The 71592-nt window shown below is 44.9% G+C and overlaps 2 protein-coding genes and 1 pseudogene across 4 annotated transcripts; all 3 read left to right on the plus strand.

Annotated features, from left to right (window-relative positions):
• The first annotated feature begins 2448 nt into the window (after positions 1 to 2448).
• Positions 2449 to 4936, plus strand: LOC149353333 (protein GVQW3-like; annotated as a pseudogene).
• Positions 4937 to 7475: 2539 nt separating this feature from the next.
• LOC149353334 (annexin-B12-like) lies at positions 7476 to 58802 on the plus strand. 3 transcript variants are annotated; one of them, XM_089582491.1, is made up of 12 exons: positions 26329 to 26485; positions 27246 to 27905; positions 33881 to 33904; positions 34012 to 34087; positions 35390 to 35484; positions 37826 to 38030; positions 44091 to 44170; positions 46727 to 46783; positions 49346 to 49535; positions 52969 to 53027; positions 53119 to 53241; positions 56175 to 58802. In XM_089582491.1, exons 2-12 carry the CDS (start codon positions 27267 to 27269, stop codon positions 56229 to 56231), a joined length of 1605 nt encoding a protein of 534 aa, XP_089438617.1. In that variant the 5' UTR covers positions 26329 to 26485; positions 27246 to 27266; the 3' UTR covers positions 56232 to 58802. The 3 variants fall into 3 exon arrangements, with proteins under 3 accessions (XP_089438619.1, XP_089438617.1, XP_089438618.1); XM_089582493.1 differs by lacking the exons at positions 26329 to 26485; positions 27246 to 27905 and adding an exon at positions 7476 to 7493; XM_089582492.1 differs by lacking the exons at positions 26329 to 26485; positions 27246 to 27905 and adding an exon at positions 32989 to 33191.
• On the plus strand, positions 24979 to 26033 carry Blos2 (biogenesis of lysosome-related organelles complex 1 subunit 2). Its single transcript, XM_089582494.1, has 4 exons — positions 24979 to 25208; positions 25420 to 25539; positions 25637 to 25741; positions 25845 to 26033. The coding sequence occupies exons 1-4, from the start codon at positions 25109 to 25111 to the stop codon at positions 25874 to 25876; spliced, it is 357 nt and encodes a 118-aa protein (XP_089438620.1). The 5' UTR covers positions 24979 to 25108; the 3' UTR covers positions 25877 to 26033.
• Positions 58803 to 71592: the final 12790 nt, after the last annotated feature.

Consider the following 71592-nt stretch of genomic DNA (forward strand, 5'->3'; position numbering starts at 1 on the left):
GTGTCCTGGGTCTGCTATTATTCAACGCCTATATAAATGATATTGAAGACATAGATAGTTCAACAGATTTTATCATCTATGCTGACGACAGCACGCTACTGATTTCTGGAACAAACATAGTTAATTTAATACTGAAATGTAACGGAGTACTTGCTGTCTGTTTGGTCCAAGGCAAGCCTACTGAAGATTAATGCTGCCAAAACAAAAGCAATGATTTTTCGGGCTAGGAATAAAGAGGTAGGAATAAAGTATCTAGAAATAGAGGTTGCTGACGACCACAATATTCTTGGAGTATAGTTCTCTTCTAGCTTAGGCTGGCATACTCATATCAATTATCCATGCAGAAAATTGTTTTCATTTACTGGAGTTGTATCACATTGCCGCAGTATACATCCTTTGAGAGCCAAACTTCAGTTATATCAAGCTTTATTTAATTCTCATCTAAACTATCGTACGTTGGTTTGGGGTACAACAACTAAGAGAAATTCAAACAGGCTTCTAACAATGCCAAAGTGAATAATTCGTCTTATTGCGAACATATAGAACCAATGGCCACTACAACAAGTACCTTCAGATCACTTGAAGTACTTCGTGTTGAGGATGTTTATGAATTCCGCCTATTGAAAACATTTTACTTTTCCTCTTTTACAACAATCAACCAACTAATGTCATTAGCATCTCTACAGCGCCGTGACACTAACGTACCCACAAGAAATAGAGATTTGTGGGAAATCCCAAGGTTCCGAACATTTTATAAATATCAAGCCCTGTCGCATAACCTTCCAATTATACCAGATAAAAATACACGCACTCTAGGATTGAGTAGAAGAGGTTTGAGATCTGTTTTTCTTTTTGTAATTGCTATGTTACGGTAATACCTTTGTTTTGTTACACTATATTATGTTTTCTTTCTTGCTTCCTGTTCTTGTACTTCATTTCTACTAATTGATTGTATAATGTTGTTGCCACGTTCTTGAAATGTGTTTTCTGGCATATAATGTTTCACTTAAGTTGTTTACCTGCTACAACTTCAGTGCTCAGGATCTTGCATAAAATCTTTAATTATTGGTGCAAATTAGAGGTAACCTGTCTCTTTTAACATATTATGATGCTGCTGATACTGCTATGTAATGGTCTTCTTGGCTTTAGTCAAGCTTTATGAGCGGCTTTTAGCCAAGAAGACCCTCCAGGCACTTTCTGAAAAATAAACATTGAATTGAAATTGAATTGAATTGAATAACGCCGCTTACTAACAAGGACAGGAAGTTTGTCGATGCGCACATAATCTGTTCTGCACACACCGCTCTGCTTATAGTGGTTTAGGAGACCAATAAAATAAAATACACTCGGGTAGACATACATTAAACGGATGTTTAAATTGGATATCGATGAAAACGTAATCAACGAGAGAACAAGCCGAAGCCACCGACATATCCGTGCACACGGTCGTTTGCAGCCCTAATGATTTTCTTCCGTCTCGCGGTAAAATGGGTAAAACGTGAGGCACGAACCCACTTCACGGTCGCATCTTTAGCGCTCGCACCCTTTCCGTGTGCAGATTGATCTGGTATCCAAGATCACAGAGGGCAATTGGTTTATAAGCTTAAATTCTTCACTCGCGCTTTAAAAACCTTATTGTTTTCGCGAAAACAGAACCGAAATCTAACTGCTTGTCCATACGTGCCGTATCTCCCAGCGAATAGTATATGGAACACTTTTAGAATATAATTATAATGTTGGATAGCATAACGTCTTTTCTGCGTGTGTTCGTGTATAGAAAACTGGCTTGCGCAACATCAGCCTGCCATCGGCTCCGAAGCAACAGGTGCAACGGGAAGAACGAAAAAATACTGGCTTTGTGATTGTTGCGTCGCAGCACTTTTTCACGTGAATACAAACCGAAAAGTTATAGATGGCAGATCTTAATCGTGGAGAGGACCATGCTCTTTGAGACTCTTCTAACGGTGTTTCTAAGAGATGGGCACATCCTTGAATTCTCGCACCCGTCTTTACCCCTTTATTTTCAGGACGTTTTAAAGAGAAATGCAGAATCGCTTATGAAATGTTTCTCTATTCAGCGCGTTGGACAGTAACGATTGAAAGATGGAAAGAAGTTCACTCGAGCGATTCCTTTAAGGGAGGGCGCATTCGTTCGATGCAGTACAGTTTGCGGGCACCCTTACTACAAGAATGGCTGCCTTTCCTCGGCTGACTTGTTAGCATTAAATATTATTGAACTCTACGAGGTCTGTTAGAAAAGTATCCGACTTTATATTTTTTTGCGAACACCTGATGAATATGACACAAGCGCGCTTGCATCAGCTGATCTTGAATCTTCGTGCGCCTGCACGATTTTTTTCCCCGCCTGCCGATAGCGTCAGTCTCTGGGACGCAGCGTTTGAGTGAGGCAGTGCGCAGTGCTCGCGTCGTTTTTTTATTGCAAGAAAAATGGCGGAGCTACAGGAGCAGCGTTATTGCATCAAATTTTGCCATAAACTGGGCGACAGCCAAGTGGAAACCATTCATAATATTCAGACGGATTTCGGTGACGATGCTGTGAGCAGAACACAGATTAAGCAGTGGTAAAATTGGTTTAAAGACGGCCGCACATCGGTGGAGAGAGAGCCACGTTCCGGTCGGCCATCAACATGCCGAAATGACCAGGTCATTGCCGAAGTGAACGCTGTGGTGATGCGAGACCGTTGTGTGACTATCTGAGAAATTGCGGAAGAGGTGGACATAAGCAATTTTTCTGCACATTCCATTATCACCGAAGATTTGGCCATGGAGAGAGTTGCGGCGAAATTCGTGCCGAAGCTGCTCACGGTGTAGCAAAAGCAGCTTCGTGTTGAAGTCTCACAGGACATGCTGGATTCGACAAACAGTGACCCCGACTTCATCAACACCATAATCACTAGTGACGAGTCTCGGGTGTACGGGTACGACCCGGAAACCAAATCCCAGTCATCACAGTGGAGGTATTCCACGTCACTAAGACCACAGAAGGCCCGCCAAGTGCGCAGCGATGTCGAAGTGATGCTGACTGCTTTCTTTGACTCCCTCTGTGTGGCACACCACGAGTACGCACCCCACAGGGTCAAACAATGACCAAAGAGTACTACAGATATGACCTCTGTCGCCTACGTGGTGCTGTGCGGCGCAAGAGGCCGGAGTTGAGGACAACAAGAAATTGGCGCATCCATCACGACAATGCTCCGGCACATTCCTCGCACTTGATTCATACTTTTCTGGCGAAAAACCAGACTCCTGTAGTTCAACAGACTCCTTACTCTTCTGATGTGGCCCCCTGAGGCTTCTGGCTGTTTCCCCAAATCAAGAGGCCATTGAAAGGAGCGCAATTTCAGACAAGAGATGACATTATCGCTGCAACGACAGCTGAGCTAAACTCCATTCCGAAAGGAGCCTTTTCGGAATACTTCCAACAATGACAGCACCGCTGGGAGAAGTGTGTGGAGTCCCAAGAAGACTACTTTGAAGGTGATTAGGTTTCTAACGCTCCAGTTTTGCAGGTTTTTTTTCTACGGCCAAAGGTCGGAAACTTTTCAAACAGACCTCGTACTCACAATATACGTCACGGTATAACGAAAAGGACCTTTTCAAAGCTTCTGAAAACAATATACAGGAGGGTGGCGTATTGTCCTCACACAATACTTTTTAATTTCCGTAATAGCGAAAGAGGTGGAGGAGTCCATAATTGCTGTCACCCGATGCAGTTCCCCTCGGCATACAGTGCAAAAAGAAATTGACATTGTTCTGGACGTAGTCGAAAGGCAGTGTACAGAAGATTGTCAAATAAAATTGGGATTATTATAGACTGGTCTATTGACAGTAGACTATCTATAGTGTATAGAGAATCTATAGACCGTCTGTAGACAAAAGGAAATTAGGGAAGTTATAGACCTTAGTCTATAGATAGTCTATAGACCGTTTATAGACAAATGAATATAAAGGCTGTTATAGACTTCAGGCTATAGATGGTCTATAGACTGTCTTTAGACGAAAACAGGCGGTTATAGACTTTAGTCTATAAATGGTATATGAACTATGTATGGACGAAAGGAAATTAAGGCGTTCATAGACTTTAGTACATCGACAGTGTATAGATCGTCTATAGACAGAAGTAAATTAAGGCAGGTATAGTGTTTAGTCTATAACTAGTCTATAGATAGCCGACGTGTGAGTGAAGAGGGAGGGGGCGTGTCCTTGCACACGCTAACAGAACAGAAACAGAACAGAGACGACTCCGACATTCCAGAAGGTTCGACGCCATGGGTTAACGCAGTTCCTTGCCGAAACGCCGGCTCGGCATCAGCAGATCACGGCGCATGCATCCCAAGCCGAAACGCAGAGCCACGTTCACTTGACTCGCTAGCAGCGTCAGCGGCATCAGTCAGTCGCTGCGATCTCTTCGCCGCTCAACGTTCCTATGCGCCCACGCGCTGCCACCCGCAACCTCCCGATAACTTAACTGCTCTATTTGCTCCTCCTCCAATGCCACCCCTGTGCGGCGGCAATCAGAGCGCCGGATCGGTGGCGGCGAATCTCGATATGTACACCGCCCAAGCCGAAACGCAAAAGCTGAAAAAGCTGATGAGCTGCGCTCAAATTTCGAGAAAGACCGTTTGCTCCTTGGCGACTAGTGTACACTTGCTAAATAAGATGCTTTCTATAGTCGCTCGATTCTGTCTGTAGCGCTAGGACAAGCGATAACTTCCCGCGTGCTAAGCTCCATCCTCGTGGGGTCGCCAGCCTGGCGGCCAGAGGGGAAATGAGTCACCCCAATGCGCAGAGAAAGGCAAAGCGCTTACGCGAAACTTGTCGAACCAAGCGGCGCCGCTCACGCTGCTAGGAGAGAGAAAGTCAGCACTAAATCTTTCAGCCCCTGCTCGCCGTGCAGCTGATGTCGCTGGAGTAGGAGGGCCATCCCATTAACTCTATGGTCATGACCCTGCATCGCCAGGCGCACGGTATACTCCACCCGCCTTCGAGGGCGTTGAATCCTGTCTTTCTCTTTCTACGCGGGCGCCGGAAACGCTTAGCGCTAACCCGAACGGCTTTCACCCGCTTTTAAGCAGTACTTTTAAGTATAGCCCCAGCCGGCGATGGTGCGCTTCCGCCGCAAGGAAAATAAATTCTGCTTTCCGTTGTAAAAATGAGGAGCAAGTGGCTGTTGCCGACACAAAGGCGCACCCCATTCAGGACCTCGTGGAACGTGCAGCGCGTGCCACTCAGTTCTGTTCATTGAGTAAACGTCGTAATTAAAATTATGCGAGGTCCCAGATGTAACATGTAACGGGAATAAATAAAAAGGGGCGGTCGGAGATGCCGCATAATCTAGGTAAATTTCGCAATGTAGTCACGGCTGTGTGAGTACACAACGGACCAGTGGGTAAAGCCGAAATCAGGAACTCATAGTGACGATCATTTTTGAACAGATTTAACCAGGTGTCAGAAACGAATACGAAAATATTTGTGCAGCGGAAAAATATTCTCATATTGCTAATTTCCTTTATTTATTTACAATACTGCTAACTCCAAATTGGGGTTGTAACAGAGCGGTATTTATATCCTTACACCACCAGAAAAAAAAAAAGAACAGGAAGAAGCAAGTATGAACAATAATGCCAAAAGTTGCAATATTATGACACAAGCGCAAAAAAAAAGACAATTACAACAGTTGTAACAAGCATAATGCTAAACAACACATGTCCAAAAGGACAGATTGCGACGAATGCCGCCAATATCACTGCCAGAAAAAAAAACTCAGCCACCGCTGTGTGAAGAATCGATCTCACAGCCATGAAAACGCCAGTCGAAGAGGAGAGGCATTCAACCGCAGTATTTCGCTGCAAAGAATCTGCAAGGTTTAAAGCGGGCTGTCTTCAACCCATCCGTGGAATGTCATGCACGTGATTCGAGAAACTAATTTTCTTGTCTTCCGTTCCATTCTGCATTCGCTGATAGCATATTATAGCTTGCATACTTCTGTTATAAAGTGTCTTCAATGTTACGAGGTAATGATAGTTATTTATTCATCTATTTGTTTATTCATTCATATGCCGTAAAGAACTCGGGGGGCATTACATAAGAGGGTAAGAATACAAGACATGAAAAAAAAAAACGATAACACAAATAATAGAAACATGCAATGCGGCAAATTTTGCACATTAAAAAAAGAGCAGTTTGCGAACAAATTCAACGTGGCTCTTAACTGATGCAATGTTTTCCGGAAGTTTTTTCCAGTGATGATTAGCGAGAAAGAGCGATGAATGACGAAGTTGTTACATGGAAATATGGGCTGAGGACTTTGAAGTTGTGGTCGAGGCGTGCAAAAATGCGATTGATATGAGGACCGCAGAACGACGACGGTGCGGTATAATACCGATGGAAACATAAAAAGAGATAAAACAGTCTCCGCTTTCCCAAAGCTTAAATTGAGCGATTTTTTTTTATTCCCGTAACACTAGATGTTCGTGCTAAATTTGTTTTGATGAACCAGGCAGCTTTACTTTGAAGTTATTTTTAATTTATTGGTTAAATACGTCTGATGGGGATTTCGGATTAATGAAACATATTCTATTTTTGGACAAACAAGTGTTTTATATGCCAGAAGTCTTCTAGATGCGTTATAATTATGTGGCTTGCGTTTAATGAAACTGAGTAGCCTAAATGCCTTGCTAGTGGCTATGTCAATGTGATGTTGCCATTTTAGGTTACTTGATATGTAAACCCCTAAGTATTTGTGTGTGCTGATCATTTCAACAGTTAGGCTGCTTATTGAATCATCCTTGGCTATTGCGTTCGACTTGTTGGTAAATCTCATTACTTTTATCTTAGCAACGTTAATTTCAATCTGCCAAAGTTCGCATCCCTCAGCTAGTTCCTTAAGGTCTGAAGTAAAGAAACTGCGTCCGAAGTTCCATTTACCTCCATGTAAATAACACAATCAATTGACTGCAAATAATCTTATAGCGGGGGAAAAGGTATGACTCTAGACTTGGAAGCGGAGATCTTCTTACATTAAGTAAGGCACCCTCGATAGAAACCCATATCGAAAGTTGAGTTTTGTTCTTGGCTCGAAGGTTGCTGGGGTCTGAGGTATAGCGCGTGCATCTGCTGGTTCTATTTCCCGGCTTCTTTCGGTTTGTGCGGCGATGCGCATCCACAGAATCGTTGTGGTGGTATGTAGGGCTTTACGTCCTGAAGTATGAGAGATGCCGTTGCGGACTTGGCGGCAGCGGCAGCAAGGAAACGTTGCCAACCTCACCGAGATCGTGCGCTGTTATCGCTTGGACCAAGAATGGCGCAACACCTCCCGGCTCCACGTGACGGCTGACGTCACAAAACTGCTATCTCCGGCCACCAGGACCAGTCCAGGATAATGATGACGCACGCATCCACGGCCATCATTTGGCGGCAGCGGCAGCAAGGAAACGTTGCATCTTTCAAGCCTGCAGTTCATCCCTTTGCAGGTAGGGAACAGTTTCTTTATTTTGAGGTATTTGCTTCTTTGTTACTGGTTCTGCCAATCTCAGTGAAAGTGTTTTGCCAAAAATGAATCCAGAAATAGTCAAAGCTCTAGAAGAGATAAGCCAAGATCAAAAGGAAATGCGAGGGTCTCTTGAAAGGGAATTTCGGAAAGAGAATCGAGAGGTACAAAAAAGCCTTGAATTTTTTTATAAATGCTTTAAATACCTGACCACTGAGCTGAAACTCACGAGAGAAAAAAAATGCTGCAATAAAAGCTGAAAATGCTGCGCTTTCTTCTGAATGTACAGAGCTGAAGGAAATAGTGCTCGAAAACGAGCAGAAAATAACACAACTCGAGCAATACTCTAGGAATAGGAATGTAAAAATCAAAGGCATTCCGACTTCAAAAGGTGAAAGCTTGCCAGCCCTCCTAGAAAAGATAGGAAATGCCATAAAAGGACCAATCACAGTAAATTACGTCGAAGTCTGCCACAGAGTGCCAGTCAAGGATTCCAACCAATCGAACATAATCGTTCAGTTCTCAAGAAAAGCGAACTGCGATTCTGTGATTGAAAAAGCTCGAAAAATACGCATTTCAACCACAGATCTTGGTTTCTCGGATGATGCTTCAGTGTTCGTGAATGAACATTTGTGTCCTCAACTAAAAAAACTTCTTGGCATGACTGTTCCAAGAAAGAAGGAAAAAGGCTGGAGCTATACGTGGACCAGGGGCGGCAAGATATACGTAAAGAAGTCTGAATCTTCACAGACTTTGCGCATTACCCGCATTCGTGATCGAGATAAGATAGTCTGAGCAAGTTTGCCTCTTTACACGACAACATAACGCGTGGATTGAATATGGACGACGACTTTTTCACACCATGCCAAGTCAGTGCGGTACATGCTAAATATGATAGAAACATAACCTTGATACATGTGAATGCCCAGGCTACCAGGAACAAAGAGGAGCAAATCCTTGCACTCTTCGCCGCCCTTGGTTTTGAACCCGATATCTTTATGGTAACGGAAACATGGTATAGAACTGAAGCAGATGTATTTAGACCGCCTGGCTACAAAACCTCTTTTGTAAATCGCTTGACTAAAAATGGGGGAGGCGTTACTTTAACGGCAAAACTTGCTATTCCTTGTCAACTTGTGGATTCCCGCACTTGTATAACGTCTGACTATGAAATACTGACTGTCCGCTACAACGACTTTCTTTTCTGTGTTTTACACCAACCTCCAAAAGGAAGTGTGCCGAATTTCTTGTCTTTTTTTTGATGATTACCTTGGCTGGGTTAACGACAGCCTTAGCAAATTGGTTCTAGCTGGAGATTTGAATATAGATGCTCTTAAAATATCTCCTCAACAGCAAGAATTGTGCAGGATTTTGGAGTGCAGTGGCTTTTCTAACACAATACGCTTCCAACACGCATTCAGAGTAGTACATCAACATTTCTTGATATGTTCATTACTAACATTGATGATCCAGATTTGATGTCTGGTGTAATCTGTGCACCTATTAGTGACCATCTGCCTGTATTTCCTATTACAACTCAACAAACTTCAATGCCACATATCGCACCTCAGAACTCCAGAACTTTCAGAGACCTAAAAAGCTTTAACCTGACGGCATTTAGAAACGAACTCTTGCAAACAGATTGGTCAGATGTTTGGCGCGCCAACACAGCCGAAACAGCGTACGAAGGGTTTCTAAAGAAGTTCATCATTGCTTATGATAAACATTTTCCTTATCGAAGATTAAATCAACCGCGCAAAGGCAGAAAGCCGTGGATTACCAAGAAATGCCTAAAAGAAATACCTATTAAAAACAAACTGAATTCAATATTTATAAATAAAAAAGATGAAGCTCTACTGCAATTCTAAGCCCAAAGAAATAAGGTGAATACACTATTACGGTGCGAAAAACATACTTACAATCTTTTCGACAATAATGCAATGAAAAATACAGATATTGGGTGGAGACGATTAAATATGATTTTAGGGCGTAAGAGTAGCAAGAAGACAGATATTGATGACATTACAGTAGACGGCACGGCTATTACAGGTATAGATTTAGCCACCTCTTTTTAACGATTTACATCTCTGTGTGGCACCAGCAACCATAACGAAGATTGCATGCTTTTCCTTAGGACTCAGAAACGTGAAAGTGGGTTATTAGCTCCTCCCGCTGAAGGAGAGGTAGTGAGTGTGTTTAGATCGCTAAACAATACTTATTGCCGTGATGTCGACGGTTTGCAAATTAAACCAGTCAAACAAGTTATAGACGTAATTTCTCCTGTCTTAACATTCATTTTTAACCTTGCTTTCATTGAAGGAAGCTTTCCGAAAAGAATGCAGGAGGTGAAAGTGACTCTAATGCATAGAGGTGGTGATAACAATACTTTTTCCAATTATCGACCAGTATCCATGCTTCCCGTATATTCAAAAGGTTTCGAAAAGCTTATACATACACGCATAACTTCCTTTATCAGTAAGCACCATATAATTACAAGCGCTCAGTTTGGATTCATGAAGGGCCTCTCTACAGAACATGCACTTTTTTACAGAAAGAAGAAATATTAGAATTTTTTGAGCGTGAGGAGTGCATTATGGGTGCGTTTGTAGACTATTCAAAAGCATTCGATCGAATTAATCCCACTACCTTGTCTAAAAAACTTGACCATTACGGTTTTCGAGGAGTTTTTCATGAATTATTACAATCGTATCTTAAACACCGCAAGCAGCAAGTATGCATTAACCATCGTGTTTCACATTTCCGCGACATAACCGCAGGTGTGCCACAAGGAAGCATACTGGGGCCGCTACTCTTCTGTCTTTATATAAATGATGTCGTTAACATAGATAATGCTACTAAATTCATCATTTATGCGGATGATACCAGATTGTTTTTCACTGGGCGAGATCCTACTGACGTGGTTAACGATGCCAACCTTGTGTTAGCAAGACTTTCCTTACAGAGCACTGCAAACTCTCTTGCAATTAATGCAACTAAAACAAAAGCCGTGCTGTTCAGGCCGAAGAAGCGCAGAATAAACAATAATTTAGAAATAAAATACGGAACATATCAAATTGAAATTGTCCCTCAAATAAAATGTCTTGGCGTACTCTTTGAAGAACAAATGACCTGGAACATGCACATAGATTTGGTCGCAGCCAGGGTTTCCCGCGTGTGCGGAATACTTAACAAATTACAGTCCTATTTACCTAGAAGCATCAAACTCATAATTTACAACAGTTTATTCATGCCCCACATTAACTACTGTCATTTAGTGTGGGCAACCACCACTTTTACCAACATTACCAAACTTCATAAGATTCAGAAGAAAGCAGTCCGTGCTATAACTAAATATCCGCATGGCTGTCATACAGAACCCCTTTTTAAAGACAAATTTACTCTCAATACGTGACCTTAATAAAATGACCCTTCTTTAAGCGCTATAAAATGGCCATAAAGTACAATAACAATTTCTTTAATACTGTTTTCTGTCTCACAAAAAGAAGAAAAGTGCGTGACACTCGCACGTCGCAAGAGTGGGAAGTTCCACGCACTCGCACGAACTACGGAAAGCAAATTCTTCATTTTCTGCTTCCCAGTTATTTAAATAGCATTGTGTAAGCTGATTTATCTTTGTGAATTTGTATTTCCTTCTTTTTGGTTTCAATTTTATTTTCCTGCTTGCACGCGGGCAGTGTGTGTAAATTCCTGCACTGTATACGATTTCCTGCTGTGTCATCCTATGTCAAGTGTATGGGGCCGTGGGCCTCGTCAAGCCGTTTGTGTGGCTTTAGTCTACGGCCCCCTAGTATCGATGTAAACGATGCTGAAATAAAGAAATTTGAATTTGAGGGCTCCGGATTAATTTATATCACATGGAGCACCGCGCAGCGCACGGCCGTTTTTGCATTTCTAATTTAGCATGTTAAGAGAACCCCAGGTGGTCGAAATTTACGTGGAGCTTCCACTGCGGCGCCTTTTTCTATCTCTTCGTCATTTCCCTCCCTCCCATATGCTTTAACTCATGGTGCAGCTCGGGTGTCCACTGCGAGTGCGACTACTACCGCGCCTTTCCTTTCCTCGCTAAACATGTACACACCGCCATGGAATTTTGTGCTCCACTTCCAGTCCCTAGAAACTCTTTTCCCCCTTCTTTTTAGGGAAAAGGGGCGAAGGCGGTTTTTGGCTCGTTAAGTAGCATTCTAATGCGAACATATTTGAAAACATATATTACTGATTTTTAAGTACAGCAATCACGCCAGCTCAGTCCCATATGTGACATATGGCTTATTTCGGGCACGAACTTGCAGTAAGGGAAAGTGACGCGCAATGAATCAAGCGCACATACCGCTGCTTTGGTACTTCTGTTTATACTGCTGAAGATATCCCCGATAACAGTCTTCCAATGTCGCGGTAGCACCGAAATCGCCTGTCGCTTTGGTTTGGTTTGGTTTGGTTTATTCGGGATTAACGTTCCAAAGCAACTCAGGCTATGAGGGACGCCGTAGTGAAGGGCTCCGGAAATTTCGACCGCCTGGGGCTTTTTAAGGTGCACTGACATCGCACAGCACATGGACCTCTAGAATTTCGCCTTCATCGAAATTCAGCCGCCACGGCCTGCCGCTTTCCGGTTCTTTGTGCAGAAGCATATGAGGATTTCAAGAATGCTTCCGTTTCATCGGAAACAGGACGGCCGAACGGAGCCGGCGAAATTGCAGAAATGTTTTCATATACATATATAGACAACTCCCTACAGGTTATCAGCACCGATCATTGACCGTGTACGCCGCCGCGGTGGCCCAGTCGTTATGGTGCTCGGCTGCTGACCCGAAAGACGCGGGTTCGATCCCGGCAGCGGCGGTCGAATTTCGATGGAGGCGGAATTCTAGAGGCCCATGTACTGTGCGATCTCAGTGCACGTTAAAGAACCCCAGGCGGTCGAAATTTCCGGAGCCCTTCACTACGGCGTCTCTCATAGCCTGAGTCGCTTTGGGACGTTAAACCCCATAAACCAAACCAATCATTGACTGTGTACAACTGGTCTACGAAAAGGCTGCCCGTTGTAATCAGAATGTAGGCTGTACGTAGCAGGTGTAGCACAGCAGCTCGGGTCATGTTAGTAGCTTCACATTGAGAAACGAGACAGGTTGCAGAGAGGTTAGAGACGCATGCCACCAGCGGTGTGCACAGATGACCTCAACATCCTTGCGGGTGCATCAGAGGAGCTGCAGAGACTGCTTGGTATTTGTGCATTCTCGACTAAGCGCTTGCAGGTGAAGCTTAGTCAGGCGAAATGTGTAGTAAATGCCTGAGGCAGATGTGACCTAGGAGTCTCTTGCAGTCGCCAGGGAAACTCAATTTTCGAGAGAGATTCTACGGAATATTTGGGACTCAGGCTTGTCATAGTGGTAAACTACATTTGGAGCAACGTGAAAGGCACCTACGATGTACACACATCTCGCGGCAGGAATGTGTTGATCTGCCATTCGTTATCTTTCGATAGGAATGAAACAAGGGCCCTCCGGAAATCGTACGTATGTAAACAGCATTCATGTGCTTATCCAAGAGCTCTAGAAATTTCTTCAGATGCCATTGAAGAACGTCCGTTGGTCAGCCCTAAACGCATCGCTGTGAAGGGTGTACCCAGATCGACGTCGGATGGTTGACCTGCAGTGCCAAAAAAGTTGCGAGTAAGGTAAACGCCATTAGGACAGTGCTGTCTTCTACCAGTTTTCCACATCAGACCCTTCTTCGCATTGTAAATATAATACATCGACAGGTAGACGCTGTGTGCCCGACTGACGGCTAAGCTGCAGCGGCGAAATAATATGCTGGCAGTCAGTTTAACAGCAGCCAATAAGACGGCAACAAGTATAGTCCGAGTTAAGTAGTTTGCCCGGACGTCGTAGAGTGGCTGAGAATTTAGCAGGCCAAAGTCTTCCACGTTTGTTTGTCTAGCACACTGATGGCCACATGCTTCGACCTGCAAAACCTTACGAGTAATGCTTTTGACTAAATTAACACTATAAGCCGTTGTTTTGAGACGCTGCCTAGGGGCAGTGTATATTGTATCATGCTAACACACACATCCGTTAGAGAAATGAACAGACAAAACTTCCGTTTGGCAACCAGTCTACATGCCTTCGAGACCAACTTTGGTCGCGCCGTAAATATGTGCGCGCAGAAATTTTAACAGTGGCACTCAGTAGGCTTTTGTAGCGCGTCACACACGACAGCACGCGAGATCGAGAGAGAGAAAACCCTTATTATTAGAAAGGAATAAACTTTTTCTCTCTCTGCGCTTCAGCGAACCATGTTTAGTGTGGATGCATGCGCGCGTCGGCTGCTAGCCAGCAGTGTTTATATGCGTGCGTTCGGCACACCCTCTTGGCGACTATTTACTTCAGTGCCTCTTACGCACGAAATGTAAACACTTTATTATCATAAGCTGCAATGAAGACAATAATTGTCAATATAGAGTACATTCGAGCCAAATTATAAAGAACGCAGTTATAAAGAATGTTCTCTTATTACGAACGAGGGTGGTGCTACCGCCAAAATATGTTTAGGGCAATGACATTGCATCTCAGATACAGCGATCAAGTGCGGCCCCATAGCTCGGTCACAGCGAACGAGGAGGCGCTGTAAACTCGGCCCCGCATGTCGCAAATCCCTCTTTCTTGCAGAAGCGGACAGCGACGAGCGCCTCCAAGACTCAGTGGCACTGCCCCTCCCCCGTCCCCCTTCTGAGGAAGGAGCGCGACTACCGAAAAACAGCAAAACAAAAGGGGGGGGGGGGGGATAATGAATGGAATGTCGACGAAACGTTTTGCCGTGAGCGGCCGTCAAAAACGCATGACTTGATAGGCGGCGCCAAGCGCTGTTGAAACGTGCTATAAGCTTCGCGTTACCCTCCTTCTTGGCACGAGCATGGAAGGCAACGACCGGCGGCCGCCGTGTGTCTGCAGGAAGACTCGCAAGGCGCAGAGCTTCGGAAGCTACGTTCTCGTGCTCTACAGGCACGGCGCAAAGACCTGGGCGATGCGCGACATTTTTTTTTACTCGATGAGTGTGCCGCTAGGCTTAAGTTTAGAGGGGGTATGGGGATGAGAGGCAACTTGTTCGCCGAGTAGCTCGAAAAAAATAGGAACGTCCTTTTCGTGCTCGACAACTATGCGGCGCACCACGTGTTGCCTTCTCCGACTGCACTGACCACGCTTTTCGGCCACCAAATACGACGAACCGGATGTGCCACTTAATAGTTCACGCGCTGGAGGTGTTCTATCGGCGCCGCGACACCAGTGCCCCCTGACAGCAACTGACCGACCAGGTGCCGACACGTCGCGCGGTTGAAACTGACTGCGAACTGCATGAGGAACTGCTTCTGTAAGGCAGAGTTTATGATCCCAGGATAGAGGATGCTATAGAAAACCAAAGTTATCGGATGTATGTAGATGTGTGGCAACGGGTCGTCGATGCGAAGCTAGACCGACCTGATCGCGCCTGGGATGACTTCGTTTGTTCAGTCGGCGACGCTGGCATAGGAGAGCCAAACATGAAAATATTAGTACGCGACGTAGGCACGGTCTACAGTTGCAAGGAATCAATGACGATGACGAGGAGACCTACCTACCAAGAGATGCTGTGGGGGCTTCAACCAGGATTATTTATATCGCGTCCCTAAAGCAGCTTGTGGGTCTCTACGCTATCGGCGAGGGGCATCTGACTGCTCTGGAGAGCTGTGAAAGCGTCGTAATGTGATCTAGTTTGAATAAACGGACACGCATAACAGACTTACACTGACTTTGTATTTTTGGATGTAAAATTAGAAATCCACTCATCACGAACCTCGCACACAACGAACGCAATCCGCGCGACCGTCAGCTTCGTTATAAGTGGGCTAGACTGTATGTCATGCCGGGTCGACATCCCCCGTCGGTCCTCGGCACGTCATATAATTTGCTGCGCGGTGTCTCAAACACAGCGACGATGGTGTTAGGTGCCGTGTCAAAGGAAAAGGAACAGGCTGCTGCCCTTCCTACAGCTGAATGCAGCCGCCCAGCGATTGTATATTGTCATCACTGAAGTTCGGAATACGATAGGTACTGACACACAAGTCGGCTTGAAGACTGCTGTCAAGCAGAGTGCAGTTCGAACAGGCAATATTGTGGCCCCTGTACACATGATCAAGTTGTTTGAAAATTTCCTTCTCTCCGGGTTCATCGATGTTGAAAGGTACTGTCAGCAACAAATGAAACGTGAACATGACAACTAAAGCGCGAAAAGCAAAATGAAAAGACCGTATAGGTAGAGGAAGCTTAATACTATATAAGCAGGGTAATTTCATTCCTAAGACGCAAGGACTGCCATTTAGAAGTGTTAATAAACATGAATTTCATTTCCTCTCCAGGCGTTAGTATGTTTGCACTTCTGTGTTCGCATTTCAGTTGTCTTGTTTGGGTTTCATTTCTTGCTTATTGCCCATGTAAGGCGTTTATATTTTTTGCTCTTAACTTGAAGGCTCTTAAACTTTCTCACAGGAGTGAGCAAATTTTTCCCTCGAGCACCGCGAAAACGTTTGACGATTCACATAATGTCCAGCATTACAAGCCGCCGCGGTGGCTCAGTGGTTATGGTGCTCGGCTGCTGACCCGAAAGACGCGGGTTCGATCCCGGCCGCGGCGGTTGAATTTCTTTGGAGGAGAAATTCTAGAGGCCCGTGTACTGTGCGATGTCAGTGCACGTTAAAGAACCCCAGGTGGTCGAAATTTCCGGAGCCCTTCACTACGGCGTCCCTCATAGCCTTAGTCGCTTTGGGACGTTAAACCCTATAAACCAACCATCCAACATTACATGTCACCGCAAATATTACATGGTAATCTAGATACGATGCCGTGAGCCTAGTAACGTCGCTATTGAGCTGGCGCTCTCTGCCGTACAAGCCCATTGTTTCTGACAAGTAAAAATTAACAGCAGAATAAGAGCACCATATATGACACATCAGTCCGTGCACGGGCGGTATATAATAGCACTGATTACATACGAGCGTAACTATCTGGCTTCCTCCTTCCGTAGCAGTTTTAAGAGCGTGCCAGCTTTCCCAGATCGGTGGCCGCCCTAGAGCAATACCCGCAGATCCTTTCCTAGCTCATGTTGGTAGACAAAGGGGATGGCGGGGACCGCCCCTTATAAAAAAAGTTTTAGACTGTCTATAAAGTGTCTATAGTCTTCTGTCTAAAAAGTCTGTAGACTAATTCTAGACAAGTCTATAGGCAATATAAGTGTCATAGACAGTCTATAGACAATCTATAGATTTATGGCCATGCACTTTTAATATACTTTTGTCTATAGACAGTTCATAACCTATGATCAGACAAAAAGCAATATCTATAGGAAGTCAGTAAAGCCAATAAAAAGTCTATAGACTGTCTATAGACCATTTTTATAAGAGCGGGGCGTGGACAAGGATCCAGATGACTTTCGGCTTCCATGGCCGTATGTTGGAGTCCTTTTTCATGCTAAAACCAAGGCTACGGCAGCAACCGGGCGCCGGTGACAGACCCGGGCAGTTCCTCCCGTTCAACAATTGTCCTGGAGCAACGCCAGCTGATTCTTTTTCCAGCGCAGCGCGTTGTGCACGGGTCGAACGGGAATCCACACGACCTGCAGGTTATCTGTGCTATAGTGGAGCCATTACTTATACCTATATCAACGCCACGCCGTCCGGGGGACGCCGCTGAAGAATCTGAGCACCTCCCTACTCGACCGCTGCCCTGGAGCAGAACCAGATTTTTCTCCTGTCCATTGTGTTGAGCATCAGTGCTGACAGTCCCCACGATATGGACAAGGAATCCGGCTTCATCGGGTTCCCATGGTTGTGTAATCGACCGAGGGAGAGGGGGCTTGTTTAGCGGTCGGAGAGCCGTTCACGTGGCAAGTCGGTTAGGCTTGAAAACGGGAAATGATGGAAGAGGACTTGCATTCTACCGCTTTGTTCCGTTTCGCACAAGCTCGAAGACTGTAGGCAAAATTTTTTATCAGCTTCTTTTGGGAATGATTTTACAAAGCCGGATGTGATTAATGGTGCTGATTTTCTTGTCTTTTGTTCTCGTAGTCGATAAGAGAAGGCGCCTGCTTTATGAATATTTTTCAGTGTTGCAATCAGGGCTTCTTCAGTCGGTCGCTGCAACTGAAGCATGCCTGACTCGTCATAGGTGCACCAGATCGCTTAAATTCAGCGTGTATCCTGCAGTAAGGGACTCAGAGGCAGGCTCAGTGGTAAGAAGCTGCGGCGAACACTTAGCACTCGCTGGCTCAGTTTGCGCATGTAGAACGTGGTCTCTGAGTCAGAGAGGCAAATTTAACGTCACGTCCAGATAGTGCATTTCGCCTCGTGGAGCGTCGCTGTGGCGACGTTGTGCTATACTAGGAAGAAAAGTGCCATTCGGAATGCATTTCTTCCAGCAGCGTAGCACGTATGAGCTCTCACTCCTCTATTTTTGTAAGACGAAGCCGCTGCGCCTGTCTTTCACTACAGGTGTTTCCTTGGGCAAAGACTCGACGAACAATGGGACGATATATTAGGTGCTGTGTTATCATCTCCTTGGCCCATGGCACGCTCATGCTCTCGGTGCTGACCTGCCTCAAAAAAAGGAGACACGGTCCGGTTCGCTAGCGTCCTTGAGTCTATGAATGCAGAGCTGACAGCTTGCTGCCCAGCGTCTGTTTCACAGACGATGAGCGCAACTCTGGTTAGACGACATAGGCACTGCTCCGAACTATTCCCTGAGGATCACGCCGGAATTGTGCAGGAATTTTTGCCGCACAGGAAAGCTGTCTGTTCGCGTGTACGGTGTACGGAGTGTTTCAGGCGAGCGGAATGATGAGTTCGCCGGACTCGCTATGAGGTACAGTCTTTGTCGAAAATATACAGTCCGAGGGGATCGCTTACAAGCCATGTAGTTGGGCTCTTTAGCACGTTTGACAGTCGTATGCTTGGGAGGGTTGAGGTCTTAAATTCCTCCCACCTTCGTGAGATTAGGGTCCATGTGTATGCAAGAGGAGCCGCGCTGCAGGGCTCAGAAGGAGAGCCCTTAGGCTGTATACTTTAGACAAAGCTTGTACATGCTTTTGCACCTAACGTTCTTGAGGTTAATCGCGTGACTGGGCGAATGGCTAAACGCGAGTATCACTCATTGAAATTACACCAAATTTGGCCGTGTGACAGGAGCATTGCACACTTACGAATATTCGGGAGCATCTGCAATTCATTTTTATTACGTTGAAGTGTAGCTCACGAAGTAGTCGCTGCGAAGACACTGCAAAAGACTGCTCATGAGTGTGGTTAGGCTTCGGTAAGGAGCTTTGAGAGAATGAAGATTACTTCAGCATTATAATTATCAGACATTGACTTCAGTCTTATGCAAAAGAGGTACCGGAAATAAAATCTTCTATATTAATTCAGTATTCCCAAAAAAATGGATAGGTTTGTGCAAATATTCGATAATTTCGAATATTCGGCCGAAAGTAAAGTATTCGATATCGAAAGCGAAGAATGACAGATACCGACAAGTTTTGTCTCCAAGAGAGTTCACGTGATACGAAAGCGTTCCAAGACTTACTACTTATTTACAACGTGAATGTGCAACGCACGCAGCAACCATGTGCATGTCTGTCTTCTGCCGTTCCCACGTCTTCTTCTCTGAAAGATGAAAAGAATAGAAAACAATAAAATGCATGACACGGTGTAACGATGGCGTGACGTGAGCGCGCGGCAATGCTCGGCACTCAGTCGCGAAGTGAAGCAGGAAATAAAGGACTTTTGCCGGTCTGCAGCGATGACGCACCGCACGAGGTATTTCAAGAAACTGTAAAGCACGTGAAGAACGGGAGCTCTTTCCCACAGCTTGGGGGCATCCCCAAGCCTTGCTACATGCTGCCAAAGGTATACGAGTGAACCAACGCGCTCTCCTAAACGACTATGACCACTAACTCTATAGTTCTTGCGCGTTCTTCAGTTGGAGCTGGTTCAGCGAAATATAATTCGCTGGTTATGGACGCCAGGCTTTGATCGTCATGCCCGCGTTGCTCATGCGGGGCTGAGGATTAACGGCCAACCTGACGATGCACGTAGACAATAGGCATACAACGACGTGAAGCCGAGGAAGGAGCTGCGCTGCGGCTTGAGTTTAACAAGTGGTCTTTAGGCATCGATATTCAGAACACACGTTGAACAAAAGGTGGCATAACGTCTCAAATGAAGTGTTTCCAAGTAAGAAAAGTCGGTTTTCGAGCTGCGTTCACAGTGTATAGGTTGGCTAGAACCTCTGGTTTCCTTCCTTTCTATTCTTCCGTTTTAGGCGTCTATAGGACGTACAATCACTGCCTCTCCTTGTACCTTCTTGGACGGGAGGGACATTTTATTTTAACGCGAGAACATTAGGATGGCCATGAGGGCGAAGAACTGTGCGGCGTCGGTGTCTGTGTGAAGCCTACCTGCCAACCGTGGCATGTAGCAGGCAGTGATTAGGGGGATTTCTCTCGCTCCGCCTGCCACCTGCCGACCGTCCCCTCTCCACTTGTAGGGGAGAGAAGGCAGACGCCAGTCTAAGAATGATTACTTATATGGAGGTGAAAGTCGCAGACCTGTTCTGGGATTATTTAACGCGTGCACTGACGTCACACAGCACACGGGCCTCCGGCATTTCGCCTCCATTGAAATGCTACCGCCACGGCGCACTTCACGGAGGTGAATTTTACTTGATACAGATATTGACGGCTGGTATATCATCCTTGCGTGCGTGCCCACGTGGGAGGAAAGACCGTGGAATAGTTATATTTAAAAACTACTTCATCGAATAACCTCAAATTAAAAAAAGAAAGTAAACGCTCCGCAGCTTTTTGCAAAACCATACGCTTTCCTTTGCAGCCTTTATGGCAGCTCTCAAGCGCTTGATCATTTCTCTTGTATCATCATCATTCTTGCAGACTGCGCTCAGCGCCGTTAGAAAGCATTTGTGTTGTTATGTGTTGGGGTTTTTCTAGCGTCCATGTCCAACCTTGGACAAATATTTTGAGTATTGAAATACTGTAAGGTATTGATATGGAAATATTGAAGATAATGGTCCATTCTTCAGTGTGCAGCAAAATCTTTCTCTTTGTAGTGTTTCTATCACTCGCATCGAGCAGTTAAAGACTGCCATAGAAAACCAATGGGTAAAACTTTTGACGACAGCAGAAACGTTAATAGCAAAAAAATGCAACTCTGCCGACAGCCGATCTGCGGATATGTTGATCGTTATAGTGAAATCTTACAATACGTGAAAAACTTGGGTTCGTAAACTGGTTCCCGTTCAAAAATGCTTTTGTCCAGAATTGTTGGGTATGCTCGTCTCTCACGAAGCATGCAGATGCTAAACTACGTTCCTGCATACACTCTAAAAAAAAGGTAGTTGAGGTTACTACATTTTGGGGTAGCAACAACCGTCACATATATGACTACCTAGGTAGTAACTGTACGTAGTAACTGCAAGGCGAGTACTGTGCGATGTCAGTGCACGTTAAAGAACCCAGGTGGTCGAAATTTCCGGAGACTCTCACTACGGCGTCTCTCATAGCCTGAGTCGCTTTGGGGCGTTAAACCCCATAAACCAAACCAAACCAGTAACCTTCACTACCTCTGGAGAGAAAACATTGAACATGGATGCATCTTGTAGTAAACCAGAAGGAAAAATGAGCACAAGTCAGGCACAATAGCTTGGGGTTGGTGAAAAAGTGCAATTAAGAAATCAAACTAAATAATGGAACACATACGTGCTGCGTATATATTGTATTTAAAAAAAAACAGCACTGACAATTTTGTTAGATTTGCTGCCATTTAGGAAACCCTTTTCATTATATAAAAACATGGGACATTGAGTAGCAATGCCACCGGGATTGTTAGTATACATACATGTGCATATTCCGGTCATGCATTTCCAGTTCAAGGTAGTAATGGATACTACCAGGGTTATAATGAGGTAGTACAAGTGTAGTAACTGCCAAAAAACGTAGTAACTGCAGAAGTTACTACCTTGTTACCACTTAATTTTCTTTCGAGGTAGTAACAAGGTTGTAGCAACATAGCTCATAGGTAGTAAGGGTTAAAAAAAGGTTGTAACAGGAGCCGTTACTACGTTTTCACCACCTTTTTTTCTAAGAGTGTAGAGTGAACAGCTCGGGCAGATGGCTCGGAAGTGTGCCCTAGCTTTTCAGCTGTTTGTGAGAAAAACACCTATAAGACATGACCTTTTAATTTAATGTATTTTAATTGTTTAATTAAATTAGTTATTAAAGTTAGATTAAATTTTTAACGCCATTAAAACAGTCATGTATCGAATGTAAATTGCGCCAGTGAGTTGCAACCTGTTTCAGCCGCTCAACCCTCTGGCAGGTTTCGTGACAGTTAGATAATATGGATGCAACCGCAGCTGCGATGCCTTATTTTCTTATTTTCTCTTTCTTTCTATCCTCCACCCGCCCGCTCCTTCTGGGCTCTTATTTTCACGCTTCCAGTTACGGACGAGCCCCCGGGAGTACCCAGTTTTCCGATTACTCCCGGCACATAAGCTCCGCACCGCTTGTCATGGAAAACGTATAGGCCACGTTGGCTAATGGCCGCAGTCCCATGCTTGGTGCCCCGACATGTGCAGGCCTGCCCCCTAAGCTCAACCCGGCACAAACAATCCTGTCATGCACGGTCTATTCGAAACGCCGCTGGTGAAGCTTAGCAGAAAGTTGCACACGTCTCACTGGTAACCTGGGCGGGCTGGCACATGTGCTGTCAAAAAACGAAGACAGCCAGCAAAAATGAAAAAAAGAGGTAACAGTTGACCAACAATATGGTGTAACGCTGCAAAAAGCAATGTTCTCAGTCATTAAAACTAGGTGAAGCACGCAAAAAAAAAAAAGAAAGTTGCCTCCCACTGTCCTTTACTCTCCCTGCCCAGTGCTTGTCCGGAAAGTTTCCTGTGTGAGGGGGGCGTGCTTTAGACGGCGTGTAACTATCGCCTCTAGATAGCGCTTATATGCTTGTCTCTCCTTTCTTCTGACTACATACTGTACCCTAAGTCCTCGGGGGAATTTCCTGCTCTTTCTTCGCACGCAAGTACTCGTGCGCAAGTACCGCGGTCTGTTTCCCTGGTGAAGTCAGACCCTGGAGATAACTCGCCGACCCGGCAGAATTCCATTCTTTTTGTCCGATACGATGTGGAACTGATTACAAACAGCGCAGAAACACATGCGAGCGCATGACCGGCTCAGGGATACAGCTGCAGTAGAGCGTCCTCAAAAATGTCGCAGGTGGCGATTAGAGAGACCGAATGTGCGCTACGCCAATAAGCCACTCAGTCGCAGAGAAACACAGGTTTGAAGGCGGCATGCGCCTGCATTTTTTTTGCGTTGCACTGAACATTCTTTTTCTGACAAGGGAGAATTTCATTGAACTGAAGGCAACAGATTTTCGCATACTATGTCTATACTTGAGCTCAAGGGCGAAATTGGGGAGGGGGGAGGGGGGGGGGGAGATTTTTTATTAAAGCTTCATTTAGTGGCGTTTTTTTTTTGGTAAAAAATGGTTATCACGGCCTCCCTTCCCGTAGTGATCACTTAGGGCAGCGAATTAAAATTATGACATGTGTAGGTTTCCGCCATTAACATTACACTACCTTAATAATTTGGCTAACAAGCCAGACATGTAGGCGGCATTTGCATTCCATATTCCAGGGCTCATTGGCGGATCAAAATGCAGTCGCAATAGATAAGGACCCTCAGAACTCTGCGCGGGCACTTTCGCTAGCCAACGTGAAAGCCATGAGCTTCTAGCAGTTGAATAAAGTATCGACGATTTTAGAGGCATGCATAAAGTTACAAAATATCGATCTGTGCAACAAGCATTAGTGGTTTCATGGCCCCCAACACGTTATACATCGAATCTTGCATATGCAGTGCAGAGAAGAGGCACTGACATCGGCTCGTGTTAAACTCTGGTGGGTTCAAACCTGTACGTGGCTAAAGAAGAATGCACCCTAAAAGTGGAGGCGCGCATTCTTGGGACCGCGGAGTGCTCTGTTATATAGGCAACTTTTTGGTTTGTCTCCCTTTCGGGCTTGTCGACGCTGCGTACGCAGGAGGGATCGTAACCATATTCCAGCGAATGTTCGTGAGACGACTTCGCGTACGAGTCGCCAGAGAAGCAGATGCATGATACGATTCATAGAACTCGAATTCTCAAAAAACAAAAAACCGCCGCGGTGGCACAGTGGTTATGGTGCTTGGCTGCTGGCCCGAAACACGCGGGTTCGATGGAGGCGAAATGCTAGAGGCCCGTGTACTGCGCGATGTCAGTGCACGTTAAGAACCCCAGGTGGTCGAAATTATCCCAAGCCCTCCAATACGTAGTCCCTCATAGCCTGAGTCACTTTTTGACGTTAAACCCCATAAAACTAAAACCAAACCAGACCTCAAATTGCAACTGAATGACCCCATCACACATGGTGGCATCACGCTTTGCGCTGTACGGCTCGAACCATTCGAAAGTCTAAAGAAGCGTGGCACAGTCTTGCGAGCTCCAGAGAATCATGAAATAGTCTGGCCATGAGGCGGAAGGCAGCCTCAATGAGCAAGTCAACAGGTTGTATGAAAATGGCGTTCCAAACTTATCACATCTAGCGCCGAAGTATTAGTCATTGTATTACTTTGTTTCGGTCAAAAGGTTTTACATTTTTGTTTGTGTCCTTTATTTAAGATTTGCAGTTTCATCGCGGTAGCTCCAGCTTTAAGAACTGGTAAGGTGCATTCTCTTGAAGGTGTATGTTAGGAGAGATCGGTTCTGACCTGTATTTAAAGAAATTTACAAGAAAACGAATGGGCCCTGAACATATACGTCATTTCGCGCGCCATGCTTTCAAAATCTCAATGCCAGCGCGTTGACTCTTTCTTGGTATTTCCTTCTTTCCGAGTGCTAAATTTCAGACAAATTGACCAAGAAGTGGGCATATTTGAAGCGGGTTACTTCCAGGCGTACGGCATCACCTAAAGCCAGCACGATCGCTTCCAGCGGCGACCAAGTTTTGGCACGTAATACCACTCATGAAAGCTGGTCTTGGACTGTTTTGGCTTTGGACTCATGGAATTTCTTGCTGGTTTTGATTTTCACAGGCTCATTGTTTGCAACATGTTGTTTAGAGCTGTGATTTCGGATACAAAAATCAAATTTGGCGCCAAAGAGCAGGTCAATGTCAGTATTTGTGACTGCAAATAAATAAGCATGAAACGTTATTATAAATTCACAATAAGAAGCTACAAGATGAAAACTATACAAAATTTACTGCGATTTGTATTAATTAAAAACAAAACTTAGATGCACTAGGAAACTCAGCAGATTAAGCCTGATCCAGTCAGCAACAATGAGCCAGCGACGCCAAACAGCAGCAGCGCCAGCGCGCCAGCGCTGACGACCGATGCAGTAGGCGGGACGGTGATTTCTGTGCAGTTTACTTGGCTGTTTCGTTTTCTTTCCATTTATGTGCAGCTCATCTGCAGCTGCTCATAGGTCTTGTCATGGAATCCGGCGATGAAGCTACAGAATCGCCGAAGTTAAATGAGCTAGCCGCCACGATGTTTGAAAAAACGGGGGAATACATACAAGCCGAGCTTTCATGTGAGTTACAAATCAGCTGGTGTCATGATTTGGGACCTTGCTTACGATGCGTGCAGTATCCTAATCATTACTAAACGTAACAGTCACTTGCGAGTCAAATCGCGTTCAAGTTGCGTGTCACAGAGAGTTGGGTCTTTCCAGAAAATTGCTCGAACGTGTTCAACATTCTATGCTGTATCAATTCGCTTCATTGTTTGTTGGTGTTTTGCAGCTACGTTAGATGATTATAGGTTAACGGAAGAAATGAACAAACTGACAATTACTAAGTATAGTGATATGAAGCAGATTGCCGGCAACGTCACAAAAGCCCTGAAAGACCTCAACGAAAAATGTGAGTGGGAGAAGAGCGCCGGGTCACCCGCGCATACACGCATGTTCTTGACAGAGCTTGTTTAGGGAAGCACTGAGCGTTGCCTTCCTGCTTGTAGATCGGTGCCTCAAACCATACTTGGATCAGATCGACCAAGTTGAAGACAGCGTTACCAAGCTGGAACAAGCAGCGTACAAGCTGGACGCTTATTCTAAACGCCTTGGTAAGGTGGTGTAAATCAACACAAGAAATTTCCGAGGTGCGCATCGTTTACAACATGCCGCTGCATTACTCGCTTCGCTTTCTTTCTTTCTTTGTTTTTTCAGAAGCAAAGTTTAAGGCCCTTGAGAAACGCTGAAAGTGAAGGACTGAGGAGTGAAAATTACAAGTGGTGCTCTTGTAACATGATCGTGGCATCAATTTGGGAAGTCGCTGGTCCTGTTCTTGGGATCGTCTACCGAATCCAGCTGCGTTAAAGTGGCTTTATAATAAAGATAGATCGTCCGCCAATGTAACGTTTGTTTTGTTGCTGTTGCCTCAGAAACAATCAGAAAACGAAGAAGACACTTTTGCGCACACTGTTTTGACACTGCGCTGTGCACGTAACTGCAAAACTGTGCTTTCGGCCGTAAAGCGCCGAAGTTACTGCAAAGTGGTCTAGCGGTGTTGAACGTAAAAAGAAATCATGGGCGTGACCCCGTCATAAGTGTTTTGACCGGACAACGGTGAATCGCCCGAGATATCAATGAACACTCCGTATCAGTGAATCACGCTCCGCGATGAGACCGCAATCCAAGCGTCATCGCTGCAAGCACCCTGCTGAGAGGTGCTGCCGTTGTGTCGCTGCGGCCGCCGAGGTAAACCAACGAGTTGTGAATTCAGTGCCAAGACTGCAGCGGTGACTTTGGTTTAGGTTATTTTTTAAGCGTGTGTACGCTCCAACTGTGTTAAAGTAGTCAAAACTTGGGTGAGTGTACTCTGATTATTTTTCCCGTGGTAACTATCAAACATTCGTTCTTTAAGGAGATTCCTGTGGGCCGCCTTTTCTCCGCGCTATTTTCGTCCGGCAGCAGATGACATTAGATTCAGAATTTGCGAGGCTTCTTGTTTTGATGGGCTTAATGATGGCAATGTTCTCTCTTCGTCATACTGTGGTTGCTGTTTTATACTACTTACTTCTTGGTTGCATAGCAACAGCCTTTTTTTCACGCGCAAATTAGTTTGCGTGTCTGTAAACAAACCGTACGTAAACGCCCCATCCGGCTGCCGGCCGGGTTTCCTTGTGACGTAAGCTCGGCTCATGTTCCACGCGAAGCGCATTTGGCAGTACGTCGCTGCTGTACGGTGGCACGATTGTATCGATTTCATGTGCTATACGTGCGCATTTGCCTATTATGAGGGAAGAAGGGATGAGCTACAAACTTCTCTACCTGTTGCGCAAACTGATAAGACTGCTGTTTCCAGAGAATAAAGCTGGGCGTCGCTGTGTCAACAAGACAGAGGGAATTATGTCTTTTCTATCACGTTTTCAGTTTCTAGAAGAAAGCAATGTATTGTGAAGGGCTTTCGGCGGAAGTGTTTTTGCAGTTTATGTATGCTGTGCAAAAGAGAGTTTTGTAGAGGTTGAAGGGGCTGTCGCTCATAAAATTTGTTTTAACGAACCGAAGTATTGATTAAATACTATACATGCATGCCACTCCCATGGCCCGTTGCCACTGCTTTTCCAGTGCCAAGTCTAGCAAGACACAATGAGCTATCCTGGTGGAAGTGGGAGCCCATATCCTCCCCAACCTGGTTATCCGGGCTACCCATCTCAAGACAGGACTCTTTATCCCATGGGCGCCGTCTATGGAGCACCGCCCGTTAGTCAGCCAGCTCCTGGTTACCCACCCCAAATGCCAAATCAAGCATACCCCCAATCTTCATCGCCAGGGTACCCATCATCCCAGCCAGGTTTTGCACCACAGCCCAGCTACCCAAGCCAACCTGGCTATCCCACTCAGCCTGGTTATCCCAGTCAGCCTGGTTATCCCAGTCAGCCTGGCTACCCTAGCCAACCTGGCTATCCAAGCCAGCCCACTTACACAAGCCAGCCTGGCTACCCTCAGCCTGCAACCACTGGGTATCCGAGCTCCACGCAGGGATACCCTGGGTACCCAACAGGGCAGAGCAGCTACCCTGCACCTGTGTCAGCTGCAAGCTATCCTGCAACGCAAGCAGCTCCTAGCCCGTACCCTTCGGCAGGCTACCCTAGTGCAGGTTCAGCAGCCCATACTGGCGGTTACGGTGCATCTTATGGAACAGCAGCTTATGGGGCGGGGCCAACCTACTCCAGTGCTGCTCAAGTTACTCACTCAGCTTCCTACACAGGACAGCGCTTGCGTGATGTAAGTAATGGTGTTTGTGTAAAAGAGGTGAGATAGTAGCATCCTAATTCATCACACAATGTGTTAGTAACAGTGACTTTTGCACTTAATTCATACTTTGCTAGTAAACAACAACATTAGCATCATAGTTCATAAGGCTTTCACATTCCTCGTTGCTGTTTACTGCAACAGCTTTAGCGGTTGCCCAAACTAGAACTACTAGCACATAAGTATTGGGCATGTGTAGGCGTAGCTTGCCACTATTGTTAAGTCCTGCCAAGCGCTGAGAATGTTGCTTGAACAATGAATTCAGGATGTTTGTGGGAAAGTGAAAGTTACTTCAAAATGATATTTGCTGCATAGTGCTGATCTGTGTGAATAATTGTTATTTGAATGGATGGAGCTTAAGTGGATCTAGTTTTGAACATTTGGAGTTAAAAAAAAAATTGGTTTCGATATATGGACAGTAGTTCCCTTGTGGCGGTATGCTCCATCTTTAGGGTAATCTAATTATCTGAGCATATCTTGTGAGGTGCCTTGCTATTTTGCAATATTTGTTTGTAGTAGCCTAGGTTCATGTTGAATATTTTTCACCTGTAAAGACTTCTGACGTTTGCTGTTAATTTTTCTTTCATGCTGTGGGCTGCATATAACTGTGTTGAAAATTAACCCATAAATGGGAATAGTGGTTGGGTCAGTGGAGCATTATATTATGTTACTTTGTGCACATCTTGACCTTTTCATGCTAGAAGCTGCTTTTTTGACATTATCTTCTGCACATTGCAGAAGTTTAGGTGTTTACAGTAATGCTGTGTGGTGCATTCAGCTTATTGGGCACAACCAGTGGTATTGCTTTCCAAGTAAATGACTGAAATTAATAGATGGATGTTCACTTAACGACCCAAGCTTCTACATTAGTTGGCATTTGGTTCTATATATATCTAACTATGCAGATTCTCTTAACTGTGAGCAGGATGCCTTCACAGAGTTGCAGCAAGAATTTTGTATATTTGCTCACATACTGATGCTAAATGCATTAAGAAGAGGACGTGCTCTGGAACAAAAGCTTTTTGTTGATATCTGTTCCAGGTGACTAAAAATTTCACACGAGATTTTCGCCACTTCTTTTTAAACCTGTTGTCAATTTTCACCTATCTTGCTTGGTTAAATTTTTGCAGGTCATGCATTTTGAATATAGGGACGTTTTTGTGAACCTATTTGTCATCGGTACTATATGTACACAAAGAGCACTGAGAAATATCTCGTTTTGCTCACTGTGCTTGCTTTTATGGAGTGAGGAAAAAGTGTGGTGTATAACATTCATGAATTTTTAAAAAGTAACTCTTCAGAATGTCTTTATTATGGGACTACAATGGTTGTAAAAAAGTGGAATCCCATTTGCAAATATAAATTGCAGTAAATATAGAATAGTTGAGCTTATACAAACCAAAGTTCATTGTGGTGCGATGGGAGTAAGTGTAATAATGTCGTGCACAAGCACTGAGGTTGCATTAAAAATGATAAACGGAGAAAAATGTGTACCAAGTATAAAAAGAAAGTGGTGGTGCAGCATGTGGGAACAGAAAAAATGCTAGTTTCTAATTTATTCCTCAAACTAAGTAACTGCCAGAGGATTTGTCTGAAACAAGGCTTCCTGTACCTGCCTGCAGCACTTCAATAGCGGGAAGCGCCGCCATTCAAATTTGTTCTGTCGTGAAAATAGCTCACTTGTGCTCATTTTTTGGTTACTTGGCCTTGCGCTGAGGTTTAAGTAATTTCGTGTCTGTATTTGGTGCTGGCATAGGCGGACATGAAAGAGAGCTTATATATAATAAAGCAGGCAAAAACAAAAAATGCGAGTTTTTGACAAAAATTGTTTTTTCACCCACGTTTCTATATGTAGGAGTTGCTTCTTAGCAACATAATTTGCCAGGATTGTAGGCCATTGGGAGGGAGCAGAGCTGCTGGGTTGAAGCCACCTCGATAAAATGTGGCCATAAACCATATGTAAACTTCAGTTTGCTCCACTCTCCCATCCTTCCTTAAGTCCCGGCCGCCGCGGTGGCTCAGTGGTTGTGGCGCTCGGCTGCTGACCTGAAAGACGTGGGTGTGATCCCGGCGGCGGCTGCCAAGTTTTGATGGAGGCGAAATTCTAGAGGCCCGTGTAGTGTGCGGTGTCAGTGCACGTTCCCCATGTGGTGGAAATTTTCAGAGCCCTCCACTACGGCGTCCCTCATAGCCTGAGTCGCTTTGGAACGGTAAACCCCGATAAACCATAAACCAAACCTTCCTTAGGTCCCAACACATTTTTGATCTCACCCCCCCGCTTCCAAACTGAAGAAACTAATTGTGGCTAAGCCATTGTATTGTGTCTATAGACATTATTTGCCATTATTAGCAGGGTGCTTATTAGTAATGGTGCAAGTACTATTATTATGGGTGCTTGCAAACGGTGCTGCATCAAAAAGGCATTTCATTGGTGAGGCTTTTCTGCATATACAAGAACCAGTTAAGAAGGCACCTGTAATCACAAGACAGAATTTCACAGCCTGTGTCTCCACCCCCATTTCTTAATGCTTTTTCTTGTAACAGTTTAGGTTGTGTTTGTGACTGAAGAAAAAAAAAACATCATCTGCATTATGTGTATCGGGATTGAGCAGAGTTATTGTTTATGCTACCATTGAAACAGCCTTCCGCCCCAAACCCTGTTGCACACGCACGCATGCACCACCACGGTGACTCAGTGGCTTTGACGTTCGGCTGTTCAGCCCAAGGCTGCAGGATTAAATCTTGGCCGTGAAAGACATTTAATTGGAGGAAAAATGTAGAAGTGCAGTATGCTGTGTGATGTGTGTGCACTAAAGAACCCCAGGCAAATAAAATTAACCCGGCATACACCACAGCGTCCCTCATAGCCTGCATGTGGCTTCGGAACGCCAGGTACTCCATACTGTGCCATACCATAAATCAGGCTGTTATTTTTGATTTTTACAGCTTTATAAAATGAAGCTGATGGTCACATGGATGCTACCTTCCCTGAGTGTGTGTTGGGCTCGTTGGACATGACAATAAGATAGCGGTCACAGTTATGTGACTAATTATCCAGAAATGGTTAATTAACTTCTTATTTATGTACTTTATTCTCCATATTGCAATTTCAATCTTGAAGGCTTATTGATTCGAGATTAAACCAACTTGCAGAACTTGCCAAATTGCAGTAGGTCTTAAGATATTCATCAATGGATTCCCTGCTCTTTCTCAGCATGTGCCCAGTTCCGGTGTGTGCGGAGTGTTCTGTTCGGAATGAGGTGCGAAAAGCGGAAAATTGATCAATATCTCAAAACGTATTGCACTTTGCCAAGTCCTGTAAATTGGATTAGTCTCGAATCAGTACAGTCTTCAAAATTGTGATTGCAGCATAAAGTGAATGATTAAGACTAATTAACAAATTTCGGTTGATTAGTTCCATAACCATGACCGATCTCTCGTTATCTTGTCTCTGTTGAGCCAAACACACTCCTTCATCGAAATCCCGGCCGCGGTGGTCGAATTTCGATGGAGGCTAAATTCTGGAGGCCCGTGTAGTGTGCGATGTCAGTGCACTTGAAAGAACCCCAGGTGGTCTAAATTTCCGGAGCCCTTCACTGCGGCGTCCCTCATAGCCCGAGTCATGTCACAACCAACCAACCAACACTCGTGGTGGAGCATCCATGTGACCGTCAGCGTCGTTTTTTATAAAGCAGTAAAGATTAAAAAGAATCATCCGGTATACACAGGCACACACAAACACAACAAGGGAAATAGGCTAAGTGCCTGTACACCAATTAATTCGTCATTTTGTAACTTTTCTGCAACCCCCTCCTCTTTTTTCCCTCCCTTTCCAGCCGCACGTGTGATGATGAGCCGACAGCACTAAAAAAGCCGCCTGCCTGCTCTTACATAGTTATTTCTCCTCCCACGTGGTCGTCTGATGCGCATATTTTTAGCGTCCCGAGAGCGAAAAGCTCCTTGGGAACCAGCCAACTTTCGGACGGCCCAAGTCGATATCCTGGCGCCAGTACGGCTTCGCGCAACAGCGGCCCCCAAAAAGAAGAAAAAAATGCGCGGAAGAGCGAGCCTGCAAGACGGCACCGGAGCAAATCTCGCGTGCATTTCTTCGGCGGCGCATTTGTAGGGAGAGGGAGTTGCGGAGCTCGCCAAGTTGTCTCTGCGAAAGCGCGTTGCGCACACTCGAGGTCGTTCTGTCAACCGTTCCCACCTTTGTTCGCTTCTCTTTTTTTTTGTTTTTCCTCTCTCGGCTTTTTTCTTCATTCATTCTTCGCCCTTTTCTTTCCTGGAAGCCGCGCTCACGACGCGTATCTGTTGTTTCCCCATTTTTTAAGCGAGGCCGGCTTTCTTGCGCAGAGCACAGTCTCGCGCGCCATCTTGGTTCTGGTTTGTAAACTGTTCCATGCCAAAAATTAACTGTACAAGCTGCTCATATGCAAGTATGGAAGAGTTTTAACACCGCCGTATGCCGAACACGGTAACTGCAGTAACTGTGACTGTACGGCAAATATGGAACTCGATACGGGAGGGCGTGTTGTCTTCAGACAGACACGCGCACTCTATTATATAACGTTTCCGCGCTCGTGAAAAGAGCCTAATAACGCTTGTGTAGCTTGACATGTAGCAAGGTTTTTGATCTACTGCATAATTAATATACGATGTGATGCTTAAAATTAATTGCCCACTGCTTTGGCATGGTGTCTGTCACGTGTACAAGTGTATGATATGAAGTGTCGTCTCTACGATTAAGTGTCACTTTCATATTTTACATAAGATCCATGCCCTTTTGCTTTTCCTGCGAGGGGCGTTGTTCGCGTTTTTACGCCCCAATTCAAAGGGGATGCGAATAAGTTCTATCTCCTATCTATCGATGACACGTCCCACAGTTCGAGTGCTTTGCCCGATCTTCGACTGTATCGAATCTCGTTGACCTATTTAAACGTCTAATGACGCTACATGTCGCGCCGCCCCCGTGAGCAATCTGCCGCACAGCGGCCGGCTTCGAAAGGTTGCTGCTACTCCCTTTGTTCAACAATTTATCTGGCGACCGCAGCGCCATCTTTGCCTCGCATTTAGCTTGCAGCCGGGGCCGGCCCGGCTTACTACCTCGCGCTAGCGCCTCGCCTTGACGTCGTCGAGAGGAGGCCAGTTGCTCGTGTTGTGGAGTAGGTGTGGCCAGGTTTTTTGCGTTGACTGCTCCTGTTCGACCGCAGCGGGGCCGCTTTACCGAACGAAAACCGCATCGGCAGCGCCTGTTGGGTGAGCAGCGTCGATTTTAATTCACGGACGTTTCAGCTTAAGTTTTTACGCGTATTCCAGGGGTATTGAGGTCTCCTTTGCGGACTTCCGCATAACGCTCGCGCCGTGATCGGAACGATCGGGCACTGTTTGAGCTATGCAAAGTAAATCTGGCATCTCGCTGGCACTCGGAGCGTGCGTCGTTGCGGTGGGAGATGTTATGGTTGGTTGGCCGAACGCCGTTACGCTGCTTAGTTCGATCTGGGACTCCTCGCGTCGGGCCCGCCTCCCGGTGCGGCTCTGGTTGCGGGCGGCGGCACCCGGCTGGCGTCGCTTTTCTTCGCGCCGCCATTAGGAGATCTTGCTACCTCGTGTGGCCAATTCTCGGGTCTGTCCAAGGTTCACATCGTTTATTCAAGGGAAACTCGTAATGCCCATCTCAGTGCAGGATGTTGTGTGTTTATTCGCTCAGTGCTGTAGGCAAAGCGAAAGCGCAAGGTTGGCAGGATACATGACTCATGTCACGTGTGTTTCGCGTCATTGCGCATGTCTTGTTTTTTGTTTGCTGTTTCATTTCCTGTGGCGGCGCGCCGCGCCGTCCAACGTTGCCCCGCCCCTAGCGCTGTCCCACTTTGAAATTACCGTGCCGTCGGCTCGGCGCTCACATACACTATTACTTATTCTTCCTCGTTTTGTCTTTCTGCTTGCAGAGTCTAGGCAACGCAAGAAACATGGTGAGTTTGGTTGCCGGCTATATATTTTTGCTCTTCCTGGGTGCTCTTTAGAGAAGCAGTTTACTGCCCATGATTTGGTTGTAATGCTATCCATGTGTTACCAACAGGCCACCATCAGACCCTACCCAGGATTCAACCCCCAGGATGATGCCCAAGCACTCAGGAAGGCCATGAAGGGCTTTGGTAATGCCTATAACTCTATTAATTTGATTGTACATGCATGCATGCATCTATGAGCATGTGAGATCTGGGCGTGAGCTTTGTTGCCACTATTGTGGGGAAGTTGTTTCAGTCCTGTTTGCAGTGAGGGGGGGTGTTGAGTGCATAATATGCTTGGAACAGTGCCCTGCAATTCCAGGCCGGTGTCTTTTAGTGTAACACCCTGCCTGGCTGTGTTTGAAATAATTTAACCAATATTAAGGGCTCAGCCACAGTTCAGTGGCACATGGTGGAAATGACAAGTTGTTTCTAGCATAATGTGAACTTCCTAATGTTATAGGAGGCAATGCTTTGTGTCGCTGAACTGAAAGTGAGATTCAAAGTGGAGAATATGCCACACAAATTGATATCTTAAAAGATGATTGGACAAGTAGAAGTGGCCACTGTGAGGAGAAAAGGTAAAGGGATGCTGTGTGCAGTGTAATGCCACTGTCTGCTTTGCAGTTCCCTAAAGAAAACTACACAGTGTAGGGTTCCAGAACACGATGACTGGTATGAGCTTTTGCAAGTTGTGTATAATATTTCATGCCTTAGTTTGTGTGCCACTACTGCTTTGAGTTCTCATTGTGCCTTGCCACATCAGTTTGTGGTAGATGAGGGGGGTGGGGCTAGGTTTGTACTGACTGAACAAGGCTTGAGCTGCACATGTTGTTTATTGTATAAATACATGAAATAATTAAACAGTAGTTCTAATGGCTCAGTTTCACTATTCAAACAAGATATTTGGCCTGCCTGAGTCAGCTATTATTGAACCTGGTGCGAAGAAGGAAGATGTTTAGGGGGGGGGTAATCTTGTCAAAGTAGCATTTGTATTTTGTAATTGGTATACTAAAGTAAATTGCTTGATCTTTCAACCAGCTAAACATCTGAATATTTCATAGTGTGATTGTATGCTGTCAGCTAAAATGTGACTGCTCTTCTCCCATGTTCAAAACAAACGTTTGTGAAATGTGGAAAGGGAAGTCAGTTGTGCTACCTGTGGTTTAGGTTATGTAGTTGGGTTAACCATGTCAGAAGGTGGCATTGGCAAAAGGAAACAAGCATGTTTTAAATCGGGCACTCAGATTTCGAGATATTCTAGTGGCATGCATTTTCATTTTTTGAAAAATGGGAGCATTAACTGCGGAATGTGATTTATGGTAGCAGTGCACCTGTGTACTCAATTTTTATTTTTTTTTGCATGGGGAGCATTGAGTAAATCTTGCACTTCTCTTTGCCAGGCATCAGTGATTCATTCTTGCTTTTTTGTGTGTTTTGTGCATGCAGGCACCGATGAGGCTGCCATCATTGCTATTCTCGCCAAAAGGACGAGTGATCAGCGGCAGGTGATCATGACAACATACAAGCAGTTGTTTGGACGGGTGAGTTGGGAGGGGCCCCCATTGTCTGCTGTGTGCGTGATAGATGCCGCCGAGGTGCTTTACGGCTTGCTTGCTTGTGCTCGCCTGTCTGGGTGTGTGTCATCGTGGGGAAAGTGTGCCTGCTGCCTTTGCCTCTGTGCATCGGAGGACTGTGCACGTGTGCCGTGGTGCCCGGCCTCTACTTCTGCCATGATTAGACCTGCATTCTCAGGCGTGTAGCATACTCTCCGTGTGCCTGGCTGTTCAGTTCCAGCAGTTCTCCTTACATTTGAAACTGAGACATGATCTGATTTGTACAAAAAAAAAAGGAAAAATATTTTGCCAGGATCAGTGCACAACATAGAGGGACACTAAAAGCGGAGTCATGCATTGTTTATTTGCTCCTGGAAAGTGCTGTTCAAGTTTTGTAGACTGTGCTGTACTTTTTATGTGTTTTTTTTTTATTGAGACATGAAATTTGAGATAGCCTGGTTGAGTTTCTCATTTTCAGGATGACCTGCGACATTATATTTAAACCCTGCTGGTTGAGTTTGGGGTGGTATTAATTGTGGTAAAGTATGCTTGCGTGACTTCACTTGGTCATGTGGACTTAGCTAGTGGCACTCGCCATTTTAGAAGCAAATTTGGTTGCGCAAATAGTTCATTCAAGTGCTTGCGGGGCTTTCTCTCTTATTTCCATGCTTTATGAACCAATCAGAGCTCTTGAACATTGCTGATAGTTCTGGTGGTGTCTCATACAGCTGATTTTACAACACATGACCATAACTGAAATGGATTTTTTAGTCTCTTTAAGTGTGCTGCTTAAAATATAATATTACCATCATTATGGTGCTAAAGCAAAGAACATCACTTATGCTTTGACTGGTACTGCATGTAGAAAAATTGCAGAGTTCCAGGTGAGGGTAGCTGCTAGCTGTTTACTGCATCTAAAATGCAGGCTAAAAGTGAGCCCTTTTCTTTTTCTTTTTTTGATGCAAGTCTTGTGCAGGACAGCAATTGTGAAAAATCCAATGTGCAAACAGTACAGACAAAAAAAGTTTGCGGGATGCAGATTCGTGGAAAAAAATTAATCTCTCTGATCAGTCTGCTAACATTTTTTTAGAGGATGGAGGAGCACGCTTGTCCCCTTGTGCTTCGATGCTTTTTGTTGATCTTCTTTGCTTGGTTGCATAGAAATAAATTTTCCACAATGCTGCATCCTGCAAACTTTTCTCCGTGACTTTACTTTTCCGGTGTACAGCAATAGCAACTGCCAGCCCCGATAGTAAGCATGTGGTGTCAGACTTTCCACTTGCATTCTATGAATAGCAGATACGCAACAGGACATTCACCCTTTATCGTGACTTGTGTGCATAGGAGATAGCAGCCTTTCTACAATAGTGTGTAATCATGGGCGGTGTTCAGTTGATATTGCGTGCTGATAACAATGGGGCAGGGTCTGCTTTCTGATCTAGTAGTGTGTGATTGGGGAGGTACCTTTTTTCTCAAGCCTGTGTGGTGGAGATAAGGAAAGGGCGCAGATTTAGATTGATTCAAATGACTTGGGAAGAAGTGCAAGGGTATGCTTACAAAGTTCAGCTAGATTTGAGGGAGAAACCTTTATTTATTGATGTCAGATATAGATTTGCTGGAGTTTTGATTGTTAGAAAATGTTCTTTAAGTGAGCTTTATTGTGAATCATATGCTCAGTCACTTCAAAGCTGAGGTTGACTGTGGTCAGCTTGTGAGAAAATGGGGTCTTATTGGCAGGAGTAAGAGTCATATGTCACTTCTAACATGGTGCCCATTGTATCAATTATAGAAGCTTGCAGCTGGTGTCATGTTTGAAACAGCGGCTAGAGGAGCGCTTGTCTTCAGGGTATCACAGATGTAGTTTTCTCTGAGTAAGATGTTCAGTGGCATAAACATTGATCCTTTGCTGCACGGCAGTGCAGCTCTTGTACACCATTGTATATATTGCTTAAAGAACTACACGTTTGAATACCAATGTCAGTTTAGGCTAAATTTAGGACAGTTTAGTGTGACCAAGTTTCTTGCTTCCATTTGTTGGTGAGACTTGTTGATAATTGTTGATGAGTCTGGCCATTTGCCTGGTGTATACCTTATCACAGCTGAGCAAAGTTACACAGCTGTGTTGCACATCATGCATAACGCAAATTGTAATTTGCATGGGGCAAAAAAAATAAGGGGGGGCGGGGTGGCCTGTCACCGTATTGTTTTTAATCTTTTTATGTTGTGCAAAACATTCAAGCATATAGGTTGAATCTCCCTTTTTTTTTGTACTGTTCTTTCATTTGCACCTCTCTGATTGCATTCTCTCCTTTTGGCACAATTCCTGCAGGACCTTGTAAAGGATCTCAAGTCAGAGCTGTCGGGCAAGTTTGAGGATGTCATTGTGGGGCTGATGACACCTCTCTATGAATTCCTTGCGTCTGAGCTGAAGGCTGCCATGAAGGGTGCCGGCACCGACGAGGACTGCTTGATTGAAATCCTCTGCACCCGCACCAACGCTGAGATAGCTGCCATCAAGCAGATTTACAAGCAGAGTGAGTAGGAGGTCTCTCTCATGAGCCTTGCTTCTTTTTGTAGCTCCACTTGTACAGCTGTGATGTGAAGCCAGTGTGGTGTGTTTCTTTGCTGGAGGTGCTTACTGGTGTGCACAGGAATTTCATTGGTCTCTAGAAGCTGTTGCTGAATTGTTGGAAGCAGGCTAGACTAGCTCGGATGTAAACAATTATCTTGGCATTAGCCTAGCTGCATTTGCACGTAGCCTGAAGAAAAGCTGTGAAAGCTTCTGTATTTTGGAATGTGCATTCAAATTGCACTTAGCTCAACAACTTGTTGTAATTTACGCGAAATAATGACGAAGTATATTTTAGTAATCTTGCTGTGATGACTTCGAAGACCTGAAGAAAAATAGGTTACAGTTAAACCTGGATATAACTAAGTTAAAAAAAGTCAGCGATTTTTCCTTACATCCAGGTTTTCGTTACTTGCAGTTTTTGTGAGAAGACCCGAAAGGACAACGCAGAACAGGGACAAAAATAAGAAATAAATGTAGATGAAATCACCGTGAAAATGTTTACAGGAAACCCCATAATTCGATGTCTGGTAGCGCGACCGCTGCGGCAGCCGCCGCCACCTCCGCCGCGGCTTAACGCCGCTACGAGTAGGGTGGGGAGAGGCGGGAGCTCCGCGGCCGAGCTTGAGGAGAGTGCGCAGTCGCATCGCCGCCTTACACCGGCCGGCGGCTGCGGAGGCGCGGCTGCACATTCTTCTTTCCACATGTTCCCTCTTTCGTTTTGGCCGTCGCTGCTGTTGGTCCAGGAGTCGGACCTCTCGCTTGCGTCGCTGGTGCTGCAAACAACCTGCATGTGGTTTTAGCCTGGAGATGTTATTGATCAAAGCTCATTTTTATTCAGTGTACCTTCAGGACTCTGGTTTGAATTTAATGGAACAGTTGTCAACACTCCAACCATTGCGTACGGTACTGCATTGCCCATCCAGCTACAATCATTGTTGGTGCTACTGTTTGATGATGGTCTGTGGCAGAGCATGCACCCTGCAGTCATATAGGTCAAAAGTAGGGGTATTTTATCGTCGTAGCCCAAACGGACTAAAAGATGTTTTTCTCAACTTATTGAAGCTCGTCTTACAAAAAAAAAGAAATATATAAATATATTTGTATTGTTGTGGCATTTCTGTGCGTTAACTGCTAATGGCTGTTATTAAGGCAGTGATTGCAATTACAATAATTAGACTTTATGGTAGTTGGTAATGCGAAATTCGAGCTCTGCTCTTCACACCCCACCTGCCGCCACTGGCGGGTGGCAGCCGACGACATGGAACGCAGGAATGCGCACCTAACAGCTGTACTCAAAGGACTAACGGGTCCAGGACTTGGCAGGATGAACACAGAGAGGCGGTGGCATGAGGTGGTGGTACAAAGTGACAGTGTGGAAGTGACTGTGGCTGTGGACAACATAGATTTCTGTGTGATGTCAGCCATTCTGTTGCTATTTGGGCTTGTATTATCAATTTTCCTGAAGGCTCAGAATCCCTCCTTGTGTTATATTTGTGGTCATGTTGTTGTGTTTGTACAAAATACAGTATCCTAGAGCAGTAACTTTGGCTGAAATTTAGTCTTTTTCATGTTCCTGTTTGGTAGACTCCTCTTGAGTAGGAATGACTGTAGTAGCAGAAACAGGTTATAGTAGCTGTAAAGTTCTAAGCAGCCATAGTTTAACTATGCTAAGTTTTGCATAAGTTAGTGACCAGTAGGGGTGTGCGAATATTCGAAATTTTCGAATATTATATTTTTAGTATTCGAATTCGATTCGAAATCCAAGTATTCGTGTTGTTTCGAATATTCGACCCGGCGCGAATATTCGTATCTAGCCGAATATTCATTGTGAGCACCGGCGTGCATTTCGGTCCGCAAGCCCTATCGACAGATATATAACAACATGGCGGCGCCTACACGGAAGGAAAATTCTTTCTTCCTCCAAGGGCCATGCCGTAGCTGACTGCGCTGGTGAGCTTTTTTGTGGCTATACCTGCGAAGCTGCTATGGTCAGAGCTGTGCACGAAGTACCTCGCAATACGTGCCAGGTCAGTGCCAAGTGAGAGGGCATTTTCTGTGGCTGGAGCAGTCGTTTCAGTTAGAAGGGAACTACTTCTGTCTGACCATGTGGTGCAGCTGGTTCTCCTTCACGACAACCTTTTAAGTCATCCCAGCAACGCGCTTTTGTGCTGATGGCAAGCTAGCCTTAATCAATGCTGTGTACTAGCCATCTTCTCTGATATTTCCACTCTTCTAAGAATAATGTTCGAGACTTTGATACTTTTTGTGCAGCCGCACACACCTTTTGTGTTCATTTAATCATCGATAGTTCAACTGTGATGTTCTTGGGTGCCCAAATAAATGTTTTGTACTGATTAAATGCGTCCGTCCTTGATTATTCGATATTCGATTCGATATTCGGAACTAAGTATTCGTATTCGATTCGTATTCGAAAAATTTGATATTCGCACACCCCTAGTGACCAGCGATAAATTAGCTGACATAGCTTTGGCACATGTGTAGCGATGGTTGATTTTCGTAGCACACTTCCGTTATATTGTGCCCTGCAATTGTTACACATTACACATGAGTTGAATTATTTTCCATAGATGCAGTGTTCCCACTTAAATGTGTCATCACTTTGCTAGTGGTGACACATGCAGATTGTTTTTCTTCTTAAGAGCAGGGGAAACAGACTTGCAACTAACATCAGTGTTTATACAGTCAAAGCCCGTTAAGTCGTAGTCATTGGGCTGTGAAAAGTGTTTGGATTAACCAGGTTTTTTTATTAACTGAGCTCAACAAAAAAAAAAAAAAAATGGGATCCAGGCAAAAAAAAGTTTATTGCGGGCATGCGCTACCTTTATTGGGGGAACTTTGTGTTCACCATCTAGTACTGCTGCGTAAAAGTCTGCCCCAAATCGTAGCACTTACTGGCCAAAGAGTTGACTTCAGATATGTCTTACCTGCAAAAGCTAAGGCACACAAGTGAATGGGCATCTTTTCGATCTGGTTTTACGCATGTCGCAAGGTCTGCTGTGGAACGCATTCTCAATGAGACCAAATTTTCAGTGGCCTTGCTGTTTTCTAATAGTTAGCATTCACCTGGCTGGCTCTTTAAGCAGCTATCTAGCAGCAAGCAGATTACCTCCTTGAGTATTAGGAGAAACAACACTGTTGTAGGATTGTCATTATCAGCAGATAGCAGGGAAATGGCTGTACATGTTGGTGTCAGATGCATGATTTAAGTGATGAATATTTCTTTTTTGTATAAAGATTTCAAATACAAATGCAAGGGGCTGACAGTGTGAGTAAAGCATGAAAAGTCTGCAAAATTTTTTTTTATATTTGATATTTTTCTCACTTTGCACATTTTGTCATTTCCTGGTGTGTGGCATTTAGTTAGAAAAAAATGTGACCCAGTTGCCATGCACCCTTGCTGTCTGTTTGGCTAGGAAGGTGGGCTCAGGGTTAACTGTATCAGGGGTTGTGTTGTGCTTGTGGAAACAGCCTTTTCAGACGACACTCGTTCTGGGAAGTGCCTCTTGCACGCCCATTTATTCTAGCTATTTTTGCCACTCTGCACCGTGATAAGGTGCTGACATCCTGGCCAATCAATGTTCATTGGGTGTTGTTAAGACAGGATGCTAGGCTGAAGAGTCAATTTTTAAACTGCTGTGCCAGTATTCATGAAAATTTCAAGGATGGTTGAGTGCCTTGTCATTAGATTATATTCTAAATTTCATTACCATAGCACTGAAAGAAAGATCTTGTTCCTGTCTTATAGAGCAATTAGGTGTGTCAGTTTTGGAAAACTGTCGTTACAAAAATAGTGAAGATGTACTGGTTAGATACCTTGTGGGTGGCTTATAGTATATTGCAGGCTAAGGCCAGTCACATTTTTGTTGTCATTATATGTCAGACACCTGGTAATTTTTTTAGAAAATACTTGGGGATTTGAAAAGTACCTTCACTTGTTCCAGACAAAATTTGTCTACAAACCTCCTTAAAAGCACCTTTTTGCAATGCAGTTTGGAAATTAGTTTTCCGGGTTTGTTTTGTTTTCCCAAAAGGTACAAACTGAGAAAAATAGGTTCAAAGATTTCAAAACATGCTATTTAATTTTATGGTCTAAAATAATTACTTAAAGTGCCCTGCTGCAAAGGTTGAGCCTCCCTCTTCCAATGTGGTGCTGCTCTGTAGCAATTGCTTCGTTTTTGTTTTTTCCAGCTTTCGAGCTGTCCAGTGTCCTTGTCTGTGCTCGTGAAATGCTTTCCTTGGTTAGTTGTAAAGATAAATAGTGAGCACTGAGCACAACCAAAACTAAGCCTGGCTAAGTGAGGCTCGAGTGGCACAAAAACAGTGTTGGAAGGTCACGTGTTCTGTTTCTGCCAATCCAAGCTTCTGTTTCGGTTTGCCAGCCAATCCACAGTTGTCACGGCCAAGAATAGGCCTTCCTTTTCCAGCTTATCTTTAGTGGTCTGGTGTGCTCTTGATAGGTGTCCCAGCACGGAAAACAAACTTTATAACGTAGGCATTCACTCCACATTCGGTTTCTTGTGGGCCTCGTGGCCATGGTTTAAAGCATTCATAGGGGCTTTTGGAGGCGAACGCGTGCCACCGTATTGTGAAAAGAATTCGTTTTCTTCGTTTCTGCAGCACAGATAACCGAACAGGGTGGGAAGTGTTAAGAAATCCAAAGCTACACAAATTTAAAAACTTTTTTAGCTTCGCATCCCCCTTAAATACTAATTGGCTGGGGGTACATCTCCTGTGGTACTCACGAGCAGATCTTGTAACTCTCTCTGCCACCTGCTTTGTTGCTGCATTAAGTGCTAATATCATCTGGTTTGACCTCACAGATGATATGTGCTGAATGCAATTTCATATGCGCACCTGTGACAATTGCATTTTCACGTGTGGACTAGGCATGCGCGAATAGTGGTTTTTTTGTAAATGGTGCATCCAACTGCTGCTCTTAATTGAGACTGTGTCATTGCACAGCTGTGGCTTTTTCAGCAGCGACTCCATGACACCTGCTAGGCATAAGGCACCATGCTCCCAGCGCCACCCCACTTCAGGCGTCGAAAGGGGCACCCATCCGGTGTCTCGTGATAGCTGCGCTCGCGACTTCATGCCTGTTTAGCGAATTTCCACACAGAGAAGAGCGGCTGTGGCAGCTGCAGTCATGTCAGACTCATTCCGCAGAACTCAAGGGAGCTGTGCACCCTCCGATTAGAGAGATTTGAACATAGCGCGATCCCCGCTTCCGCGGGGATTGCCCTGTGGACGCCACAAGGCGCTGGCCTGCAGTTTGCATGCCTGCCCCGTCGGGACCAATAAGCGTGTGCGCACTGGCGGTGCGCGGAAGTGGATTTCTCTGTGCTAAATCTCTGTTGATGCATGCCACCGTGGGCACCATAGGTACCTCGACCGCAGACTCCTGGCAGGTACAAACTGGGCGCCGTGCTTTGAATCTTTTGAATAAATGGAGCCATTTCATTTGCGATCCATATTGGCCCATGCTTAGTAGGTTGGTTTTCTCATCAAATTTCTGCAAGGCTGCAGCGGCAGCATCCAGCGCAGATGAAGGTTGCGGTTATTTGCTGTTGTATTAAAACTGGTTTCTGCCTGCACATGTTTAGGGGTGGCAAACATACGGATTTAAGTGTTGCTTTCATTGCAGTGACCATATAGGGGAGTGGAACTATACTTTTAACCAGGAAATCTGGTGAGCTATAGAAAAGTGCACTATTGTTATGGCACTGGGTGGTATATGTGAGGGTTTTTGCTACAGTGTATTGCGTACCATATTAGTTTGGTGGTGAATATTGTCATATCCCAAGAAATGGATGTCTAAGGAAATTCCGGTTATATGTTCCACCTACTTAATCTGACTGCTGGCCTGGCATCTTGCACCTGTCAGCTTTGTTAACGTACCTGTGTACTGTATTGTGGACAAATAAAATATAAATGCAAGTACACTTGCATGCATAAATGGGTGAAAAGCTGAGTGTAATCTTTTCTTTCTTGCTCTTTGCAGAGTATGACAAGGACCTTGAGAAAGCTGTGATCAGCGAGACATCTGGAGACTTCCAGCGCATTCTTGTCTCTATGTTGACGGTGAGGTGTCTTTGTTTCCGAAGGTTTTCTGTTAAAGCACTGAAGCTTGCCAGGGCGATAAAGCCCAGTATGAAGTTGGTTTAGATTGATTGGCCATTCTTCAAGGGCATCAAATGTGCAAATTTTTTGAAAAGTAGCTTACTTTAGAGAATGGCATAAGCATTAGGTAGCAGTAGTGACATTGAACTTTTACACTTATTGAGGAATGATTATTTACGGATGAGTCATTTCATACGCTGGCTTTCATAAATGAATTGTATAAAGTAAGTTAGAGCATGATAAAGCAAGGTATCTTGTTGCTTGTTGTTTTTCTAGGCTAAGGTTCACACAGAAATCGTGAAAGTGCCAAGAAATGCCTATGCTGTTGTCACAGCATCACAAGCATATTCCTGATAGGAGTGTGCTTAGCACCTCACATTACCAGCTTCCAGATGCCATTTCTCGCGCAGTGGCGATGTGCTGAAAGTGTTTTTTTTTTTATTGTTTACCCTCTTGACTTGGAGTGCATTATAGGCGGGAGAGGTACAGTACAAAAAAGTTGGGTGTGAACACAGGCTCATGGCATTATACCCTATTCTGGCAAAGCAGGGTAAACGATCCAGGAGGTAAAAAAAAAAACTGGAGAAACATAGATTACAGGTGCCACCGCGATGGCTTAGTGGTTATGGTGCTCGGCTGCTGACCCGAAAGACATGGGTTGGATCCCAGTCGCAGCAGTCTCATTTCGATCGAGGCGAAATGATAGAGGCCCGTGTGCCATACACATTAAGGAATCGCAGCTGGTCGAAATTATCAGGAGCCCTCCGCTGCAGCGTCCCTCATAGCCCGAGTCATGTTGGGACATTAAACCCCTCAAACCATCCATAGATTACAGGCATAAAAGTGTCAAAAGCGCGCCGCAAGACTAGGTAATGAACCAGAAACTGTAAAGAAACCTTTACACGGCAAATAGAGCATACAGGGGGGGTAACACCTGTGAATGTTTGGTTTTAAAAACTCTCATCAAATGAAGAAAGAATGCAACAAATTTCCACATACGAGGCTATACAAACTGAAAGCAGCAACAGAGCTCTTGTAAAGGCTTGAACACATCGCATCGCCTGGCAGGTACATAGGAAGTGAGCACTACAAGGTCTATAACTCATTCTGACTGCAGCTTATAACACTGGCATTACTGGTTGCCAGAGCGTAAACCTGTTATCTTGGCATCCCCAGGTAATTCCAGAGGCAAAAAGATTCGCCAGCTTTCAGATCTGTTGGTCAAGGTTCGAGGCTGTCAGAGGAAATTGAGTGTTGGATGGCAGTCTGAGGCAACGGGCAGGTAGTATGGGATTTTAAATTAGAGGCATAGTGATCGTTGCCTTATCTGTGGCGAAATCTAAAGGCTGTTTCAATTAAACCTTTTAGCATTGGTAATACTTTTGTTTGGAAAGGTGTTTTACTATTCGGCATAGCAATGTCACCAATGGCAAACATCAGGTAAGGTGTGTTGCTATCAAGCTGGTTAGCTAAAGTCCCACAGTTAAGTTTTTAGCTACTACAGTTAGGCACATCATTGTGATTAGGTTTGTAGCTCTGTGTTATAGTAATAGCCATATCAGTTTTTAGATGTTTGAAAATGCAATTCTTGCGGGCTATCTTGCAGCTATGCATACAAGCACGGTTAACCCGGCAACGCTTCTCTATTTGCAATGAGGTGCTTAACTAGAATAGTAAGTTAACCAGCTTATTTAACATGTCAGCTGTTTTCTGATGTCTGCCACCAGTGACAATACTATGTTGAAGAAAACATCCCAATTGGAAAAAAAAAAACTCTTCAAATATTGCTAGCACTTTTTGGGGAAGCACCCTGTATGTGTCAAGTGCAAGTTCAAGGGAGTGTTTAGCTTTTTTAGGGCCAAATTGCCAAATGGTAGCATGAAACGCTCATCACCGTTCATCACTCATTGCGTTGTCTTTTACCCTGCCATCCTCACTTCCTCAGTGTTTCCTGGCTAAGCAGGGAAGCACATGACAGCTTTTTCCTGCAGCAGTGCCTTGTCATGCTGTTGTCTGTCACGCATAGTTAAGTATGTTAAGTTTGCCATAATGTGTCACTGACGCCATTGTTTTCATGATTTCTCATGAGCTGACTATGGCAGTGGCAGGGAACAGTGCTGTACTGATGGTTTGCATCAGTCACTGCGAGAGCTTTGTGTATGCACAGGTTGTACAAAAAGTGGATTGAAGGGTGATATGGCAGTGTAGCATCTCTTCCACTAGAGCCTGTAAAGGAGAGATTTTGCCACAACTAGTGCAGCTAGCTCAGGGTCTTTTGCACTCTTCAATCTTTTCATGAACTCTGGCCAAAATGTTGCATAGAGGTCAGCTTTGAATTTCTTTGCATCTGTTTTTCGGTTTGCTTAGTGTTTGTTGATATCTTGATTTAGCATTCACTTATAAGCAGCCAACATACTTTAAAAACATAGTTGTCAGGATCGGTCTGTATTCATTATTCATTCACTTGGCTCTTTTGAAGTGCGTCCTGTAAACTGCTTCATTTGGTTTGTCCTCCAGTGCTCACGTCAAGAGGGAGTGCCCGTAGATGCCAACAGAGCAGCAGATGACGCACAGGTGAGTGTTCAGTGTATACAGTCAAGTCCACTTATAACAATACTGGTTATAACAATATATCGGATATAACAATGGTCAGTCATGGCATCATCAGCTTTGCCTTGTGTTCTATGGTAAAATAAACTGCTTATAGCAATGCTGTCAAGGCACATTATTGGTTATAACAATTAAATCTGGTAATTGAGTGTCAACCATTATAGAAAAATAAGAAGGAAATGCTACAACCACACCAGCAAAACCATGCTTACAACACAAAAGCGCACACGTGTGGGGCCGACCAATGGACTAAGCTGGCGCAGCAACGCCACAAAAGCAAAAGAGGCAGGCGTCATCGCGTCAGGACAGCTGCTGCATTGCTGCATTGGCTACGCACGCCATGCGTGCCTCCAATCAGTCGGTGCAGCACGCGTGCATGCAGCCAGCGCGTTTTTTTTCTCTTGTCAGCTGTCACCGCACCCTTGGTTCTGCATGCTTCTTGAATTTCCCATAAGAATCACTTCCGGAAAGCCGGCTTGATTCCTGTGATGTGGAGGTGCGCGAAGCTCCCAGTGGCGCAGCGATGGCGGTGCTTTGGTCATCGGTGAACGGTGAACATTATTCCGGTTTCCTGAAGTTCGAATTAACGAGCTTTTACAGGCTTTAGAACAATCAAACCCCTCCGGGTATTTACTGTCAATAAATGCTCTGAAGTTTGTCATCTTTTATTTTTTTCGGCACAACCCTGTTATAACAATATTCAAGTGCCATGGAAATACCATTGTTATAACCAATAATTGTTATAAGTGGGCTTGACTGTATATGTAATGGATCCCAAAAACATTCATCCACGTGACTAACAAAGGGGGGGGGGGGGGGAACTAGCAGTGGGCATTAAACTGTGGGATGTGCAGTTAAATGAATTAAACTCTACTACCTGGTTGTAGAGTATTCCTTGCACAGGAGCACACCAGAAGTAGTAGGAGATGAGCTAGAGAACCAGACGCACACGAGGCACTTAAACAGCCATGTTTATTATGGATTTGTCACTTTTTGCATTAAGAATGCTGATGCTTCTTATGCTGTAAAAGTGTTTTCAGACCTTTGCCTTTTTTTTTTTTCATAAAACAAAATATGAGGAAGGGGGAGTGGGGGCACTTATAAACCTGGAAATGCGGCATTTCTTGTTCAGTTACCTTTTAATGTCTGAGGCATTGTTTTCTCTTTTTTTGGTAGGCAGCATATCCTGCTGAGGCCATATTTATTCTTATTCATAAAGTGATCAGTTTTCAGGCATGAGTGTGGTCCATATACAATACAACTAAACATTATAAAAAAAAAAGCATAAGCTGATTTGACGTATTTCTCTAGCTGATCATATGATACTGGTGAGGATATTGCGGAGCCATATTAGCTACAGGTGATTTTCGGAATGTCCTGCCAGTCCTTTAAGAAATTTCTCATGGTAAAATCTCTGAACTTCGAATTTCATATGCAATAAAGGGATGCTGATGGGAAGACAGCAGAAATAGCAAGCTGTGCTTAGCTAATGGGTTGTTACCCTTTGAGAACATTACTAGTGTTTCTTGTGGCTAAAAAAATCCGACTGCATTGCTGAGGAAATTGCTACTGAAGTTGCCAGGTTCTGCCCCCATTTACCCCTTACAGAATGCAGGTGATATGACGTCATTTTTGTGACATCTTTATGATGAATCGGACAAAATGGGGAGTCTTGATAGTCTGAGAAGACAGCCGAAAACAAGTCAAATTTCTCGACCAGTCAGTGAAAGCAAGCAAAAACAACTTTCTCCCACCAATCACAAGTCTTTGTTATGGTTGTTGCCTAGAGATGGTGCCACTGTACGTACTGTTATGTCATGAAGCTCAGTTTATCGCTCTTCATGCTAATGCCGTCCTCACTGTTCAGAAAAGGCAGAACAACCCTGAGAGCTTGGGCTTGCACTTTTGAAGTTGCTGTGCATGACAATTTCCTCAAAAGTTCAAATTATGGAGATTCAACTCTACTTGTGACTTCGTGTAACTTGGTAACATACATTTTGGGTTTTTGCATGGCCAGATGTAAGATGCCCTCAGTGGCAATAGCTTTTTTTTTTCAGATTTTGTTGGTAGTTTGAGGCATTTTCACATTTCGCCCGCCGTGGGGCAGTTGAATCAACACTCATGTTAGTGGACAGCTCCACCTCAGGCATATGCATTCCGGTTTCTTCGCTCTGCCCTTTATACTTTTTGTAGCTGTTGAAGCTGAATGGGATAGACCAAGGTGGTCTGTTGCTTGATTCTAAAGATTGTACAAGTCACTGCTTATTTCAGCTGTTTTCCCATGCTACTGTTCTAAGACCTTGTGTGCCAGCTAGTATAAACTTGCAGCAAAGTCTTCATAGCTTGTTTCACGTAATGTGTAGGCAGTCTACGGTAAATTTTTGTGAGCAAACAGGCTTGGAGATGAGTTTCCCAGATTTTCTTATTTCATCTGAGCACTGCTAGAATGAATTGCTTTGACAGTCTTGAAATAGGACTGGCTAGGAAATAGCTCTCATACTTAATCGTTGCATCTGTGGGGCACAGAAACTTCACCAGGCAGGCGTGGCCAAGTGGGGCACGGATGAGTCAACCTTCAATGCCATCCTAGCCTCCCAGAGCTATGACCAGCTGCGCCAGGTGTTCCGCGAGTACGTGCGTTTCGCCAACCATGACATCATGGAGGCCATCAAGAAAGAGATGTCTGGCAACTTCAGGCAAGCCCTGCTTACGATAGGTGAGATCCTTCTTTTTAAAAATTTCACTTTCTCTTGTCGTTGAGAGTAGGTGTAAGCATTAAATGCCTGGCAATACCTGCGTAGCATTTTCTAGGATTGGTCATAGATGGTGTTAGGGCATGCCTCACCACGCCACAAAGCACTTTTGCCGTCGACGTTATTGAAATGCAAGATGAACCAGAGACACATGTGCTCACGAGTCAATGGCGTAAGCTTCTAGCAAAGCACAAGCACCACTCGGGACACTACAGTGCCCATCCCGGACCACCCCCTATAGGTACCCCGCGTCGTACAGTTTGCAAGTGATGAGTACAGTCGTGATGATGAGATGCAGTCATTGGTAGCACAGTGTTTGCAGCACTGCTTCTGGCAGCCTGATCTCACCTTGATAGCAAAGCCTTCTAAAGCCCACACTGTTCACCTCAACTCTGTGCACCAGCCTGGTAAGTGTTCAGATGGAAAGTTTGAGAAAGGCCACTGCATGTTCTCCCTCTGGTTCGCGTTCGCTGTAGTTCCCAGATGTTCACCAGACTGCCAGCAATGGTAGCTAAGAACATTCCATGCTTAAAAATAATGCCGAAAGAAAAGGCAGCTTTCACGCTTTGTGAAGGCGTAGCTAACCAGTAAGGTTGCCAGTAGAGATGTTCTTTCGGCACCAAAGGAAATGGTAACAGGACAGCTGAATTGCGTGCCGAAAATGAAGCCTTGAACGCTCAGTGTCACGAATTTGACGTATCATTTTCATGCTGCGTACTCATTTTTACACGGAGGTTGCATACAGTGTGTTCCCAATAGGCAGTGCTTTTTCACCAAAATGTTATTTGGAGTCAGCTTTTTTTTTTTAATTTGGCCAGCAAGATCTAGAAATGGGGGGTCGATATTTGTGCTGCAATATTCGTCTCATAAAGGTAGTGTTTTCTCACAACGAAATTTTTGCCTGGGTCCAATTTTATTTTCTGCTGTGTTTGGTTGAATTAATTCAGAAACCCGGTTAATGTGGATATGTCTCCTGGTTTCAATGACTAAATTAACGATGTTTTACTGTATTATTCCATCTTTTTCTTTTATTAGGGTATGACCCCATGGTACCACTTGACAGAATTGTGCATCATTGAAATACTAGACAGAATTTTAATGACCATATAAAGTTTTTTTTTTTTTTTGGTCAGGATAACTTGCTAGAGGGTGTCGTAGCCAAGCACGGTGGGAGAGGACTCCTCACCGTCTTGCTTGTGGCAGAGCCCAGATATTAGCTTCCATTTAAATTTTATATTTTTTACCAAACTCGGAACACCACATTTATGTCATATTTAAATGCCATTTATTGATTCCAGCTATTTACATTGAATTTCTGTTCTATTTTAATTCATAGTGTATCATGATTCCATCCCGTTTCAGCTAGTATCACGTAGTTGAATAAACATTGTTTTGGCGTTCTTTGGCATTAGTTGCTCTTACGTCGTCAAACTCCCAACTAATCATAATAATGAACGTTGTGGAAGTACTTTGGCATTAGTTGCTCTTACGTCGTCAAACTCCCAACTAATCATAATAATGAACGTTGTGGAAGTACATGGCTGGCTGTAAAGGAAAAGTGTCTGCAGCCAGAAATGTTAAAGCTTTTTGTACAACATTTCATTATGCACCATTTTAACCCTACTATTGGTAGTTTTTTTTTAATCACTGCTATTACAGCTCTAATTCCTTTGATCCCATTCCTTTTACTGTATCTATGGCTGTTTGCTTAAAGTTGGTGACTTGGAAATTAAACAGTTATCATGAATGATGCCTGTAGGAGTAGAAAAATTCATTGTCGATGCACTAATGAATCAGTATACTGTGAACTGTTGTAGTGCCTAAATACTGATGTCACATGGCATATGCAGGAAGATGGGAAATAAAACTATTAGTGACAAGAGCAAGGTTTATTGCCTGTCACTTGTGAATTTTACTGATGAACAGGTTACTGCCTAGATAGTTAAATACTGATGTTACATGGCATATGCAGGAAGATGGGAAATAAAACTATTAGTGACAAGAGCAAGGTTTATTGCCTGTCACTTGTGAATTTTGCTGATGAACAGGTTACTGCCTAGATAGTTAACCTGCATTGGTAGTGCACTGATGCATGCCTTTTCTAAATGGCGTGTGCTTTGTGGATGTTCTCATTCTTGTTTCCTTGCCTTTTTGTGCATTGTTAATCCTGGAACGCCACTGTTTTCCTTGTCCTGTTTTTTTTTGGCAAACACTGCTGCTTAAGCACTGACCCATTTTGCACTAGTCTGTGCTCGTGTATAGATGAGTTTGAAATGACAAATTGACTGAGTGTCATTTAGTACACTGCTGTCAGTTGAGTATCCTTTGGCAAGCTACTTTGTGCATTAGTGTTCATGCCACCCCTTCAGGCCAAGCACAACCTGCAATCAACATTGTGTGGTGATACTCACAGCTGTCGGTGCCATGTGCATACACAGTAATAGAATGCGTGATGCTTAGCATGAGAGGGGCATATGCACGCAGCACAACTGTGCTGTGAATTTTCCTGGTCGCTTAATGGTTTTAAAAGGGAATTGTCTGGCACGAATAGCATTTTTGCTTTGAAGCATTTTCTTTAGCCTCATGCACTGACCTAGCATCCCATTGCAAAGCATTGTGCAAAGCCCCATTTTTTTTTTCAGTCCGTTTCTGTCCATAATCTGACATTTGTAAAAGAAAAAGAATAAAATATTGTAAGCAGTTATGTATTGTACGTAAAGGACAAATTAGCCTGCATGGTGCTGCATTCTACTGCAAAGCCTTGTACAGGATTGGGTGAAAAGGCAGGTGCATTCTCATTAAAGGAACGTGGTTGTGACAGGCTGCACCTGCAGCCATTTTTGTCTTTGCTCTAATGACTGGCAGAACAACCAACACTCATAGCTGTGTCATCGGTTCGAGGGCAACACACACACACACTGCGTATTTTTGCATGTCATGGCTAACTCAAATTGAATCATTTGTGCAGCTGCAAGTGTTCTGAAGCACCGGGTCAAGAATTTTGGCTTCATGAAATAGTTTATTTTTAAGACGTTCAAGTTGAAAAAAAATTAAAACTTGGCAACAAATTTGTCATTTGCTTGGTGGGGTGAATCTGGCTATGATGTACCATGTCATGATTCGACTACGTTCACTGTTAAATGAAGGGACAGAGCCCAATTCCTATTCTAACGTGCACTGCAAAGTCAACCTTGCCAGACTATCAGTTGAAGGATGAGCCCTGGCCTTTTGAGATGGTGTTCTGAATGACTCAATACCTCACAGGCAGGTAATATAAGTTGCTTCAAGACCATTTCTAAACCATAGCATCAGTTGTTCTGTTCATAACATCTATGGTCCGCAGCTTTTCTCATATCAGTCATATTGCTTACCTTTCAATTTTTTTTTTTTCTGCAGTGAAATCTGTCTACAACACGGAGCTGTACTTTGCTGAGAAGCTCCATGAGGCTATGAAGGTTTGTGGGCTTTGTCTACATTCTTTTTAGGAGTTTAGTAAGGAAATTATGCTGCTTCATAGCACTGTTCTCCTTTCACACCTGCCTACAGGGAGCTGGCACCGATGACAAGACCTTGATCCGCATTGTTGTAAGCCGCTGCGAGACCGACTTGGCTATCGTCAAGCAGGAATACCAGAGAGCTTATGGCAAGAGCCTTGAAGATGCTATCAAGGTAAGGAGCTGTGACTGATTAAAATGACTGGCCTGCAGAGGCAAGCACATGGAGGTGGCCAGGTGTGCCTATTCAGGCGAAATTGAGGCACAGCATGTGCTAGGAGCTGTCGTAATCAGTGCATAACACCTTAAAAAAAGAAGTTCCCTCAGTGTGGGATTACTCATGTTAAGGGGATGCCGGGAAAAGAAAGTGATGTTGTTTGAAAGAAGCCCATTTCATGATTTTGGTTATAAAAGATTCCTGCACTGATAAACTCTTTCAAATTTGTTCATTGATCTGCACAGTAGAAATGCAGAAAATGGTGTGTGCGAGGTGTTGCCGGCAGTGGCCCACAACATAGTTTTCAAAAAGCGGACCGCTCGCTGACCAGAAAGGCGTATTGCAGTTTGGTTGTGCCCTTTCTGGCTTGCACAGGTCATCTGTCAAGACCGCAACCGAAATGCATTTAAAACGAAAGCAAAAACTGCATAATCCTAGCCTTGTGAGCAGCCATTGGCAGGGAGAACAAAACTAAGGATGTGATTTGCGGAAACTCGTCATGTGACCTTTGGAGCCTAATTTCTAGCATGTATTCTTCATAAGACCTTGACTATACTGCTTTCTTCACTGCTTATCTTTACTGTTCAGCTTATTTATGGCAGTTTTCAAGTGTGTACAGTGTCTCTGTACCATTCAAGAGCATTAATAATTACAAGTGACTGCCACCAAGCAACGTTACATCAAAGGTCTAACCTATGCAGTAAAGGCTATTGATTATGAAAAAAAAAAAAAATGCGATGAAATAAATTTACAGCTTTTCAAATCTCGAACTTTTCTTTCCCAATTCGCATTTTTAGGGCAAACTGCACATTTAGGAAAACTGTCGTTTTCACACTGTGTTACCAAAACTTGACACTTCTTTCAAAGGAGTATTTTGCACCAAATTTGTAGAGAACAAGATAACCTACTTGTCATGCTCAATTAGTATTTAATTCAGTGCACTAGCACTACTGCCCACAATCACAGATTTCACCGCCTGCAATCAGTTTTCTCTGGGGTCTGAAGTACATCGTAGCACCTGTTCTGTTTAGGCATGTGGGCTCATTGGGATTAGTGTCGTGCCTAGGCACATTGTGATTTGCTATTGAGTTTACCTGTTGGCAGTACTATTCTTAGCACACTTTTGTGTCGCAAATTCTGTAACTCCACTGTTCTTCAGTAAGCCTCGCAAGTCTCAGGTTATGCTGCTTGGCTGCTGACCCAAAAGACATGGCTTCGATTCCGGTCATATTGCTTTGCTGCACTGAAATGAAGGGATAACTCCTCATACACACTTCCTTTAATGGCTGCTGCGGTGGCTCAGTGGTTATGCTGCTCGGCTGCTGACCCAAAAGACGTGGCTTCGATTCCGGTCATATTGCTTTGCTGCACTGAAATGAAGGGATAACTCCTCATACACAGTTCCTTTAATGGCTGCTGCGGTGGCTCAGTGGTTATGCTGCTCGGCTGCTGACCCAAAAGACATGGCTTCGATTCCGGTCATATTGCTTTGCTGCACTGAAATGAAGGGATAACTCCTCATACACAGTTCCTTTAATGGCTGCTGCGGTGGCTCAGTGGTTATGCTGCTCGGCTGCTGACCCAAAAGACATGGCTTCGATTCCGGTCATATTGCTTTGCTGCACTGAAATGAAGGGATAACTCTTCATACACAGTTCCTTTAATGGCTGCTGCGGTGGCTCAGTGGTTATGCTGCTCGGCTGCTGACCCAAAAGACATGGCTTCGATTCCGGTCATATTGCTTTGCTGCACTGAAATGAAGGGATAACTCCTCATACACAGTTCCTTTAATGGCTGCTGCAGTGGCTCAGTGGTTATGCTGCTCGGCTGCTGACCCAAAAGACATGGCTTCGATTCCGGTCATATTGCTTTGCTGCACTGAAATGAAGGGATAACTCCTCATACACAGTTCCTTTAATGGCTGCTGCGGTGGCTCAGTGGTTATGCTGCTCGGCTGCTGACCCAAAAGACATGGCTTCGATTCCGGTCGCGGCGGTCGAATTTTAATTGAGGCGAAATTATAGAGGCCCATGTACTGTGCGATGTCGGTGCGCATTAAAAAAACCCCAAGTGGTCGAAATTTCCGGAACTCTTCGCTGTGGCGTCCTTCATAGCCTGAATCATTTTGGGACATTAGACCCCCATAAACCAAACAAACCAACAGTCCTTTAATTGAAATAAAAAATTTCACTGAGGATGTCTTTAATTACAAACATAGTGTTGTTGCTCATTCAATGGATTGCTGTTTTGAGATTTCATTTTGAGCTGTGGTAGCTGTTCTGTGTGGGGTCAGGACAATTACCAGCATCCTTCCTCTGCAGTAGCAGTAGGATGCTGAAACTCGTGGGATCAGTCTATTCAGGGCCAGTTTTCTTTACAGAAATGTCTGACAAGTATTAAGGTGATCTGTGTTGTTGCATTCGGTCTCTTTTGGTGATTGAATGGTCTTCTGCGTCACTCAAGTAGCATTAGACACAACTTTTATTCACATGATTGATTAAAGAGACTAGCGTAATAGACTGGGACAAAGGGGTAGAAACATAGGACGAGCGCTCATCCTGTCTGTTTCTACCCCTTTGTCCCTGTCTGCTACACTAGTCTTTTTAATCAGTCATGAACCACCAGCTAGCCGCGCTTTCTGCCTTGACTTTAATCACATGTCAGCCTACCTGTGTTTCTGAATGTATAAAGTGTGAATTTTCTAAGCAAGGTCACTAACTGCATTTCCAGTTACTTTTTTTTTACAAATGCAGGTTTTCTGTACAGTGTACAGATAACCGTGGTTGTGGTCTGTGCCTAAGCACTGCGTTTTGTGGCTTCCAAGCTTCCAAGCATGTTTATTACAGGCTTATTGTGGTTCAAGCACACACGTTTTTTTTTTGTGTGTGCAGGGCGACACCTCTGGCGATTATCGAAAGGTCCTGCTGGCGCTCGTCTCTGGAAACTAAACGTTGCGGAGTGCTGTCATTCCCCAGAAGAGATTGCGCTTGTGACATCTCGACAACGCCATGTGGAAACTTCCTTTCCTTTTCGACTGTTTACAACAGTCCTTTCACTCTGCTCGCATTCTCAGCCTGGTGTTGGTACTTCAGCTTACATTTGCCTCTCAGTGTTGTAGAACTGTGCTGCCACCACTCCTGCTGCCTTTGCTGCAGTTTTTTCCTGTAAAATTTATTTTCTCTGTGTGTTGACTTGCGTAGTTTGTTGTTAATGAGATCTGAATGTCTTGTTCATGTGCTACATGCTTTAAACTTGAGAGGAGAGCAGTTATCTGTTGCCATTGTACTTAGTTAAGATTTGATTTGGCTCATGCCATCGAACACATCACAATCCTTTGCACTTCAGCAAGGTTGTGAAGCTCACTGTAAGAAAGCATTTTAAAGGTTTTTTAAAAGTGTTAGCTGAAAAACGTTTTTAAAGCAGCCATGTCAGGCTTTTGATATGTCAAATGGAGTCTGCAGTTGTTTTGTAGCTAGCGATTTATACAAGGATACTGCCACATGGGACCATAACCCAAATTGGTGAGTTGGAAAGGGTTGATGGTCAGATGGGCGTGGAATGGGTTGACCAAGGCCTCCGCCCCCCCCACCCCCACGAGTCTTAAATTCATGGTCTTTCTTGTTGATTGTTTTACCTTTTATGCTGTAGTGTTGTTTTGTTATGGTGATATAGTTTTTAAGCTGTTGAGCATTCAGAGTTTAATGTTTTAAAGTTTATTGTCTGTGCCACAAGTGGCATGCCATGCTGTGGCTAGGCCTCGGCATCCGGTGCATGTGAAACCCCGGTGAACATTTGTCTTTTGTTGCAAGGTGTTTTGTGAAACCCTTGTGGCTAGCTCTGGTTCTTCATTGCATGAACATGGTCTGAGCTTAATCTTGTCCTTGTTTCCTGTCTTTAGGTATTTCATTAATGCCTGTTGTCTGTATTAACCAGATCTGTGCAAATATATATGCTAAAGAAAACTACAAAATGCTCTGCATTTACAAAAAGATGTGGCAGCAGTTCTTTATTGTCAGCACTGCCCTTTACAATAAGCAGACAGTTTTTGTTGGAATACAGAAAACATTAGGACTCTGTGATTGTGTTACTAGTTGCCCTAACTGCTTGGTGTGGACGCTGTATTCGCACAGTTCGATTCTTTTTTTTTTTATGGTACTTAAAGTATGCTTAATACTTCACTGTTGTCTTGGTGTGATGTTTTTCCACCTGCTTTGCAAAGTATTTTAGTGGCAGTAATATATTTATTTTAGCACTCCTGTTGTCTGCAACTTGCTTTTCTGCCTGTCCCTGTTTCTCCAGTCCTTTTGGGAATCTGTTTCTTGTGTAGAATTTTTTTTTTTTGCATTGCTACCAGCTGTCTGGTGCCTTGAAAGAAGACGTAATTGTCCCACAGAACACAACAGCACACTCTGAGGACACTGCACGTCTAGCCTGAGCAGCCCCACTTACGTATCCTTCAGGCTTCAACGCTTGGCTTCTCACAGCAGATGCGTGTTCACTTCAGGCACCAGATTGTCTGCAAGCTTGCGTATAGGCTTTGAGCGCGTGATCTTAGCATAGCAGGTGATATTCGAACTCGCGAAAGTGACTTGCGCGTACGTGTTCGAATAGCAATTCTATTGTAAGGTCACCCGTGGTGATTGTGCACTGTACTAACTCATGCGCTGCACTAACATGGACTTTTAGTCCTTATGATATTAAGGGGCATGATGGCGATATGGAGTCCAGGGATCTATAGGTTGTGGCCAATTTGTGTATCTGGCAGTGAATGACTAACAACTTGATGCCAAGCGCTTTGTAGAGCAGTCCCAAGCTGTACACTTTCAAACTTGCACTTTGTAATCTTGAACGTGTTTATTAGAAGCTCTCACTGGGTTGTTTCTCAAATTGTCTACCTTAGATTGTGGTTTAATTCACCTGGCACTTTATTGTACGTTGTATCTTTCTATGCTTTTTTTTTCTGTTGTGCTCTAAATTCTCACTCAAGTGCTTGGCTGCCAGCACTGCAAGATCACTTAGTATCCTAGCCTTGCATAGTGCCTTGCAAGCTTACTGTGCTATTTTGAGCACATGCTGTTGAGCAAGTGTAGATGTGCACATGTCAAGCTCCTTTATTGCTAGCAGAGCATAGTTAGTGCATGGGTGTTCAATGGCAAGCATTAATGGGTCACAGCAGTGGTGTAGGGTCAGATTGTTAAGCTAGTTTATCCCCTCTTGTCAGGACAGCATTTCTTTGAATATTTTTGTGTAACCTGGTTGCACAGAGTTACTTATTGTGTAAGCCGTTTGGTGCCTAGTTAACATTTCTTTTTCAGCTTATTTGTTTCTGACTGGTGCTGCAAGACAAAGTGAGCTTCAGAAAAGTGAACAATCGTCCATTCTCCTGTTTACAGAACCTTGTACTGCCAAAAAAGTATCCACTGTTTTTTGGTGTTGTCACTAACTTGATAAGATCTTTGGAAATTGCTGTCAATTTATACAGTTACTAACCTCTTGAATAAACCATTGCATGCTTACAACCCTTGAAGGCTTCTTCGCTTCAGCACATGTGTGCAGCTGTTGGAAGTCTGCAAGAAAAGCGGACTTTGGCCTGCACGCTCTTTTGGTGTTGCTGCACCATTGATGTAGGACTTCTTTCAAGCAGCCCCAGAAAGAGATGTTGCTTTGCTTTATTAGTAGCTTTGCTGCATTAGGCTTTGCAGCTGCTTTGCCAGACTGCCTCTGAAACATTGGTTGGCTTGCTATGGTTGTGGGAAATGCAACAGCTCTGCCATTTCAGTCATTACTCCCATTGTTTGCTCTCTGGCATAGCTGTGCAAGGGTTTGCTAAAGCATATTAAACATGGCAGTTTGCATAGCATGGCAGTTTTGAACAGGCTAGTGGAAATGTTGCTTTTCCAAGAGGAAGCCAGGATGGGACTAATAAGTGCTGTTGCCTGGACATATAATTTTGGACATGACCAGCTCTGTGGGCCATGGCAAAAGCCCCGAATTTTCTGTGGCGGAAGACATAAAACTCTGTGAATTCAAAACACGTTCCATAATATTTCGCAGAAACAATACACCACGCATTTTACATGCGTGCTGCAACCAGAAGTAGCCCCTCGGAATGGATGCTGCTGTATTAGAAACTTTTTTTTGCCACTACTATCAAGAAGCACCAGTATTGACCCTTCCCTAGTTAATACTGTATTTGCTGATTTTTTTTTCCTCGAGCAGACTGATACAGAAGGCTCCTGGCGCTGTATTTGGAATCAAGGTATGAACATGGGAAGAATTGTTTTCGCAAGTTTTCCTGGCGCCTATAGCAAGCTCAACTACCGGTTTGTGAGCTTCAAAGAGGAGCCAACCTCTGGACACACTGGCTGTCGAAGTTCGCTGCTGTCGCGGGCAGGAGAGGGTATACCTACAAGCATGGAAAGAACGTGGCGGGGTGGGTGTTGAGAAGGGAAGGCAGTGAGAGGGCAGTGTTAGCTACTGAAGGAAAAAAAGGTTTGGTTTATTGTTTATTGGGTTTATTGTTTAACGTCCCAAAGCGACTCGGGCTAGCAGGGACGCCGTAGTGGAGGGCTCGGAAATTTCGTCCACCTGGGGTTTCTCAACGTGCGTGCACTGACATCGCACAGTACACGGGTATCTAGAATTTCGGCTCCATCGAAATTCGACCGCCGCGGCCGGGATCGAACCCGCGTCTTTCGGGTCAGCAGCCGAGTGCGCCACCGCGGCAGCCCACTGAAGGAAGTTCCATGAGGCAGGAAGGGAACGAGGCTCTTCTGGAGGCTGGATGACGGAAGCGCAAATGTTATTCTATGGTTGAATATAGTCTCTGAAGACTACGGTTCACTAAAAAAAAAAAGGTGGGGTTGGGGCGCACTTCAATCCCCCTTCAAGAGTATGACGTGATAGCGTTAATGGTTGCCGTCAGTGTCTCCTCACCACGCAGGCACGGATATTACTTACACATTATATGAAAGACCACACGTCATGCATATAATGCCCTGCTTTAACGAAGCTGTACGAACGTGCACGTACTTGCCTGCGTGGCCGCGTGTCACCAGTTTTCCAGTCTTTTATGCGAAGCATATTAACGTAGGTTTCCGGCCTTCGCGCGACGCCCGGCGGTGGCCACCATTGACCTTGAAGTGAGATCACATGATGTGACGTCACGTGATGACGTCACACCGGCTGCAGATGGGGCCTCATATCGCGCCGTCGGACGTCGCCCGGCGGAGGCCTCCACGCTTCGGTACGCGGCGGCGGCGCCACCATCGCTGCATCACGTGATATGTGACGTCACGCCAGGGATTGGTCAAATGTTTAGGGGAATCCCCCAAGGTGGAGTAGATTTGTAATAAGGGAGTAATTACTCATTGGCATCCACCCGAGCGCAGCCACGTAGCAAACGGCCACGGGCACGTAGCAAACGAACGTCTGATCGGCATGTTTTCTTCGCGTGTCGCATTCAGACTACCGTTTGGAATCCGCGTGCATCGGAGACTCGGCCGGCAGTCGCTCGGCGCATACGTAACTATGTCGTAAACGAAAGCCACTTCGATTGGGCAGCTACGCTTGCTTGCGCTGCTCGTGCCTGTCGAGGAAACATCCGCATTGACGAAAGCTGGTCGCAGGTGTCGAAGGAGTGTTAGCGCTTTACATTTGTCATTGTTAGGTCCATGAGCCAATCATTGCACCAAGTAGAAATATACGCAAGATCGCTTTGAAGAATGTTAGCATCATCGAGTGATTTTATTTCGCGAAAAACGACGCAGTCATCAGCAAACAGATCGATGAATGTTAGATCTTACTTTGGAAGGAAGATCATTGATGTAAATGAGAAAGAGAAGCGGTCCAATAACTGATCCTTGAGGCAAGCCCGAATGAACATCATTGAAAGGTGAATCGTAGTTGTTAGCGGAAACAAACTGTGATCGGTTGTGAAGAAAGTATTCAATCCATTTCAAAACATTATGATCGATGTTCAGTTGATTTAGTTTAAAAAAAATAAATTACCAATTTAAGCGCGGTGTTGACTAGCCTAGTGAAGCTTTTCGCTTCAAAAAATCTCTACCTCTCCCGTAACCGAGAGTAGAGTAAGCATGAAATCCAAGAGAGGAATAAGCCGGGCTAGTTGGTACATCATTTGAATAGAAACAGCGCAGTAGACGGGAGTGTGTTCTCTCTTCTTGGTCCCGTCTACTGCGCTGTTTCTATTCAAAAGCATGAAATGTTTACTGGCATAACACGAAGCGGACACGACGAGACGCAGGCCTGACAAGAATGTATATGCAGCGCGTTCGAAACTGTCTAAAGGGCGTAGAGGCGAAAGCGTTTTCCGCACCACTTTGCGTATGTGACACTGCTGACGTCACCACTGGATTACGTCACACATAATTGATGACGAAGTAATGACAAATTACTAATTAGTGACTAATTACTGGTTAATTACTAAACACTAATTAACTGCTAATTAAGGGCGCTTAAGCTTCGCCTTTAGGAGTGGAACGCGACAGTGTGTTGTAGCGCTGCCAGGCAGTCCACGGAACGCCACCACCCATTCGGCGCGATGCCTTGCCCTTGTAACGCGACGCTTTTTGAGGAAAGGAAATTACGCAGTAATTCTCTGTCATCTCGGTGGACACCAGAACCGCACCGTAAAGGAAGGGAGGAACGCCACCACCCGTTCGGCGCGATGCCTTGCCCTTTGAACGCAAGGTTTTTTGAGGACAGGAAATGGCGCAGTTATTCTCTGTCTTCTCGGTGGACACCCGAACCGCACCGTAAAGGAAGGGAGGAACGCCACCACCCGTTCGGCGCGATGCCTTGCCCTTTGAACGCAACGCTTTTTGAGGAAAGGAAATGGTGCAGTAATTCTCTCGTCACCTCGGTGGACGCCCGAACCGCACCGTACAGGAAGGGAGGAACGCCACCACCCGTTCGGCGCGAAGCTACCGGCGCTTGTATGCCGGTCCTGTAGGAGAGCTTAGAGAGTCTCGTTAAATCTCGTACGGTGCCCGGATGTTCTTGTTTCAGTGCCCAGATGAGTGGAATTCAGTGCCCGGATGTTGGCTCTCGGTCTCGGCGTGACGTCACCACACTGCCGACAACGGGAGCTAAAAACATTTCATGCTTAAAGGTAATAAATGGTGGCATACCTTGCAATCCACATGACTTTCTATGTTTCCTTATGTGATGCGCATGTCATTCTAAAGAAGGAAAACATAACATTTGGTAGCAATGTGTAAGGTCCATAGTTTCCTGCGATTCAGCCAAACATCTCGGATTTGAACATTTTTCGCTGAATTGTATAATGTTAGCAGCCACGCTAACATACACGCTCTCGGTTGGGGTGTATTGTGAGAACGATAGGAAATGACCAATTGGCAGTACTTGCACAGATATGACGCCAAATGAGTTTTAGACCTCAGGAAATTTGAAAATATTGTAGGATTTATAGCGACCCTCCCCATTACCCTTGCTTGCGCGCGCTTTTGCGCCAAAGTCGTTGTAAAGCTGGATTCTCCTAGCGGCTTTAGCTTAGTGGCGAAGGTCGCTGTAGTTATCTTGAAGAGCCAGAATATATATATATATATATATATATATATATATATATATATATATATATATATATATATATATATATATTCAAAATTACTTAACCAGGCTACCAGTTAGCACGCCTTAGCTGTATTCCGATGCGCTATACGTATGCCGAGAAAAGCGCTCTTTTAAATAAAACAGCCTATTTTTAAGAATTGCAGAGCATCTTGGGTAAAACATACGGTATATTCAAGATTGCAGCGAAGGTAACTGATAGCAGAAATGAAAACCCGGTCGGCTTTTTGAACACACTCCTTGAAAAATTTGATAAGCGAACTGTACAAGAAAACTGGGATCTGTTCAGTTTGAACATAAAGGAACTTACTGATGCGCGTTCCCCTTAGGCGCGTTCGTTCAAATAGCAATACGCCGTGTTACAATGGTGCACTAAAGCTTCTTCAAAATAAAAACGGTCAGAAATCTTGGGACACATACGATCGCTGGGAGGCATACATCACTGTTGGGGCTGAATGTGGCAAAGCAGTTTGTGATGCAAGGGATCATTTTCTCAGCACAACGTCATCAGATATGTTCTTCAAGCAGAAGCTGTCGGAGTCTTGGGCTGTGGACCCCGCCTACGAGCGGTCCCAGTTCCTTCTCCTCCACTAATCCGAAGGTGTTTTGAGCGTTGTGAATGCCAATGTGAGTCATGAGGATTCTCAGTGCTAATGATAGTCAGCTTGTTAATCCAGTGGACTGCCCATGGTTACTTATTAAAATTTTAAAAATAGTTTCCTTTTCAGCTGGTGCCAATCTGTCGTGCCATGCATCATGCTTCGATGTTTGTCTCATACTTCCACTAACAGAAGTGCAAGATGCCGGGCTAGTTGGTATTGCATAATGAAATAAAACAGCGCAAGGGACGGGACGAAACACGAAGGACTAACAGTTGATTCCGCCGGCATTGTGAAGCTGACTGACTGCTTGCAAGTGTCATCATCATTTGGTTTAGGTTTAGGTTTATTGGGGTTTAACGTCCCAAAGCGACATCATCATTTGGGATTTTTTAGCAGTCGCTAAATCACTGTACGCTGTCCTCAGAACTGAAAAGAACCATTACATAAATCAGGAAATAAGCATTATCCTCTGAAATGTCGACGGATCTCATTACCAAACATTCCAAGTAAACTCATGGAACATATTTTGTATTCCCACTTATTTGATTTCTTAGCATCTAATTCAGTCTTCACATCTAGTCAACATCGGTTGTGACGCTAGTTTTCATGTGAAACTCAACTGCTTCATTCTACCCATATCCTTTGCACGCTGTACTAGATAAAACTAGAAATTGCTGCATTTCTCTCGATTTCTCCAAATCTTTTTACAGAGTTAATCACGCTCTGTTACAGCTTAAACTTCCAGCTCTAAATCTCAAATCTAGAGCTTTAACCTTGTGGGGCCCACGGCGCCCCTATGGCTCAGCGCAACAGGCTGCGCGGGCTGAACACGCGTCATCCGGCTTCTTTCGGGTACAGCACGACCGCGGATTTCCGGCAAGTTCTTCGTCGGCAGCGTGATGAGCATGCGCGCGATCCCTCCAGCGGCTATATAAAGGCCGAGCGGGCAGTACACAGAGTAGTCCAGCGCGGAAACGCTGCCCGTGCACTTCGTGGTCCGGCGGCGTGGACCAACCGTCGGCGCCATGTTCTAGGATCGTGCTTTGCGGGAGCGGCCTCCTTCCAGGATCCGGCACGGCGGTCTGAAGGCACCCCCCTGTGTTAGTGGCTGCGGCCCCGCCAGCCCGACATTTGTGCACCGCTGAGACTGTAGTATCTTTATGTGGTCTGTTAGAGCGGAGAGCGTCCCACGTGTTTCATCTTAGTGTCGTAGCATTGGATTGTTATTGGCAGAGCAGCCAAGGTCTTTTTGATCATTGCAGCGCACGTGTGTGAATGTAGCTGCGTCGTTAGCGGGGTCTATTGTACTGCGACTGGCGGAGCTTAGCAAGGTGTTGCTGGAACCGTCAGGACTTCCCCTCTGTTGCAGCGCTGAGGAGCTCTGACGGTGTGTTGCGCTATACCTTGTTTGAAACGCAGTGTGAGTGATTTGGAGTTGTAGATTGTAGTGCTCTTTCGTTAGCACGTAATAAACGGCAGGGTTTCTGCTGCTTGTTGTGTACACTCGTCGGGCGATACCCTGGCTCGTGAACCGCCCGGAAAAGGGAGGCTCCCTGAAACTGGGTTGAATGTTTTTTTTAGTAACCGCCCTCAATACATCACTGTTAAAGGCCATGACTCCCTTAACTGAAGTATCATCAGGTGTCCCTCAAAGTTCAGTTCTAAGCCCACTACTTTTTAAGGCGAAAGCCTTTAATGGCTCATACTGTCGTCTGTTAACAAAACGTGTTACACGCGTTTAACTCGGGAACTAAACAATATAGAAGAAAACCATTGCCTGCTTCAGATAGAGGAGGAAAAAATGAATGTAGAAGCCAAGTTTGATGACTGTAAATTAATTAGTTAATTAATTATAGGCAAAAATATAGAAATTGCGTCGAAATAGCGCGGACGTCGATATAGCCACGGGAACGGTGTGACGTCTCATCCATCAGAAGTCGTCACGGCATAATGAAAATTGTCACAGAATGGTGGGAAAAACGTCAGATTTTCTCAAATTAGATGGAAAAATGTGTAATTAAGCGTAAACAGCCCTTAAGATCTCCCAAAGATGTATAATTTGAGTGTCGATATAGCCACGGGAACGATGTGACGTCACATCCACCGGAAGTCGTCACGGCATAGTGTCTTCGGCCTTCGCCACTCTACACTTTAGTTGCCAAAGTGTCTTCGCAATTTTTTCTCATCTATATAAATGATTTTCCTAATTGTGTATCGTCTCCTACATGTCTCTACGCTGATGACTGCGCAATTTATGGCGAAATTAACACCGACAGTGACATAGTGGCCTTGCAGTCTGAATTCAATAATACCGTTCACTGATGTCGCAAATGGCAAATGGAATTTTATCCTAATAAATGCAAACTAATGACTATTTCGAGAGAGGCTTCAAGTCCTCCTTTGCACTCGCCTAACGACGCTCCTCTCCGCTCCGTCTCATCATATCGGCAATAAGGCGTGCTCATTGCCTCTACACTAACCCGGAAAGCGCACATTGAAACAGCAATTAGCAATGCTAATCACACGCTAGGATATTTTCCTCGTAATTTCAGTAAAGCCACACATTCATTAAAACTGTAGCTTTGTACAAGACCCCTGTTCTCGCTAAGTTAGAATATGCTGTCTCCATTTACGACCCACGCATGCCAATCTTCGTACGTTTACACACTACAATTATAGTTCAGAGCAGCCCTTTTTATTCTTTCCAGTTATAAACCGCACTGAAAGCGAAAACATCACGTCAGTGAAACGTCGCTTATCGTTACTCAGCCTATCATTGCGAAGATAACTTACCCGTCTGCGTTTGTTTCACAAAATATAGGATCATCATTCTTTACGCTGTTTCTTCGTTATCGATCCTAACTATTGCTCATCACGTGTTGACCATGCCCACACGGTTGTTTCTACCCACTGTCGCACTAAACGCTTTCATCTATTCTTTTATCCGTCGTACGTCGACCGTCTGGAACCAGCTTCCAGCTTCCAGCAGACATCGCTTGCACCTCTGTCAACGCTCTTTTTCGTCAGCTTTTGTTCTGTTAAATTTAAGTTGTTGAAGGATGACTCGAGCGTTTCAAAGAAATAATCTTCCTTGTTCTTTTCATGCATTAATTTAGCCTTAGTAATGCATTTTAATTGATAAAATGAAGTTTTTATTTTTCTTTATGCGCTTATTTTTATGCATTGCCTTTGCCTTGTAACTTTGCCTTTTGTAACTTTTGCTCGTTTATTTTAACCCACTCCCCTCTGTAAAGCAACGGCGCTTGAGGGCAAAATAAATAAGTAAACGGATGTCCTTGAGCAAAAATAATATTCCTTGCTGGTGTCTTGGAGGGAAAAATGTTTCTGGTTCGTATCGCCTTTTTTTTTGCTTGATCCCGCGTCTTATTCCCGTCTTACATTATTAATTAATAGCCTGATATGTGTCCTATCCTGACCTAGGTGTTTCCGGAAGCCATTGTTACGTGAAGGTATAGGACGTAGGAGGCAACCAAACTGAGAAATAGGGGAGAAAGAAATGGGTTCAGGTCAGAAATACACGCAGAGCATAGAACGCTAACCTTTTCTTTTTTCGAGCAGATAAGAGTAGGGAAATGAGGGACTTGTTACACATACATGTGAAGGAAGTCAGCGGAACAGTCAGCGGAACCAAGGAGAGCATAGCGGATGTTTCTATTTCAATAGAAAATTTATAGCGTAATTATTTTATTACAGAAAGATAATTGATTAACAAGTACATGAAAACACAATCACACGCCGCTGGTGGGATCCGAACCCATGTCCTCCGAATTTCGGGTACGGTGCTCTACCAACTTAGCTACGGCGGCGGCTGTCAAATCTTCTACTTTCGGAGGTATTTATGTTGCGTGTAGCCCAACCTTGAGAGTTTGTTTTAGTTTATTGGAATCTGCGGTTCTTGCATTTATTCGTGTACTTTTTGCAGTGGACAGTAAATTCATCTGAGTTAGTTAGAAACATCTAGCATAAAGCAAAATTTCCCTTCCTATTTATCATACCGAGGTGACACAGAAAATACACCAAAGCAACAACAGGGTTGATTAAAAAGCCCATCCACGTTGAGAAATATTTCTGGTCTCGAAGCCGTTTGAACGATTTTGAACCGGTTCGAACCGGCTGGAACGGGAACGGAATGCCGCTTTGGAGCCAAACCCGGATATGAACCCGAAAGGCGTGAACCCAAACTTGAAACGAACCCCATAAAAATTACTTTTAGCACCCTAAATTGCTGCACGCATGGAATACACGAAGACCCGCGCAGAATTTGTCACTTCGGTTGAACGTTTCCTTGGCAGATCTCGCAAACAAGTTATCCAACTGTTCTTCCTGCAGACAGCATCGCCTGTGAAGCTCACTCAGGCACGGCGGCAACCTAATTTCGCAGATGTGTCTCTGCCTAATGCTATGTATAGCCCATTAATTACGGGTGAACGGCGCTCAACTCTACCAAGAGCACCAGCACTCCAGGCCCTGAGGGCGTAACGTACGCAGTTCTGCGAAACCATTCGGAAAACAGCATGCGAAATCTCCTTGATTGGATTAACACCATACATAGCAGTCATCGAATATTTACAGCAAGTAAAATCTATCCTGAGTAGTAGTACTAATACCGAAGCCCAGCAGACGCCCTACCGAAATGAAAAAGTTTCGTCTGATTTTCTTAAAGTCGAACGTCTGTAAACTAATGTAAAAGATGGTTGCGTATAAGATCCAGCGGCACCTGAAAACAAACAACAAGCTCGACCCCCTTCCAAACTGGCTTCCGACAACGCCTGACCAGCACTCAAGAAAGTTTCCTACACCACGAGGTTCTCGATCGAGCGCCGACGTCCTGCGATCCGCAAATTATCGCTGCCGATTTTCACGAAATCGACGCCACGCTGCGGCGGCGTCGCGAATTAGACTAAAAAGGATCGGCAGCGCACGGATGCATTTGTTTGCTCCTTTGCCAGTGCTTCATCGCCGCATTGAGACGTTGTTGTCATAGTTTATCTATAAATATTGCTTATTTTCACGATACGGACGCCCCACAATGAGGCCGCGCTCCGATCCCGTCTATGGGGAACTCGCCCGACAGATTCGCGCTGCTTGCTGCTGGTGCTGCGTAGCAAGCGCTGTGGGATGACATCCCCAGAGTGGCTTGACAAAAAGGAAGCTCGGCAGCACCACTGCGTTCCCTTTCGCATCTCAACGAGGTGGAAAAGCCAGGAGGCATCATTCCATTGCTTAACCCCTGCTAGCAGCACGAACCAAAGGCAGCTTTGGGTGCAGAAACTGCGGATTGGCAAGCCCGTCACAGCGTCGATGGTCGTGTGTTCGCGGCATTTTCAGGCACACGAAATCTTTCTTTCAAGCGAGGACTCGGAGCCATTATAGATTTCTTTGGTTTTAACTGAACGACTACGATAATAATCGTGGCTAGTCGTCGTTAATGCTGCCTTGATGCAACCGTAATGCATGCAAAATTGTACCTCGTTGTAATCCAAGTTCCAACTAAAGTGTCGGCATTATATTTTCCCCTCTCTCTGTTTTATATTTTCGCATTTTTGCCTGCTAATTCTAAACACCGGTGTTTCGCGGTCCGCAAAGTAAAAATTCAGGGGTACTTTGACTGTCTAAAGTGCGTAGAGGCGAAAGCGTTTTCCGCACCACTTATGTGACACTGGTGACGTCACCACTGGATGACGTCACACATAATTGGTTGGTTTATTGGTTTATTGAGGTTTGACGTCACAAAGCAACTCAAGCTATGAGGGACGCCGTAGTGAAGGGCTCCGGAAATTTCGACCACCTGGCATCGCACAGCACACTGGCATTGCACAGCACTGGCATCGCACAGCACACGGGCTTCTAGAATTTCGCCTTCATCGAAATTCAGCCGCCGTGGCCGGGATCGAACCCGCGTCTTTCGGGTCAGCAGCCGAGCGCCGTAAACACTGAGCCACCACGGCGGGGCTGATGACGAAGTAATTACAAATTACTAATTAGTGACTAATTACGGATTCATGACCAAATACTAATTAACTGCTAATTAATGACGCTTAACCTTCGCCTTTAGGAGTGGAACGCCACAGCGTGTTGTAGCGCTGCCAGGCAGTCCACGGAACGGTACCACCCGTTCGGCGCGATGCCTTGCCCTTTGAACGCGACGCTTTTTCAGGAAAGGAAATTACGCAGTAATTCTCCCGCAGGGGCACCTTGTGTAACGAGGTGTTGGTGCTTGGAGCCACCACGGACCCTTAGCCCCCATACCGAAGCTGTCATCCGTACCGTGGCGATAGGTTGAAAGGTGGAGGGAAGAAACCTTGAACGGTGGCGGTCGAGGAAGTGGTCAATCCTCGGCCGATGGGCTCCTCGTCTGTCTACCAGGCGGGGAGTCCCGGGACCTTCCTCTGTGTATAAGGGTGATTCAGTGGCGACAAAGTATTGGGAACCCTTAGTCAGTACATGCCGTATGGAAAAATCTGCAAAAAAATCCGATCGGCCCCCGAAAAGGGGTCGCACCGATGTGAAGAAACTGAGTCCACAGAAGCCAGAAACGTTTGCGAAGTTTGTTATGCTTCACTCAGAAACTAATGTACCGGTAGCCAACCTATCTGCATTTGTCATCGCCAACACCCTAAAAAGTTGTGTAGGCAAAGACTACAAAGCAAAAAAGCAACGAACCGGAGATCTCCTTGTAGAAATAAACACAAAAGAACAGAGCACCAAACTGATGTCATTACAGAATCTTGGAGAAATGAGCGTACAGGTAACCCCGCACCGCACCCTGAACCACTTCAAGGGCGTCATATCTGAATATGAACTCCTACAGAGTACCGATGCGGAAATGGAAGAAGAACTATAGCCGAACAGGGAGTAATAGCAGCCCGACGAATAACCATCCGGAGAAACAATGCTGAAATCAAGACCAAACATATTGTCCTAACTTTCAATAGCACAACTCTGCCTGACTCCATCCACGCCGCATACCTCCATTGTAAAGTCCGCCCATACATACCGAATCCGAGACGATGTTTCAAGTGCCAGCGCTTTGGACACATCATGTTGGCTTGCCGGGGTAAACCCACTTGTGTCACATGCGCAGAAGACGCACACACAGAAGAAAGATGCGAACGCACACCAAAATGCATCAACTGCAATGGCGCACATGGCGCGTACTCCAGGTCGTGCCCAGTCTGGAAAACAGAAAAACAAATTATAACTTTGAAGACCACAGAAAACCTGTCCTACCTTGAGGCAAAAAAACGCGTCTCTTTCCAACAGAAAAAGACATACTCTGAAGCGGTGACGCGGGGACCGCCGCCGCCTTCAGTTTCTGTCGGCACACAGGTCTATCCGGTGGACCTGGTGTCGACACCCAAGTCCCCACCACAGAAGTCGGTGGTACAGTTCACAGGGCTGAAACTTTCGCGAGAAGACCACGCGATCCTCGCCGGAGGCCCTCAGGCCCCACTTTAAGCAGCGGCATCCTCGGCGACAGACACCCAGAACAGCTCTGCTGAACTGGACCTGTCGCCCCACCCCTCTAAGAAGGCAACTGCTGGCCCAAGAGACTCTGCCCCTGGAGCAGAGCCTGGTTCAGTGGTGCCAACAAAAAATACGAATGCGAAGGCCACGGGCCATCGCAAACAAGAAGCATCCTCCACGTTCACCGTGGAGGAGATGGATGTCAGCGAAAGTCCGCTGACATCTAACACACACGCATCCGCGGATTCTCCGCGGAAATCCGGCGCCACGAAAGTGGCGATGGATACAACTCCTGGTTCGCCACCGCTGCAGCGGCGGCGAGACTCCCTAGAGAAAAAAGGGAAACCACGAATCACTGCTCCTGAGAATAAGTAACTTTCCCCAATCCCCAACTTATCACAATGGCGTATGTAATACAATGGAACAGTAGAGGTCTACGCAGAAACTACACAGACATAACCGATATGCTCAAAACAATGGCACCTACAGCTGTGTGCCTGCAAGAAACGAACCTTGGGCCACAGCACACAAACATCTTAAAAAAAAATATAATATGTTCCGGAAAGACCGAGTACAAGCTAGCCGACTCTCAGGAGGCGTCGCTATC

The sequence above is a fragment of the Amblyomma mixtum genome, chromosome 3 (assembly GCF_055824585.1).
Source record: "Amblyomma mixtum isolate Tamu chromosome 3, ASM5582458v1, whole genome shotgun sequence".
NCBI classification, from domain to species: Eukaryota; Metazoa; Arthropoda; class Arachnida; order Ixodida; family Ixodidae; genus Amblyomma; species Amblyomma mixtum.

Coding starts and splice junctions, on each gene's coding strand:
- Blos2 (XM_089582494.1), top strand. CDS start 25,109: ATGGAATCCGGCGATGAAGCTACAGAATCGCCGAAGTTAAATGAGCTA. Junction 25,209..25,419: donor CATACAAGCCGAGCTTTCAT/GTGAGTTACAAA, acceptor GGTGTTTTGCAG/CTACGTTAGATGATTATAGG. Junction 25,742..25,844: donor CGCTTATTCTAAACGCCTTG/GTAAGGTGGTGT, acceptor TTGTTTTTTCAG/AAGCAAAGTTTAAGGCCCTT.
- LOC149353334 (XM_089582491.1), top strand. CDS start 27,267: ATGAGCTATCCTGGTGGAAGTGGGAGCCCATATCCTCCCCAACCTGGT. Junction 34,088..35,389: donor GAAGGCCATGAAGGGCTTTG/GTAATGCCTATA, acceptor TTGTGCATGCAG/GCACCGATGAGGCTGCCATC. Junction 49,536..52,968: donor GCAAGCCCTGCTTACGATAG/GTGAGATCCTTC, acceptor TTTTTTCTGCAG/TGAAATCTGTCTACAACACG.